Below are 68108 nucleotides of genomic sequence, written 5' to 3' on the forward strand. Positions count from 1 at the left end.
CGCATCTCCCCAACCATTTACAACACATTATGGTGAACTTTGTCTCCGTCCTGTTAATGAGAGTGGCTGAAAAGCACCTCAATGCCACTTCCGGCAGCTGAGGGTGTGACGAGGTGGCCGAGTGGTTAAGGCGATGGACTGCTAATCCATTGTGCTCTGCATGCGTGGGTTCGAATCCCATCCTCGTCGTTCGATGGCTTTAGTGTTTCGGAGAGCACCTGGCATAGCCGCTCGAAGGACCTTGCTGCCAACTTTAACGTCGTCATACGTTAGTTGCAGAAAAACACCACAGCCAAATTTCAGTCAGATTGTGAAGTGACGAGGTGGCTGAGTGGTTAAGGCGATGGACTGCTAATACATTGTGCACTGCATGCGTGGGTTCGAATCCCATCCTCGTCGTTTGATGGCTTTAGTGCTTGGAGAGCCTAGTGCACCTGGCACCTACCAACTTTAATGTCATCAGGAGATTGCGAGACGAGGTGGCCGAGTGGTTAAGGCGATGGACTGCTAATCCATTGTGCTCTGCACGCGTGGGTTCGAATCCCATCCTCGTCGTTTGATGGCTTTAGTGCTCGAGAGAGCACAGTGCGTCTGGAAAAAGCTGCTCGAAGTTTCTTGCTGCCAACTTTAACACCGTCATACTAAAGATAGCTGCAGAAAGCCCAGCTTCGATCTGCTGGGCAATCGAGAGACGAGGTGGCCGAGTGGTTAAGGCGATGGACTGCTAATCCATTGTGCTCTGCACGCGTGGGTTCGAATCCCATCCTCGTCGTGTGATGGCTTTAGCGTTTTGGAGAGCCTAGTGCACCTGGCACCTGCCAACTTTAATGTCGTCAGGAGATTGCGAGACGAGGTGGCTGAGTGGTTAAGGCGATGGACTAATCCATTTTGCTCTGCACGCGTGGGTTCGAATCCCATCCTCGTCGCTAGAGGTCTTTAGCCTCCAGGAGAGCCTAGTGAACAGGTCGACTGCAGCCATGCTGCTCGCATCTTTCCAACTGTTTACGACTATTGGTGAGCGATTTCGAAAGACTGTTTCGTGAAATATTGAAACCTTTACAAATCTTTTGTTTTGATTCAGTCGATCGGAGCGTGCATCAAGCTGCCAAAGTCACATGGTTTCAGTAAAAGAGTCTTTGTTACGACATAACTGTTTCAAAACGTTTTGAATTTTTAATGGCTCACCGCTGGGGACCATCTCTGCGAACCCATGAATCATGCAAATTCACTGAGAACCACTGAACAAGTGCCTATGGTTTTTACATGATCTCTGATCAGTTTTATATATTTGTGGAAGTTTTAATAAGACATTGGTATAATTAGAAAGAATAATAGTAGCCAATAGTATTTTATTGGCCTGTCTAGCTGAGCCATCCATGGAACAAACAAAACAAGACCTGAAAATTGATAAAAGAACACCTGTTACAAATAAGCGGTTGTGTTTTGGTTTCTTTCATGTGTTGTTTTTGCTAAGGTGGCAAAAGCTCACGTCTGGTGAAGGTCTGTCTCAGAGCGCACTTGGAGAGTCTTTGTGTTCTTTATGGTCATATGCAAGCACCAGCTTGCATGTTGTATTGATCTTGATCTCAACAATGTTTTCAGATATGAACACAGCTTTTCTGCAGCTATTATTAAAATGTGATTCAGTCAAAGAGCCCCATGACGTGTCGTAAACTGTGATTGGAGAAATTAAGCTTTTCAAAGTTTGGGATCAATTGAACAAATTGTTTTGCAAAATGATTCACTGTTTCCAAGCGTTTGAAACGCCACACGCTGGTGACATCTGCTGGTCAGAGCAGTGTAAATGCAACAAAAACTCAGGCCAAACATGCATAAAAAACCTTTTACAAACACATTGCAAATGTTTTATTGGAAGTAAAATCTATCAAATGCAATTAACTTATAATCTAATATTATTACATTTCAAGTGTCTGTGTAATATGTGTTCTTTTATCAATTTTCAGGTCTTGTTTTGTTTGTTCCATGGATGGCTCAGCTAGACAGGCCAATAAAATACTATTGGCTACTATTATTCTTTCTAATTATACCAATGTCTTATTAAAACTTCCACAAATATATAAAACTGATCAGAGATCATGTAAAAACCATAGGCACTTGTTCAGTGGTTCTCAGTGAATTTGCATGATTCATGGGTTCGCAGAGATGGTCCCCAGCGGTGAGCCATTAAAAATTCAAAACGTTTTGAAACAGTTATGTCGTAACAAAGACTCTTTTACTGAAACCATGTGACTTTGGCAGCTTGATGCACGCTCCGATCGACTGAATCAAAACAAAAGATTTGTAAAGGTTTCAATATTTCACGAAACAGTCTTTCGAAATCGCTCACCAATAGTCGTAAACAGTTGGAAAGATGCGAGCAGCATGGCTGCAGTCGACCTGTTCACTAGGCTCTCCTGGAGGCTAAAGACCTCTAGCGACGAGGATGGGATTCGAACCCACGCGTGCAGAGCAAAATGGATTAGTCCATCGCCTTAACCACTCAGCCACCTCGTCTCGCAATCTCCTGACGACATTAAAGTTGGCAGGTGCCAGGTGCACTAGGCTCTCCAAAACGCTAAAGCCATCACACGACGAGGATGGGATTCGAACCCACGCGTGCAGAGCACAATGGATTAGCAGTCCATCGCCTTAACCACTCGGCCACCTCGTCTCTCGATTGCCCAGCAGATCGAAGCTGGGCTTTCTGCAGCTATCTTTAGTATGACGGTGTTAAAGTTGGCAGCAAGAAACTTCGAGCAGCTTTTTCCAGACGCACTGTGCTCTCTCGAGCACTAAAGCCATCAAACGACGAGGATGGGATTCGAACCCACGCGTGCAGTGCAAAATGGATTAGTCCATCGCCTTAACCACTCAGCCACCTCGTCTCGCAATCTCCTGATGACATTAAAGTTGGTAGGTGCCAGGTGCACTAGGCTCTCCAAGCACTAAAGCCATCAAACGACGAGGATGGGATTCAAACCAACGGATGCAGTGCACAATGTATTAGCAGTCCATCGCCTTAACCACTCCGCAACCTCGTCACTTCACAATCTGACTGAAATTTGGCTGTGGTGTTTTTCTGCAACTAACGTATGACGACGTTAAAGTTGGCAGCAAGGTCCTTCGAGCGGCTATGCCAGGTGCTCTCCGAAACACTAAAGCCATCGAACGACGAGGATGGGATTCGAACCCACGCATGCAGAGCACAATGGATTAGCAGTCCATCGCCTTAACCACTCGGCCACCTCGTCACACCCTCAGCTGCCGGAAGTGGCATTGAGGTGCTTTTCAGCCACTCTCATTAACAGGACGGAGACAAAGTTCACCATAATGTGTTGTAAATGGTTGGGGAGATGCGAGAGGTAAGCCTCCGACTGACCTGCAAGGAGCATTGGGTTTTATGGGTTAGGAGACTCACAATTGTTTTGAAAGAGGGAGATGTGCTTATGTTTCTTTTGTGTCCTGCTTCTGCTTTGTTGGAAAGAACCTAGAGAGAACGCCAGACTCTAGAAAAAGGTAACAAAGCTGGCATTGGACCTCCCTCAGAATATGTTTGCAGTGTCCTTGCACTCTTCATTATCCTTCCCGACCTTGTAGGGGGCTCGTTGAATCGATCCCGATCTCAAACATGTTCTTGGTGATTGAGGGTTATGACTCCGCCCCTTTGCTGCCAGGATACCCATAATTCTCTCCCCCCAGATTTACGGAAATAGCACACTTTTTTCTTTGAGTGAAGAGAGTACAAGGAATAAACCTTTTTGTGCACATCGCTTGTCTGTTTCGTAGACACACCATTCATCCATCCGTGCCAAAATGCTGATTGGATGGCAGTTTAAAGCTTCTTACCACCCTGTCGTTCCACGTGCAGATAGGTGCACGGAAGACGTTGCGACTTTCGCCTCTATTCTTTCGCAGAGGCAATATCGTAGCCTATGAGGTTTATCCGAGGCGTGATCATTGCTGGTTGAAAACTTTACCCAATACCCTGCCGGGATGACTTGAAATACAGTCAGCCTTGGCAATTTTTGTCGGTCTCTTAGGAGGCTTAATAACTTGTTGAAAATAAGCGGTTGTGTTTTGGTTTCTTTCACGTGTTGTTTTTGCTAAGGTGGCAAAAGCTCACGTCTGGTGAAGGTCTGTCTCAGAGCGCACTTGGAGAGTCTTTGTGTTCTTTATGGTCATATGCAAGCACCAGCTTGCATGTTGTATTGATCTTGATCTCAACAATGTTTTCAGATATGAACGCAGCTTTTCTGCAGCTATTATTAAAATGTGATTCAGTCAAAGAGCCCCATGACGTGTCGTAAACTGTGATTGGAGAAATTAAGCTTTTCAAAGTTTGGGATCAATTGAACAAATTGTTTTGCAAAGTGATTCAATGTTTCCAAGCGTTCGAAACGCCACACGCTGGTGACATATGCTGGTCAGAGCAGTGTAAATGCAACAAAAACTCAGGCCAAACATGCATAAAAAACCTTTTACAAACACATTGCAAATGTTTTATTGGAAGTAAAATCTATCAAATGCAATTAACTTATAATCTAATATTATTACATTTCAAGTGTCTGTGTAATATGTGTTCTTTTATCAATTTTCAGGTCTTGTTTTGTTTGTTCCATGGATGGCTCAGCTAAACAGGCCAATAAAATACTATTGGCTACTATTATTCTTTCTAATTATACCAATGTCTTATTAAAACTTCCACAAATATATAAAACTGATCAGAGATCATGTAAAAACCATAGGCACTTGTTCAGTGGTTCTCAGTGAATTTGCATGATTCATGGGTTCGCAGAGATGGTCCCCAGCGGTGAGCCATTAAAAATTCAAAACGTTTTGAAACAGTTATGTCGTAACAAAGACTCTTTTACTGAAACCATGTGACTTTGGCAGCTTGATGCACGCTCCGATCGACTGAATCAAAACAAAAGATTTGTAAAGGTTTCAATATTTCACGAAACAGTCTTTCGAAATCGCTCACCAATAGTCGTAAACAGTTGGAAAGATGCGAGCAGCATGGCTGCAGTCGACCTGTTCACTAGGCTCTCCTGGAGGCTAAAGACCTCTAGCGACGAGGATGGGATTCGAACCCACGTGTGCAGAGCAAAATGGATTAGTTCATCGCCTTAACCACTCAGCCACCTCGTCTCGCAATCTCCTGATGACATTAAAGTTGGCAGGTGCCAGGTGCACTAGGCTCTCCAAAACGCTAAAGCCATCACACGACGAGGATGGGATTCGAACCCACGCGTGCAGAGCACAATGGATTAGCAGTCCATCGCCTTAACCACTCGGCCACCTCGTCTCTCGACCGCCTAGCAGCTCGAAGCTGGGCTTTCTGCATCTATCTTTAGTATGACGGCGTTAAAGTTGGCAGCAAGAAACTTCGAGCAGCTTTTTCCAGACGCACTGTGCTCTCTCGAGCACTAATGCCATCAAACAACGAGGAAGGGATTCGAACCCACGCGTGCAGAGCACAAGGGATTAGCAGTCCATCGCCTTAACCACTCGGCCACCTCGTCTCTCGACCGCCTAGCAGCTCGAAGCTGGGCTTTCTGCATCTATCTTTAGTATGACGGCGTTAAAGTTGGCAGCAAGAAACTTCGAGCAGCTTTTTCCAGACGCACTGTGCTCTCTCGAGCACTAAAGCCATCAAACGACGAGGATGGGATTCGAACCCACGCGTGCAGTGCAAAATGGATTAGTCCATCGCCTTAACCACTCAGCCACCTCGTCTCGCAATCTCCTGATGACATTAAAGTTGGTAGGTGCCAGGTGCACTAGGCTCTCCAAGCACTAAAGCCATCAAACGACGAGGATGGGATTCAAACCAACGCATGCAGTGCACAATGGATTAGCAGTCCATCGCCTTAACCACTCAGCCACCTCGTCACTTCACAATCTGACTGAAATTTGGCTGTGGTGTTTTTCTGCAACTAACGTATGACGACGTTAAAGTTGGCAGCAAGGTCCTTCGAGCGGCTATGCCAGGTGCTCTCCGAAACACTAAAGCCATCGAACGACGAGGATGGGATTCGAACCCACGCATGCAGAGCACAATGGATTAGCAGTCCATCGCCTTAACCACTCGGCCACCTCGTCACACCCTCAGCTGCCGGAAGTGGCATTGAGGTGCTTTTCAGCCACTCTCATTAACAGGACGGAGACAAAGTTCACCATAATGTGTTGTAAATGGTTGGGGAGATGCGAGAGGTAAGCCTCCGACTGACCTGCGAGGAGCATTGGGTTTTATGGGTTAGGAGACTCACAATTGTTTTGAAAGAGGGAGATGTGCTTATGTTTCTTTTGTGTCCTGCTTCTGCTTTGTTGGAAAGAACCTAGAGAGAACGCCAGACTCTAGAAAAAGGTAACAAAGCTGGCATTGGACCTCCCTCAGAATATGTTTGCAGTGTCCTTGCACTCTTCATTATCCTTCCCGACCTTGTAGGGGGCTCGTTGAATCGATCCCGATCTCAAACATGTTCTTGGAGATTGAGGGTTATGACTCCGCCCCTTTGCTGCCAGGATACCCATAATTCTCTCCCCCAGATTTACGGAAATAGCACACTTTTTTCTTTGAGTGAAGAGAGTACAAGGAATAAACCTTTTTGTGCACATCGCTTGTCTGTTTCGTAGACACACCATTCATCCATCCGTGCCAAAATGCTGATTGGATGGCAGTTTAAAGCTTCTTAGCACCCTGTCGTTCCACGTGCAGATAGGTGCACGGAAGACGTTGCGACTTTCGCCGCTATTCTTTCGCAGAGGCAATATCGTAGCCCATGAGGTTTATCCGAGGCGTGATCATTGCTGGTTGAAAACTTTACCCAATACCCCGCCGGGATGACTTGAAATACAGTCAGCCTTGGCAATTTTTGTCGGCCTCTTAGGAGGCTTAATAACTTGTTGAAAATAAGCGGTTGTGTTTTGGTTTCTTTCACGTGTTGTTTTTGCTAAGGTGGCAAAAGCTCACGTCTGGTGAAGGTCTGTCTCAGAGCGCACTTGGAGAGTCTTTGTGTTCTTTATGGTCATATGCAAGCACCAGCTTGCATGTTGTATTGATCTTGATCTCAACAATGTTTTCAGATATGAACACAGCTTTTCTGCAGCTATTATTAAAATGTGATTCAGTCAAAGAGCCCCATGACGTGTCGTAAACTGTGATTGGAGAAATTAAGCTTTTCAAAGTTTGGGATCAATTGAACAAATTGTTTTGCAAAATGATTCACTGTTTCCAAGCGTTTGAAACGCCACACGCTGGTGACATCTGCTGGTCAGAGCAGCGTAAATGCAACAAAAACTCAGGCCAAACATGCATAAAAAACCTTTTACAAACACATTGCAAATGTTTTATTGGAAGTAAAATCTATCAAATGCAATTAACTTATAATCTAATATTATTACATTTCAAGTGTCTGTGTAATATGTGTTCTTTTATCAATTTTCAGGTCTTGTTTTGTTTGTTCCATGGATGGCTCAGCTAAACAGGCCAATAAAATACTATTGGCTACTATTATTCTTTCTAATTATACCAATGTCTTATTAAAACTTCCACAAATATATAAAACTGATCAGAGATCATGTAAAAACCATAGGCACTTGTTCAGTGGTTCTCAGTGAATTTGCATGATTCATGGGTTCGCAGAGATGGTCCCCAGCGGTGAGCCATTAAAAATTCAAAACGTTTTGAAACAGTTATGTCGTAACAAAGACTCTTTTACTGAAACCATGTGACTTTGGCAGCTTGATGCACGCTCCGATCGACTGAATCAAAACAAAAGATTTGTAAAGGTTTCAATATTTCACGAAACAGTCTTTCGAAATCGCTCACCAATAGTCGTAAACAGTTGGAAAGATGCGAGCAGCATGGCTGCAGTCGACCTGTTCACTAGGCTCTCCTGGAGGCTAAAGACCTCTAGCGACGAGGATGGGATTCGAACCCACGCGTGCAGAGCAAAATGGATTAGTCCATCGCCATAACCACTCAGCCACCTCGTCTCGCAATCTCCTGACGACATTAAAGTTGGCAGGTGCCAGGTGCACTAGGCTCTCCAAAACGCTAAAGCCATCACACGACGAGGATGGGATTCGAATCCACGCGTGCAGAGCACAATGGATTAGCAGTCCATCGCCTTAACCACTCGGCCACCTCGTCTCTCGATTGCCCAGCAGCTCGAAGCTGGGCTTTCTGCAGCTATCTTTAGTATGACGGCGTTAAAGTTGGCAGCAAGAAACTTCGAGCAGCTTTTTCCAGATGCACTGTGCTCTCTCGAGCACTAAAGCCATCAAACGACGAGGATGGGATTCGAACCCACGCGTGCAGAGCACAATGGATTAGCAGTCCATCGCCTTAACCACTCGGCCACCTCGTCTCTCGATCGCCTAGCAGCTCGAAGCTGGGCTTTCTGCAGCTATCTTTAATATGACGCCGTTAAAGTTGGCAGCAAGAAACTTCGAGCAGCTTTTTCCAGACGCACTGTGCTCTCTCGAGCACTAATGCCATCAAACAACGAGGAAGAGATTCGAACCCACGCGTGCAGAGCACAAGGGATTAGCAGTCCATCGCCTTAACCACTCGGCCACCTCGTCTCTCGACCGCCTAGCAGCTCGAAGCTGGGCTTTCTGCATCTATCTTTAGTATGACGGCGTTAAAGTTGGCAGCAAGAAACTTCGAGCAGCTTTTTCCAGACGCACTGTGCTCTCTCGAGCACTAAAGCCATCAAACGACGAGGATGGGATTCGAACCCACGCGTGCAGTGCAAAATGGATTAGTCCATCGCCTTAACCACTCAACCACCTCGTCTCGCAATCTCCTGATGACATTAAAGTTGGTAGGTGCCAGGTGCACTAGGCTCTCCAAGCACTAAAGCCATCAAACGACGAGGATGGGATTCAAACCAACGCATGCAGAGCACAATGGATTAGCAGTCCATCGCCTTAACCACTCAGCCACCTCGTCACTTCACAATCTGACTGAAATTTGGCTGTGGTGTTTTTCTGCAACTAACGTAAGACGACGTTAAAGTTGGCAGCAAGGTCCTTCGAGCGGCTATGCCAGGTGCACTGGGCTCTCCGAAACACTAAAGCCATCGAACGACGAGGATGGGATTCGAACCCACGCGTGCAGAGCACAATGGATTAGCAGTCCATCGCCTTAACCACTCTGCCACCTCGTCACACCCTCAGCAGCCGGAAGTGGCATTGAGGTGCTTTTCAGCCACTCTCATTAACAGGACGGAGACAAAGTTCGCCATAATGTGTTGTAAATGGTTGGGGAGATGCGAGAGGTAAGCCTCCGACTGACCTGCAAGGAGCATTGGGTTTTATGGGTTAGGAGACTCACAATTGTTTTGAAAGAGGGAGATGTGCTTATGTTTCTTTTGTGTCCTGCTTCTGCTTTGTTGGAAAGAACCTAGAGAGAACGCCAGACTCTAGAAAAAGGTAACAAAGCTGGCATTGGACCTCCCTCAGAATATGTTTGCAGTGTCCTTGCACTCTTCATTATCCTTCCCGACCTTGTAGGGGGCTCGTTGAATCGATCCCGATCTCAAACATGTTCTTGGAGATTGAGGGTTATGACTCCGCCCCTTTGCTGCCAGGATACCCATAATTCTCTCCCACCAAGATTTACGGAAATAGCACACTTTTTTCTTTGAGTGAAGAGAGTACAAGGAATAAACCTTTTTGTGCACATCGCTTGTCTGTTTCGTAGACACACCATTCATCCATCCGTGCCAAAATGCTGATTGGATGGCAGTTTAAAGCTTCTTACCACCCTGTCGTTCCACGTGCAGATAGGTGCACGGAAGACGTTGCGACTTTCGCCGCTATTCTTTCGCAGAGGCAATATCGTAGCCTATGAGGTTTATCCGAGGCGTGATCATTGCTGGTTGAAAACTTTACCCAATACCCCGCCGGGATGACTTGAAATACAGTCAGCCTTGGCAATTTTTGTCGGCCTCTTAGGAGGCTTAATAACTTGTTGAAAATAAGCGGTTGTGTTTTGGTTTCTTTCACGTGTTGTTTTTGCTAAGGTGGCAAAAGCTCACGTCTGGTGAAGGTCTGTCTCAGAGCGCACTTGGAGAGTCTTTGTGTTCTTTATGGTCATATGCAAGCACCAGCTTGCATGTTGTATTGATCTTGATCTCAACAATGTTTTCAGATATGAACACAGCTTTTCTGCAGCTATTATTAAAATGTGATTCAGTCAAAGAGCCCCATGACGTGTCGTAAACTGTGATTGGAGAAATTAAGCTTTTCAAAGTTTGGGATCAATTGAACAAATTGTTTTGCAAAATGATTCACTGTTTCCAAGCGTTTGAAACGCCACACGCTGGTGACATCTGCTGGTCAGAGCAGTGTAAATGCAACAAAAACTCAGGCCAAACATGCATAAAAAACCTTTTACAAACACATTGCAAATGTTTTATTGGAAGTAAAATCTATCAAATGCAATTAACTTATAATCTAATATTATTACATTTCAAGTGTCTGTGTAATATGTGTTCTTTTATCAATTTTCAGGTCTTGTTTTGTTTGTTCCATGGATGGCTCAGCTAAACAGGCCAATAAAATACTATTGGCTACTATTATTCTTTCTAATTATACCAATGTCTTATTAAAACTTCCACAAATATATAAAACTGATCAGAGATCATGTAAAAACCATAGGCACTTGTTCAGTGGTTCTCAGTGAATTTGCATGATTCATGGGTTCGCAGAGATGGTCCCCAGCGGTGAACCATTAAAAATTCAAAACGTTTTGAAACAGTTATGTCGTAACAAAGACTCTTTTACTGAAACCATGTGACTTTGGCAGCTTGATGCACGCTCCGATCGACTGAATCAAAACAAAAGATTTGTAAAGGTTTCAATATTTCACGAAACAGTCTTTCGAAATCGCTCACCAATAGTCGTAAACAGTTGGAAAGATGCGAGCAGCATGGCTGCAGTCGACCTGTTCACTAGGCTCTCCTGGAGGCTAAAGACCTCTAGCGACGAGGATGGGATTCGAACCCACGCGTGCAGAGCAAAATGGATTAGTCCATCGCCTTAACCACTCAGCCACCTCGTCTCGCAATCTCCTGACGACATTAAAGTTGGCAGGTGCCAGGTGCACTAGGCTCTCCAAAACGCTAAAGCCATCACACGACGAGGATGGGATTCGAACCCACGCGTGCAGAGCACAATGGATTAGCAGTCCATCGCCTTAACCACTCGGCCACCTCGTCTCTCGATTGCCCAACAGCTCGAAGCTGGGCTTTCTGCAGCTATCTTTAGTATGACGACGTTAAAGTTGGCAGCAAGAAACTTTGAGCAGCTTTTTCCAGACGCACTGTGCTCTCTCGAGCACTAAAGCCATCAAACGACGAGGATGGGATTCGAACCCACGCGTGCAGAGCACAATGGATTAGCAGTCCATCGCCTTAACCACTCGGCCACCTCGTCTCTCGATCACCTAGCAGCTTGAAGCTGGGCTTTCTGCAGCTATCTTTAATATGACGCCGTTAAAGTTGGCAGCAAGAAACTTCGAGCAGCTTTTTCCAGACGCACTGTGCTCTCTCGAGCACTAATGCCATCAAACAACGAGGAAGGGATTCGAACCCACGCGTGCAGAGCACAAGGGATTAGCAGTCCATCGCCTTAACCACTCGGCCACCTCGTCTCTCGACCGCCTAGCAGCTCGAAGCTGGGCTTTCTGCATCTATCTTTAGTATGACGGCGTTAAAGTTGGCAGCAAGAAACTTCGAGCAGCTTTTTCCAGACGCACTGTGCTCTCTCGAGCACTAAAGCCATCAAACGACGAGGATGGGATTCGAACCCACGCGTGCAGTGCAAAATGGATTAGTCCATCGCCTTAACCACTCAACCACCTCGTCTCGCAATCTCCTGATGACATTAAAGTTGGTAGGTGCCAGGTGCACTAGGCTCTCCAAGCACTAAAGCCATCAAACGACGAGGATGGGATTCAAACCAACGCATGCAGAGCACAATGGATTAGCAGTCCATCGCCTTAACCACTCAGCCACCTCGTCACTTCACAATCTGACTGAAATTTGGCTGTGGTGTTTTTCTGCAACTAACGTAAGACGACGTTAAAGTTGGCAGCAAGGTCCTTCGAGCGGCTATGCCAGGTGCACTGGGCTCTCCGAAACACTAAAGCCATCGAACGACGAGGATGGGATTCGAACCCACGCGTGCAGAGCACAATGGATTAGCAGTCCATCGCCTTAACCACTCGGCCACCTCGTCACACCCTCAGCAGCCGGAAGTGGCATTGAGGTGCTTTTCAGCCACTCTCATTAACAGGACGGAGACAAAGTTCACCATAATGTGTTGTAAATGGTTGGGGAGATGCGAGAGGTAAGCCTCCGACTGACCTGCAAGGAGCATTGGGTTTTATGGGTTAGGAGACTCACAATTGTTTTGAAAGAGGGAGATGTGCTTATGTTTCTTTTGTGTCCTGCTTCTGCTTTGTTGGAAAGAACCTAGAGAGAACGCCAGACTCTAGAAAAAGGTAACAAAGCTGGCATTGGACCTCCCTCAGAATATGTTTGCAGTGTCCTTGCACTCTTCATTATCCTTCCCGACCTTGTAGGGGGCTCGTTGAATCGATCCCGATCTCAAACATGTTCTTGGAGATTGAGGGTTATGACTCCGCCCCTTTGCTGCCAGGATACCCATAATTCTCTCCCCCCAGATTTACGGAAATAGCACACTTTTTTCTTTGAGTGAAGAGAGTACAAGGAATAAACCTTTTTGTGCACATCGCTTGTCTGTTTCGTAGACACACCATTCATCCATCCGTGCCAAAATGCTGATTGGATGGCAGTTTAAAGCTTCTTACCACCCTGTCGTTCCACGTGCAGATAGGTGCACGGAAGACGTTGCGACTTTCGCCGCTATTCTTTCGCAGAGGCAATATCGTAGCCTATGAGGTTTATCCGAGGCGTGATCATTGCTGGTTGAAAACTTTACCCAATACCCTGCCGGGATGACTTGAAATACAGTCAGCCTTGGCAATTTTTGTCGGCCTCTTAGGAGGCTTAATAGCTTGTTGAAAATAAGCGGTTGTGTTTTGGTTTCTTTCACGTGTTGTTTTTGCTAAGGTGGCAAAAGCTCACGTCTGGTGAAGGTCTGTCTCAGAGCGCACTTGGAGAGTCTTTGTGTTCTTTATGGTCATATGCAAGCACCAGCTTGCATGTTGTATTGATCTTGATCTCAACAATGTTTTCAGATATGAACACAGCTTTTCTGCAGCTATTATTAAAATGTGATTCAGTCAAAGAGCCCCATGACGTGTCGTAAACTGTGATTGGAGAAATTAAGCTTTTCAAAGTTTGGGATCAATTGAACAAATTGTTTTGCAAAATGATTCACTGTTTCCAAGCGTTTGAAACGCCACACGCTGGTGACATCTGCTGGTCAGAGCAGTGTAAATGCAACAAAAACTCAGGCCAAACATGCATAAAAAACCTTTTACAAACACATTGCAAATGTTTTATTGGAAGTAAAATCTATCAAATGCAATTAACTTATAATCTAATATTATTACATTTCAAGTGTCTGTGTAATATGTGTTCTTTTATCAATTTTCAGGTCTTGTTTTGTTTGTTCCATGGATGGCTCAGCTAAACAGGCCAATAAAATACTATTGGCTACTATTATTCTTTCTAATTATACCAATGTCTTATTAAAACTTCCACAAATATATAAAACTGATCAGAGATCATGTAAAAACCATAGGCACTTGTTCAGTGGTTCTCAGTGAATTTGCATGATTCATGGGTTCGCAGAGATGGTCCCCAGCGGTGAGCCATTAAAAATTCAAAACGTTTTGAAACAGTTATGTCGTAACAAAGACTCTTTTACTGAAACCATGTGACTTTGGCAGCTTGATGCACGCTCCGATCGACTGAATCAAAACAAAAGATTTGTAAAGGTTTCAATATTTCACGAAACAGTCTTTCGAAATCGCTCACCAATAGTCGTAAACAGTTGGAAAGATGCGAGCAGCATGGCTGCAGTCGACCTGTTCACTAGGCTCTCCTGGAGGCTAAAGACCTCTAGCGACGAGGATGGGATTCGAACCCACGCGTGCAGAGCAAAATGGATTAGTCCATCGCCTTAACCACTCAGCCACCTCGTCTCGCAATCTCCTGACGACATTAAAGTTGGCAGGTGCCAGGTGCACTAGGCTCTCCAAAACGCTAAAGCCATCACACGACGAGGATGGGATTCGAACCCACGCGTGCAGAGCACAATGGATTAGCAGTCCATCGCCTTAACCACTCGGCCACCTCGTCTCTCGATTGCCCAGCAGCTCGAAGCTGGGCTTTCTGCAGCTATCTTTAGTATGACGACGTTAAAGTTGGCAGCAAGAAACTTCGAGCAGCTTTTTCCAGACGCACTGTGCTCTCTCGAGCACTAAAGCCATCAAACGACGAGGATGGGATTCGAACCCACGCGTGCAGAGCACAATGGATTAGCAGTCCATCGCCTTAACCACTCGGCCACCTCGTCTCTCGATCACCTAGCAGCTTGAAGCTGGGCTTTCTGCAGCTATCTTTAATATGACGCCGTTAAAGTTGGCAGCAAGAAACTTCGAGCAGCTTTTTCCAGACGCACTGTGCTCTCTCGAGCACTAATGCCATCAAACAACGAGGAAGGGATTCGAACCCACGCGTGCAGAGCACAAGGGATTAGCAGTCCATCGCCTTAACCACTCGGCCACCTCGTCTCTCGACCGCCTAGCAGCTCGAAGCTGGGCTTTCTGCATCTATCTTTAGTATGACGGCGTTAAAGTTGGCAGCAAGAAACTTCGAGCAGCTTTTTCCAGACGCACTGTGCTCTCTCGAGCACTAAAGCCATCAAACGACGAGGATGGGATTCGAACCCACGCGTGCAGTGCAAAATGGATTAGTCCATCGCCTTAACCACTCAACCACCTCGTCTCGCAATCTCCTGATGACATTAAAGTTGGTAGGTGCCAGGTGCACTAGGCTCTCCAAGCACTAAAGCCATCAAACGACGAGGATGGGATTCAAACCAACGCATGCAGAGCACAATGGATTAGCAGTCCATCGCCTTAACCACTCAGCCACCTCGTCACTTCACAATCTGACTGAAATTTGGCTGTGGTGTTTTTCTGCAACTAACGTAAGACGACATTAAAGTTGGCAGCAAGGTCCTTCGAGCGGCTATGCCAGGTGCACTGGGCTCTCCGAAACACTAAAGCCATCGAACGACGAGGATGGGATTCGAACCCACGCGTGCAGAGCACAATGGATTAGCTGTCCATCGCCTTAACCACTCGGCCACCTCGTCACACCCTCAGCAGCCGGAAGTGGCATTGAGGTGCTTTTCAGCCACTCTCATTAACAGGACGGAGACAAAGTTCACCATAATGTGTTGTAAATGGTTGGGGAGATGCGAGAGGTAAGCCTCCGACTGACCTGCAAGGAGCATTGGGTTTTATGGGTTAGGAGACTCACAATTGTTTTGAAAGAGGGAGATGTGCTTATGTTTCTTTTGTGTCCTGCTTCTGCTTTGTTGGAAAGAACCTAGAGAGAACGCCAGACTCTAGAAAAAGGTAACAAAGCTGGCATTGGACCTCCCTCAGAATATGTTTGCAGTGTCCTTGCACTCTTCATTATCCTTCCCGACCTTGTAGGGGGCTCGTTGAATCGATCCCGATCTCAAACATGTTCTTGGAGATTGAGGGTTATGACTCCGCCCCTTTGCTGCCAGGATACCCATAATTCTCTCCCCCAGATTTACGGAAATAGCACACTTTTTTCTTTGAGTGAAGAGAGTACAAGGAATAAACCTTTTTGTGCACATCGCTTGTCTGTTTCGTAGACACACCATTCATCCATCCGTGCCAAAATGCTGATTGGATGGCAGTTTAAAGCTTCTTACCACCCTGTCGTTCCACGTGCAGATAGGTGCACGGAAGACGTTGCGACTTTCGCCGCTATTCTTTCGCAGAGGCAATATCGTAGCCTATGAGGTTTATCCGAGGCGTGATCATTGCTGGTTGAAAACTTTACCCAATACCCTGCCGGGATGACTTGAAATACAGTCAGCCTTGGCAATTTTTGTCGGCCTCTTAGGAGGCTTAATAGCTTGTTGAAAATAAGCGGTTGTGTTTTGGTTTCTTTCACGTGTTGTTTTTGCTAAGGTGGCAAAAGCTCACGTCTGGTGAAGGTCTGTCTCAGAGCGCACTTGGAGAGTCTTTGTGTTCTTTATGGTCATATGCAAGCACCAGCTTGCATGTTGTATTGATCTTGATCTCAACAATGTTTTCAGATATGAACACAGCTTTTCTGCAGCTATTATTAAAATGTGATTCAGTCAAAGAGCCCCATGACGTGTCGTAAACTGTGATTGGAGAAATTAAGCTTTTCAAAGTTTGGGATCAATTGAACAAATTGTTTTGCAAAATGATTCACTGTTTCCAAGCGTTTGAAACGCCACACGCTGGTGACATCTGCTGGTCAGAGCAGTGTAAATGCAACAAAAACTCAGGCCAAACATGCATAAAAAACCTTTTACAAACACATTGCAAATGTTTTATTGGAAGTAAAATCTATCAAATGCAATTAACTTATAATCTAATATTATTACATTTCAAGTGTCTGTGTAATATGTGTTCTTTTATCAATTTTCAGGTCTTGTTTTGTTTGTTCCATGGATGGCTCAGCTAAACAGGCCAATAAAATACTATTGGCTACTATTATTCTTTCTAATTATACCAATGTCTTATTAAAACTTCCACAAATATATAAAACTGATCAGAGATCATGTAAAAACCATAGGCACTTGTTCAGTGGTTCTCAGTGAATTTGCATGATTCATGGGTTCGCAGAGATGGTCCCCAGCGGTGAGCCATTAAAAATTCAAAACGTTTTGAAACAGTTATGTCGTAACAAAGACTCTTTTACTGAAACCATGTGACTTTGGCAGCTTGATGCACGCTCCGATCGACTGAATCAAAACAAAAGATTTGTAAAGGTTTCAATATTTCACGAAACAGTCTTTCGAAATCGCTCACCAATAGTCGTAAACAGTTGGAAAGATGCGAGCAGCATGGCTGCAGTCGACCTGTTCACTAGGCTCTCCTGGAGGCTAAAGACCTCTAGCGACGAGGATGGGATTCGAACCCACGCGTGCAGAGCAAAATGGATTAGTCCATCGCCTTAACCACTCAGCCACCTCGTCTCGCAATCTCCTGACGACATTAAAGTTGGCAGGTGCCAGGTGCACTAGGCTCTCCAAAACGCTAAAGCCATCACACGACGAGGATGGGATTCGAACCCACGCGTGCAGAGCACAATGGATTAGCAGTCCATCGCCTTAACCACTCGGCCACCTCGTCTCTCGATTGCCCAGCAGCTCGAAGCTGGGCTTTCTGCAGCTATCTTTAGTATGACGGCGTTAAAGTTGGCAGCAAGAAACTTCGAGCAGCTTTTTCCAGACGCACTGTGCTCTCTCGAGCACTAAAGCCATCAAACGACGAGGATGGGATTCGAACCCACGCGTGCAGAGCACAATGGATTAGCTGTCCATCGCCTTAACCACTCGGCCACCTCGTCTCTCGATCGCCTAGCAGCTCGAAGCTGGGCTTTCTGCAGCTATCTTTAATATGACGCCGTTAAAGTTGGCAGCAAGAAACTTCGAGCAGCTTTTTCCAGACGCACTGTGCTCTCTCGAGCACTAATGCCATCAAACAACGAGGAAGGGATTCGAACCCACGCGTGCAGAGCACAAGGGATTAGCAGTCCATCGCCTTAACCACTCGGCCACCTCGTCTCTCGACCGCCTAGCAGCTCGAAGCTGGGCTTTCTGCATCTATCTTTAGTATGACGGCGTTAAAGTTGGCAGCAAGAAACTTCGAGCAGCTTTTTCCAGACGCACTGTGCTCTCTCGAGCACTAAAGCCATCAAACGACGAGGATGGGATTCGAACCCACGCGTGCAGTGCAAAATGGATTAGTCCATCGCCTTAACCACTCAGCCACCTCGTCTCGCAATCTCCTGATGACATTAAAGTTGGTAGGTGCCAGGTGCACTAGGCTCTCCAAGCACTAAAGCCATCAAACGACGAGGATGGGATTCAAACCAACGCATGCAGAGCACAATGGATTAGCAGTCCATCGCCTTAACCACTCAGCCACCTCGTCACTTCACAATCTGACTGAAATTTGGCTGTGGTGTTTTTCTGCAACTAACGTAAGACGACGTTAAAGTTGGCAGCAAGGTCCTTCGAGCGGCTATGCCAGGTGCACTGGGCTCTCCGAAACACTAAAGCCATCGAACGACGAGGATGGGATTCGAACCCACGCGTGCAGAGCACAATGGATTAGCAGTCCATCGCCTTAACCACTCGGCCACCTCGTCACACCCTCAGCTGCCGGAAGTGGCATTGAGGTGCTTTTCAGCCACTCTCATTAACAGGACGGAGACAAAGTTCACCATAATGTGTTGTAAATGGTTGGGGAGATGCGAGAGGTAAGCCTCCGACTGACCTGCAAGGAGCATTGGGTTTTATGGGTTAGGAGACTCACAATTGTTTTGAAAGAGGGAGATGTGCTTATGTTTCTTTTGTGTCCTGCTTCTGCTTTGTTGGAAAGAACCTAGAGAGAACGCCAGACTCTAGAAAAAGGTAACAAAGCTGGCATTGGACCTCCCTCAGAATATGTTTGCAGTGTCCTTGCACTCTTCATTATCCTTCCCGACCTTGTAGGGGGCTCGTTGAATCGATCCCGATCTCAAACATGTTCTTGGAGATTGAGGGTTATGACTCCGCCCCTTTGCTGCCAGGATACCCATAATTCTCTCCCACCAGATTTACGGAAATAGCACACTTTTTTCTTTGAGTGAAGAGAGTACAAGGAATAAACCTTTTTGTGCACATCGCTTGTCTGTTTCGTAGACACACCATTCATCCATCCGTGCCAAAATGCTGATTGGATGGCAGTTTAAAGCTTCTTACCACCCTGTCGTTCCACGTGCAGATAGGTGCACGGAAGACGTTGTGACTTTCGCCGCTATTCTTTCGCAGAGGCAATATCGTAGCCTATGAGGTTTATCCGAGGCGTGATCATTGCTGGTTGAAAACTTTACCCAATACCCCGCCGGGATGACTTGAAATACAGTCAGCCTTGGCAATTTTTGTCGGCCTCTTAGGAGGCTTAACAACTTGTTGAAAATACGCGGTTGTGTTTTGGTTTCTTTCACGTGTTGTTTTTGCTAAGGTGGCAAAAGCTCACGTCTGGTGAAGGTCTGTCTCAGAGCGCACTTGGAGAGTCTTTGTGTTCTTAATGGTCATATGCAAGCACCAGCTTGCATGTTGTATTGATCTTGATCTCAACAATGTTTTCAGATATGAACACAGCTTTTCTGCAGCTATTATTAAAATGTGATTCAGTCAAAGAGCCCCATGACGTGTCGTAAACTGTGATTGGAGAAATTAAGCTTTTCAAAGTTTGGGATCAATTGAACAAATTGTTTTGCAAAATGATTCACTGTTTTCAAGCGTTTGAAACGCCACACGCTGGTGACATCTGCTGGTCAGAGCAGTGTAAATGCAACAAAAACTCAGGCCAAACATGCATAAAAACCCTTTTACAAACACATTGCAAATGTTTTATTGGAAGTAAAATCTATCAAATGCAATTAACTTATAATCTAATATTATTACATTTCAAGTGTCTGTGTAATATGTGTTCTTTTATCAATTTTCAGGTCTTGTTTTGTTTGTTCCATGGATGGCTCAGCTAAACAGGCCAATAAAATACTATTGGCTACTATTATTCTTTCTAATTATACCAATGTCTTATTAAAACTTCCACAAATATATAAAACTGATCAGAGATCATGTAAAAACCATAGGCACTTGTTCAGTGGTTCTCAGTGAATTTGCATGATTCATGGGTTCGCAGAGATGGTCCCCAGCGGTGAGCCATTAAAATTTCAAAACGTTTTTAAACAGTTATGTCGTAACAAAGACTCTTTTACTGAAACCATGTGACTTTGGCAGCTTGATGCACGCTCCAATCGACTGAATCAAAACAAAAGATTTGTAAAGGTTTCAATATTTCACGAAACAGTCTTTCGAAATCGCTCACCAATAGTCGTAAACAGTTGGAAAGATGCGAGCAGCATGGCTGCAGTCGACCTGTTCACTAGGCTCTCCTGGAGGCTAAAGACCTCTAGCGACGAGGATGGGATTCGAACCCACGCGTGCAGAGCAAAATGGATTAGTCCATCGCCTTAACCACTCAGCCACCTCATCTCGCAATGTCCTGACGACATTAAAGTTGGCAGGTGCCAGGTGCACTAGGCTCTCCAAAACGCTAAAGCCATCACACGACGAGGATGGGATTCGAACCCACGCGTGCAGAGCACAATGGATTAGCAGTCCCAGCTGCCGAAGGATAGTCCGACAATATGGGGCAGATGTTGAACAATGTTGAACGTCACAGCCAATCACGTCGAAGCGCTATAACATTTGCAGCCAATCAGAGAGCGCCATTCTAAACATTTTCTTGACATTTTCGACATTGCAGCCAATCAGAGAGCGCCATTCTCAACATTTTCTTGACATTTTCGACATTTGACCAATCAGAGTAGACGGAAATGTCGAGCACGCGTTTACGCTTATCACCGCTAGGTGGGTTCAGGAAGCTAGCCAGATGTCAATCAAGTTTCCGAACTGAGCCGAAGGTGTACGAAGTAAGGACATAATCCTCAGGGGGAGTGTCAGAGGTCAAAAAAGTTCAGTAGACGAGCATCACTGCCACGGAGGTCAGCATCATATTCACGGAGGACATCTAAGTATTTTATATAAAACACATATTACGGACAACGGGTAAGAACATATAATTTAATTGCATATTTGAATATGATGTGTTGTGGGTTTTTTTAAGAAATCATTTTGGGGTTTTTTGATTAAAACGGTTTAACCTAAGGCCAAAAAAAAAAAAAGATGTCTGGCAAAAAATCCCATAAAGCCATGTCGGACGCTGAATGGATTTCACGTCTAAAAAAGTTTGCCAGCACAGGAGTTTGGCCTTCAAATGAAGGAAACAGGCCAGCTCCTCGACAGAAAAAGTGGCAGGACATATATCAAAAGGTGAGTGTATACTTTTGTTATTTCTGCATGATAGAAACGACTTTAGTGTTTGTTGACTTGCATAATTGAACATTAGATTTGTTTGTTTAATGTATTTGCATAACAGAACAACTTATTAGTTGTTGTATGTACCTGATCTCATTCATTAAAACAGTGCACTGTGACTAATGGTTAACACCAATATAAACCAGGTGTCATTATTATTTATAGATATTCATGTAGATAATAAAGCAGGTATTTGAGATTTATGTAATTTTGTAAAAAACCTACATTAAAGACATTTTGTTTTGCACTGTGAGATTCAGAGATTTGAGACAGCGGGGGTGGGGATGTTGAGTGAAAGGAGGGCTTGAAGGTGTGAAATGTTCCTCTCCTTCATTTAATGGAGGACACAAACACTCACTCTTTCTCTCTAATTTTACAGTTTGTATCTCCCCTTTAAAGAACATGAATAAAAATTAATATGACACACATACAGGAAAATTTATTTGCCATTCCTATGTAGTTTTTTTCAACTGCTTACACACATTTTCAAAACTGTGGCTCTTTTTTCAAAACTTTACACACAAATCTCTTGCAAAATGAAGCACTGCATTCAAAATATCACAAACACATCTCAAAAGCAAACATTTGTCTTACGTTGCAAACACCTTTGCCATGATATTCAAGCAAGATTGAAAGCAAACGATTTATTTTTTACTGTAGTGTCTGTGGTTGTGAATACAGTATTACACAGTACGAAAGAAAATAAATACATCAACTATGTGTAGTTGGACAGAAACAATGGTTGTGTTTAAAAAAAAGAAATCAAGATACTTCCTGTTAGATTTTTGTGTGTTACATAGAGAATTGTGTGTTGTGTTTTACAAAAAGTGTTTTATGATATTGAAAACTGAGTCGAAGGCCGAGAATTAGTGTATGGTTTTTCAGATTTGGTGTGTGGTTCTGGTGTTTGAGTGTCAAGTTTCAGAAATTGTGTGACAAGTAAGGATTTTGTGTGTAAACAGTTGAAAAAAACTAGTTTGAAATTCCTGTATTGTGTATTACATGTGTCGTGATGTTTACAGATTGAAAAATGTCCGATGCAGTCTCGCGGCCAGACGACCTTGCTTGGAGCGGTCCCAAAGTGTGTGTGTGGTTTTCACACTCAAAAGGTAACAATGTGAAGATGTTGCTAGTATTTTTTTTTTTTTTTAAATAACTTGCTGAACAAATGTTTCTCGTTCAAAAATGATTGTAGCCTGTGTATTTTTGTGGTTGTCTTTAGCAGGCACAAGCACCGAAGGCTGTGGAACAACAGTCTGCTGCTACAGGACCAGCACCGGAGGTCATGGAGCAGAGTCAGCCTCAGCTTCAGCCTGAGTCCCGGCTTACTGCATCGGTGACATCTAAAATTATTCCAAGTTTGTCAATGGTAATAACATTTTTTTTTTTTTTTTTTTTTGAATTGCAATTTTAATATAAGTTTTGAAGTATAAAAGTCTTAAGTTCAGTTGAAATTGAATGAAGTACTGGAAGTAAAAAGCTGAGATGGCTGGTATGTTTTTATGGCTACCTGCCAATCGTCACACCTTGTACAAGGGCAGCTGTAGTCTGTTTAATGTCTCAGATGGGTTTAGTCATATAATCCAGTAAAATTATACAATGTAACCTATGTGCTCTCTTTCTTCTCTGGGCTCTGCTCTTGGATTCTTCTCTTTCTCTCTAATTGCTCTCTGCCTTCATGGGTAAAGGACACTCACATCCTTCAACTGGCTATTAAAGCTGTTTTCTCTCTTTCATTCTGTATCTCTCAGGTAACATTCCACTTTTGCACAATGAATTATATACGTATTATTACTTCAGTCATCAAGCATCTACTTTGTAGCTATTTCAAGTGTAACCTTAATTACTGTTAATAAATGTTTTTTTTTTTTCTTACAATGTGCAAACTAGTTTTGATTTTATTCATTTTTAAAAGGTACATTTTCAATTACAATATACTCACCGTCTAGTAATGCCTTCCCACACATTTTTCTGTTCAAAATTATTTAAATCTGTGTAAATAACGGGGTGGTAATAAACACGCAATAAAATGTACCAAAAAAAAAAACGTACAGCAAGAAAGCAATTCCTTTAGTTAAACAATAAAATATAGTTAATAGATATTTAGATATTTTCCATAAGAAACAATAGATATTTTCTCATTTACCAAAAATGTAATTAATTTTTTTTGTTATTGTGCTGTTACAACACATTTTTCTTTTTATTGAAATTGTTTTGCCCTATTTTAGTTCACCAAGCCAAGATTCGGTGGGTCCCACATTGCTGCAGCAAAGCCAAATCTAACTGTGGCTAGGAGACCATCTCAGGTTGATGGCCAACCCAGCGCAGCAGTGTCCCATGCCCCAATACCAAGCACCACTGTCTTTGTAAGTATACTGGTACAATCCACATTGCATTCTATGAAGACACATTCCACTACTGTGAACTTTTTAGAAACATATTCCAGGAAATCTTACCATAATGAAGTAAGAGCAATACTATACAGTAATATATAATGTTTTAATTAAACATATTTTATATACAGTACTGCTCAAAGGTTGGTGGGGTCAGTATTTTGTTTTTTAAAGAAATTGACACTTTTATTCAGCAATGATGTATTAAATGCATCTGAAAACAGATTCAAATAAGCAGCGATTTTAAAATTGCAATATTATTTCCCAGTATCCCTGCTTTTAATCTTCTTTCAAAATCAAAAAATCTTACTGCCCCCAGACTTTTGAACAGTACTGTATAATTTAATCTAGGACGAGTTAAAATTATTGGACACTTATGTTTGACTGTTTCTCTTGTTATACACTGTGTGCAGAATAATTAGGCACATTGATTTTTTGATCATATTTTCTTTCCAAACACATTTTACCAATTCCAATCCACATCAATCTTAATTACTACTATTAATATTGTTTTTAATCATTTATAAGTGATATATAATTATTCATGAAGGCTGGAAATGAAAAATGCCTTATATTCAGGTGTGCAGAATTATTAGGCAGGTTTTCCTTTACAGGCAAAAAGAGCCAAAAAAAGAGATTTAACTCAAAAATTATTAAATGCTCATGAGAAAGATGCAATACTAATGCAATTCTAGAAATTGCAAAGTTAAAGCATGACCAAGGGACAGCAAAATGCTCATTGGGTCAGTGGGGTCATACAAAAACAGGTGGAGCAGAAAAGAATCATGTTAACTGCAAAATAATTAAGAATTAAGATGAAGAATTAAGTGTGAAACCATCAGGAGCCCTTTAGTCTCCAGCGCCACCATTTCCCAGTACTGAAACCTACCTGGAGTCTTCAGAAGTGTGAGGTGTCAGGATCTCAGAGACTTAGGTTAGGTGAAGAATCCTAAAAAATGACCCGCTCTTAATAAGAATCACAAGCTGAAGTGTTATAAAATACATGAAGACTGGGTTTTTATAGGCCTTATAGACAGACAGCTTGAGAGTGACTCCTGAAGGACCAGCACCACATCCTCTTGTACCACTGTGTGAAGAATTTATCTTCCAGAATCTGGGATTAAGTTTTGGAAGATCATTTTTAGTCCATCTCTGCAAGACGGACATTTCAGGATAAGAGATGGACTAAAAGTGAACTCCCACACCTTACTGCCAGATTCTGGAAGATAAATTCTTCAAGAACAAATAAATATTAAAAACAATATTAATAGTAGTTATTAGGATTGATGTGGATTGGAATTGGTAAAATGTGCTTGGAAAAAAAATATGATCAGAAAATCAACTTGCCTAATAATTCTGCACACAGTATATATACAGAGATGGGCGTAAATACATGGAAATGTATTTAAAATACAAATACAAAATGCTGTGTGGAAAAATGTATTTAAATACAAATACAGTATTTTGTATTTTGAAAATACACAAAATATATGTGAAATTGAAGATTCAGTGCAGGTATCCCTATTAGGCTGAAATCTATCTGGGCCTATTCTGAATGCCAAAAAGCATTTAGATGTGTGCAACTACTTAGAAACTTTCGTTTTAATATTATATACCTCTTCCCTTCCCCTGCCCTGTAGGAAATATAGCAGCCATTTATTTACATAAACAAACATTTGCATAGATGGGTAAACACAATCACAATTTGGAAATGTGTCCAGTTACATTTTCATAAAGCACCATGTTCAAAATTTAAAATGATTACATTTACAAAATGAGCCTGCATAGCCAAAATAATGAATAAAGTAATGGTCGGTGTTTAATACAATCGTTAATTTAAATAAATAATTAATGAATTAAAAAACATATATAACACAGTATTGTTCAATTTAGTGTTATACATATGTTATCATATTAATATGTTTTGTTCTAATGTCTCAAGTCACAATTTCAAGTTTACTGGGTTTAACTTGATTATTTGGTTAGGGTTTAAGAAGTGTACTTAAAAACTTTTTCACATGTGTCGTCAAAATGACCCACAACCTAATCAGTTTACATGTGAAGAAATCCATTTATTCACAAACTTCTCACGAGACGAGTGTTTGACATAGTATAAGAGGTGTTTGACAAATTATTCGGCATATCGTTTCAAATTATTCGGGGCGTGTCTGGTCTGTACTAGTTGATGTATGAAAACAACGCCCTGATAAAGAGGTTGACTGTCTCAAAGTATTTTGAGTATTTTGAAAATACAAAAATACTCATCTTAAATGTATTTAAATACAAATTACATTTGATTTTTTCCAAAGGCTTTAAAATACAAAATAGTATTTTGTATTTCAAATACGTATTTTAAATACATGTATCTGAAATACTGCCCATCCCTGTATATATATATATATATATATATATATAAACATCTATTATATTTCACTGCATGATTGTACAGACACAAGACCCTGGAGTTCCAGCCTCTGTCCCCAGAACCACTGCAGATGTGACAAGTCCTGCAGAGTCTTGCAGTACTGTCTCTGTAAGTAATTTCAAATTCTGTTTCAAAATTTGCATATTAACTGCCACAACTCACTAGTCACACAAAATGTAAAAAAATAGAACAAATTTAGCAATTTTATCCTATTTCCCTGACATTTTGAATGTAGCTTCCAGTAGCTTCCTAAAACACTTTCAAGCTGAAAAACAACAACAAAGTAAAGTCATGTCAGCGCTTGGCTCCTCTAAGCATCAACTTGATATTATATTTAAAGAATTGTAAACAATTAATGGTTGTTAACATTCATATATTTAAAAATAAAGAGATATTGTTAGTAAAATGACAGAAGAGAAGCTTTCTTGCTGTTGATGTTTTATATATAACACTGGCTTTAAGAATATTTATGTCATTTCATTCCTTTTTGGATGACAGTAGTGGTTAATACAAAGTTACCGGTTTTATTGTAGCAACAATCACTGTTATACCAATGGTATTTTGGTGAAACTCATAATTACCATAATCATTTTATGTAAATAAAGCTCTTATTAAACAAATGACCTTGCTAGGCTAAATGTTTTGTCTTTTTCCTTCACAGACTGCTCCTTCGGGGGCATTATTGCAAGCTTCATCTGCAGTTCGACTTCATCGTTTGTGGTCGGAGACATTGCCACCAGAGGATCACAAGTGGATTGCCAGCAGACTTTTCAAAATGGGGCCCAAGGGAAAACCAGAGCTTCGTGACAACTTACAGCTCTGGTATTACCCACCACAGCCAGCACTTACATACAATCAGGCTCCAGCTCCAGACAGATTTTTTTGTCATGCGCTTTTGCTGTGGATGCCATACAAGCTGTGGAGGGTCAAGGTACTCTGTCCCAATCCTACCTGCGGACAGCATCAACTTACAGGAGGCGGACTGCACAAAAGGGCACGGCAGGTTTTAGACATCGATAGGATGTACAACATGGTCACAGAAACCCTCATCTGTACCAAGTGTAAAGCCTCTCATGTGTCCTGGAGTCAGACTGTCCTGCAACAGCTGGATCTGGGCCATCGCTCTGAGTTTCGGGTCATCCTCACGCGGAAGTAAGTACACTTTCATTCCACATCCAGTTGATAGCCCATCATCACATATTTTTGCAAATGATTTACAAATCAAATATGTAAAATGTATGAATGTGTGGATTTTTCTTATCCTAAGGTATGCCTGTGATATGCGGGTCATTCGGCTCCTGCGTGAGCGTGGACTAGGCAACAGTCCCACACGGGTCATCAAACAACTGCGTGAGAACCACAGCAAGGAGTGGCTGCAGCGTCTGGCCCGGTACACCACCCAGTGTGTGGACTTCCTCAATCGACCCGGGGTGTTGCCAATAAAATTCCAGGAACCCCCAGAGCCTACAGTGGTGCCAAGCTGCAAGTGGCTGCTCACAGTATACAGCCAAGACATCCTGACAAGGCTGGATGAAATCCATGCAAAGATAACATCCACGTATGGATCAGTCTTAAAGATGGATTCCACTAAAAAGGTTGTGGATTTTTGTTAATTTATGCTATTTGCTATTATATTACGTTCAGAGCATGAGTATCATACTCTACATGGTGTGATGTTTCATTACACTGCATGCTTCCTGTCATCCACCGCAGATCACTAAGAAGCTGGCTGGGACGGCAAGGGGAACGGGACACTGGCTTACCTCTGTTGGCAATGAGTTTGGTCAGGTGCTCATAAGTGTGCTGACAGCCCAGGAAGGAGCAGGACTGGACATGATGGTAGATGGCTTGGTGAAAAGGTACCTGCAGGCTGGCGTGGATCCACCTGCTGTTTTGTACGTGGACTGTGGCTGCTGCACTGAGGTGGGCGAGACCAAGCTGAAAACCAGGTTCAGAGGTTGGCCAGATCTCATGATACGCTTGGACATCTGGCATTTTATGCACAGGATTGCCTTGGGGTGTACGACTGATGCCCATCAGCTGTATCCCCTCTTCATGTCACGGATGTCATTTTTGAGTGGGATGCGGCTGATGTTGCTATGCTCCGCAAAGCAAAGAGAGAGTTGCTGATGTCCCAGGGTTGGCCTGCGCTGACAGATGAAGATGTCAACAAGCATCTTACCAGGGAGGAGCTGGCTCTCCATTGCCGGAGGAGGACCCATGGAGAGGAGACTACCATCCTTCTCTTTGAGCGGCTGCTTACAGAGCTCCTGAGCAGCAAGGGCAATGACTCCCTGGGTGTTCCTCTCCTGGACAGAGAAAGGATGGAGCACATCTGGAGTGTCCAGAAGAAGCACGTCAAATGTATCCAAGACCCCCCTGGTGTTGTGCTCTATACAGAGACAGGGAGCTTAACCAAGGGAGGTGTGCTTCTGAAGACATACAGATGTGCCAGAGGCTCCACTTCTCTTGAGTCCTTTCATTTACACCTGAACCGTTTCATCCCAGGTATGTCTTGGTTACACACACTGTGCATGTGTAAAGAAAGAGAAATAAGTGTCTTTGTGTTTTTCATTAACACTCCCTAAACACTGTGTCTATTTACAGGGACCAGTGCCAACAGTCTGAACTTTCAGATTTATTTGTTGGAGGGACTACACAGGTGGAACCAGGACCGGGAGGCTGCTTCCCTGTCATCGGAGCCATCAGCTTTGCGCAGTTACACAGGAGAACTTGTTCACTGTGTGAACAGCAATTATGAAAAGCTGTTTGGCAGGAAAGTGGTCCCAACGTTTTGTCCCCCTGCACGTTACACCGGTAAGAGAATTTGTTATTGTTAATGAACTTGCAATTTCTGTGTAATGTGTCTATACCCAGGTGAAAAAAAAATTCTTCTTTAGTACTAATTGAGATCATCTTAAGATCATCTAAGTGTACTCAATTGTGCTATTTTGAGACAGCATTAAATATGAACTAAAATGTGCTTTCATACATACTATCTCTGTATTTAAAAATTATTCTAGCTACCACTTGTAGTACACTATGGGTTCAAATGTACTATAAGTAGTATTCAAATACATTTTTTAAATACAGAGATAGTATATTAAAAGTACATTTTAGTTCAGATTTCATGCTGTCTCAAAATAGCACAGTTGAGTACACTTAGATGATCTTAAGATGATCTCAATTAGTACTAAAGAAGAATTTTTAGTATATTAAGTACAAAATTAGTGCATGAAAATAGAGCACTTTAAGTACATTATAGAAGTGTACTTTTTTTTCACCTGGGTATATTAGAACTGACCCTATAAAGTCTACTGCATCATATTTGATATGCAAATTTCTGAAGGCCTCTTAATTATCAACATTACCAAAACTTCTCATTGATGACCTCAGTGTGGAGGAGCGGGATGAAGATGAGGGCTTCTGTGACATCAGTGAGGATCACACCATAACAGATCCGGAGACTGTTCTGTCACCACCCTCCTCCACCCTGACACTGGGTTCTCCCACCCTGGTCACCAGCAGTGCCACCTCTATCCTGGGCTCCTTGTCCCCTTCACTGGTCCCTGACCCCACACATGACCTCAGAAAGTCTCCATCACCTGGACCCTCAGGGACTGCTGTCCCAAATGTTCCTCCAGAAACATCTGTTTCACCTCTCCCCTCAGAGCCAGAGGATGATGATGACGATGATGATGATGATGGAGAGATGGTAAATACCACTTCTATGTATCTCTTTAAAATGAACTAGAATAAATCAAGCAGTGTTGAATTAACATCTAGTGCTTTAAATCTATACTTTGCACACATTTTAAATTTAAAAGTACTGCCTAAAGTCATTAGTAAGCAGCAAAAACGCATCAAGTCAAGTCAGCTTTATTTCTATAGTTCTTTGTATTATACAGCTTTGCAGTGATAAACAGGAAAATAACAATTAATGATGGAATTATGCATCAAACAGATATGATGTAATTATTTTATTATGTGTTTGTGTTTTTAAACAGGCTGTTGACTTCCAAAATGTGCCAGGATTCCAACATGTGGACAGGCTGGCGGAATATCTGGTGGAGCTTCGGAGCCACACAGCTCTCAGCCTGACCAATCAGGAAGCCAACACCATTATTGGACTTTGGCAGAACCTGGATGAACGGGATAAACAACGTGTGGTCTACGCATCTCGATACCAGAAGAGACTGCTGAGTGGACGCTTCAGGGTACCAAAGAGGCCCACTCACCCTGGAGTAGAGAGCACCACCAGATGTGTGCTGGGTGCAAGCAGTGCACCTGCTCAGTGGCCTGACTGTTGCCGTCTAGTGGAGACCATCTTTATCAGGCTTTGCTCTATCCACCCAAGCCCCCAAAAAAAGGGCAAGGGAACCCTCTCAAGATGGTCTTTGATCCTGCAAGACTATCGAAGGATTAGACAGCTTGTTCTTGGTAATGGCTTGGTGATGGGAGGAACATCACTGCAGCTGGTGGAGGTGAACCAGAATACCCTGATTAACTGGCATAATAACAGACAGAAAAAGCAGGAGCTGTCTGTGCTGCTTCAGGGCATTCAGTTGCCTCAACCCCTTCCCGAAGCTCAGGAGCCTCTCCAGGCTGCCAAACGCCTACGCACTGAGCCAGAACAACCTGGGGACCAGCACCAGTACAAGCTACCAGAGAGCACAGCAGGTCAAGCAAAGCAGAGGCAGACTTCTGTTGGGCGGCACCCTCTCAGACCCAAGGCACCAGTGCAGAGCCAGATATTGGTTACACCATCAGCACCTGGAGCATCACTGCAGATGGTACCAAATCTGCTTATACCTGCAGGTATCCAGGGTGTGCCGATGTTTCAGGGTGTGCCAATGTTCCAGGGAGTGCAAATGGTCCAGGGAATGCAGATGGTCCAGGGAATCCCGACGGTCATGCCAATTATGCAACCAATGTTACAGCCAACAGCTGTACAGGGTATCAGCTCACACCCTGTTGCACCAGCTGCCAATCCAGGAGCTGTGCCCAAGAGACCCTACAATAGAACTGTAGAGGCAAACACCTGTAAAAAGTGTGGGCAATTTAAAACTACGGCAACAGGACATAGCCAGTACAGAGGCAGGGTGTACTGCCCACAGACTGAGACTGTTACCAAAGAGGTGTGGTTAGAGGAAATGCGGAAGGCCATTTCCAAATAATCTATATATATATATATATATATATATATATATATATATATATATATATATATATATATATATATATATATATTATATATTATATATATATATATATATATATATATATATATATATATATATATATAATAATGTATATATAGTGCTAACATATAGTGTGAACAGTTGTTTAAATAGTTGAGTTCAACATTGGTAATACTTGTATTGAATATTATTTACCTTATTTAAATTTTGAATGTCATTTAACTTTTTCACGAGTTCGTTTCCTCATAAAATCTTTAAGCTAATAAGGTTAAGCGTATTTGGCTTGCTGTCCGCTGTGGAGGGGCTCGAGGAAGCAGCTTCAACTCGAGCTTGGATATACCCCCCAGGGACTACTATTGCATGAAAGAGGAGTACGATAGATGAGATGCTTATTTTATGTGGTGGAGTTGGGGAGGTGGAGGGATATCGAAACAACTGATGCCAGAGCAGGGTGAGTAGCTGCTTATATGCTCTGGATGTAATTGAAAGATTAGGGTTCCCTCCTCTTGAGATTATGTTTGAGTTTCACTAATTTAAAGATTAGATGGGTTCACTCCTCCCGAAATTACGTTGTGAACTTCACTTCACGAGTTCGTTTCCTCATAAAATCTTTAAGCTAATAAGGTTAAGCGTATTTGGCTTGCTGTCCGCTGTGGAGGGGCTCGAGGAAGCAGCTTCAACTCGAGCTTGGATATACCCCCCAAAAAGCGCAAGTTCCATTTAGGACAGCAAGCTGGAAAGATGCAAATGAAGCTGGTAGTCTTACGGATTTGATTTACGTTATGGAATACCCCCCAAAAGAGTATGAAAAGAGCAATGAAGATATGGGACAAGAGCCGATAGTAACCATATTGAGGACGTGTTTGTAGATGGCTCCTGAGGAGTTGTAGGGGAGTTTTAGTGGGTTGAACTCTGATGTATCTCGCTGCTGCGTTTATCGACCTGGGTCGTGAGCGAGCACTGCTGCGGCAGTGACGCTCGAATTTGCTCCTGCGGGAGCAGCGTTTGGACTGGAGGGATACACATGTAAGAGATGAAGTACGTCCCTCCGTGGCATTCATGACATGGAGTCCCCTGAGTCAGAATAACAGGGGGCTCATAATGTCATGAGTGAGGAAGGAGGTACTTGTCCCCGGAGAAGCAGGCCGAACGGTATCCACAGCGATAATCCCTCCCCCGGCAACAGAGAGGGGGAGCCTGCGAAAGTGTCGAACGCAGTGCTCCCCTCCTTCTAAAGCGAGGGCCAGAATCGCATGGGAACACGATGGTCCACAACTGCCAAAGGACGACAACAGAGTTCCTCCAGTCCACTGTTCGGATAGGAGGGCCCACACTGCGATCCAAATGGGAGAGCCTCCATGACGAAAAACATGAAGGATCACACTGCAATTCGGAAAGGGAGAGCCCCCACTGCGCCCGAACGAAGAGCTCACACTGCGATTCGAACGGGAGGGCCCTCACTGCAATTCGAATGGGGAGCCCGTGATAAAAATGAAACACGAAAGCTCTTGTTTAGCGAACGGGAGGGCCCACACTGCAATTCGAACGGGAGAGCCCGCGTTGCATCTGGATGGTGGGCCCACACTGCGATTCAAATGGGAGAGCTCACGCTAGGCGTGGTAACTCACGCTCATTTGAACGGGAGAGCCCTCACTGCATCCAGATGTATGTGAGCCCTGCGGGGCTTGTTAAGCAGCGAGATTTATGTGGATGTGAGAGTTTGGTGGGCTTGTCTGATATGGAAGAGGTTTGATCTCACATAAGTTTCAAAGGTGTGGGAGGACCACCGACCTAGCATTTTTATCTGGTTTTCTGAAAGGCCTTTCTGTGCGGCTGTGGTGGCTGCTCCTATGCGAAAAGAGTGGGAGGAGAAGTTTTTTGTGGGGATACCTGATCTGGTGAGAACAGATTTTAGTTTCTTCTGAAACCAATGTCTAGAAGCTGGGAAGTTATTCTCGTCGATGAATAGAGGGTCGAGCGGAGAGTTAATTTGTGAGTGCCTCTGAGATAGGAAAGCGGCAAGGGACTGGTAGGGCTGAATAGGTGTTGGCAGATTGAAAAAGAAGACCGAATGGCCACGTTTCAATTGGTCGGTTTTGCTCTGTTTGATGTTGAATCGAATCGTGTCGTGATTTAAAATTTGAAGATCTGAGAATGTTGGATGGGTAGCTGGGTTGAAAGTAGAATTTGTGGTAAACTCTGAAACTCGAAGAAAGCCGAAAAAGGCTAAATTAAACATGGCATCCAGGGTTCTGGTTATGTTTGGAGGAAAGAGACCGGAGCGGATGGTGGTCAGACATTTGCCTAGGAGGTCGATAGTTAGAGGTTGCCTGGTATCTGGTTTGGTAGGGTGAGTTTTTTGAAGGCCTTTGAGAAGAAGGGATGTCTGGGGATTTGAGATGGCGGGGCACTGGTGGCCATGGATGAGTTTAAACAGGAAATGTATGCCGCTGAGGTAGACTTTAATGGATCCTGGCTGAATGGATTTGGTACTGTTCAGGTGGGAAATAAAAGAAGTAATTGAGAGGAGGGAAAAATCTGGAAAAGCCATGTTGTAAATTATATGGAAGTTTTTAAAAGAATTCCAGGCTGTCCAGTAAGATTGAAGAGTTCTTGGAGAAACAGCTTGCAATATTGATTCCATTGATAGGGTGTGGAGATGACTGAGAGGATGGTCTACTGGAATATGAGTTCTGAAAAGGGAGGAACTGGTGTCGGGTTGGAGTCTGCATCTGGAGCCAATGTTCTGAATTTCTGGAAAAGAAAACGAGAAAGGGCATCAGCGATTTGGTTTTTATGGCCTGGGATGTGTTCAGCTTTTACTATGAATTGGTTGCAAGCGGATGTCCAAATGAGGCGTCTCAGCAGGGGCATAATTTTTGGAGCATTAGAACGGCCTTTGTTGATGCAGTGGACTACCGTTTGGTTATCGCAGAGAAAGCAAATGGTTTTTGTTGACCAGTCCGAGCCCCATAGATGGGCTGCTACTGTTATAGGATATAGCTCGAACAGCGCAATTGATTGGTCAGAATGGGGGAGTAGAGTAAGCTCGGGTGGCCAAGTTGAGGCGAACCAATGGCCTTTGTAGAAACCTCCATAACCAACGGAGGGGGCAGCATCGGTGAATAGACAGAGGTCATGAGCTTGGGACAGAATGTTGTCGTAAAAGAAAGTGAGCCCGTTCCATTGTTTTAAGAAAGTAATCCAAAGTTTTAGATCTGATTGGCAGGGGGATTTAGTTCTACTAGATCATCGAGATCTTGAGCTGCAGTAGCGAGAGTCAGGAGATGTGAAATGAAAGGCCTGCCTTGAGGAATTATGCGCATGGCATAGTTTAAATGTCCTAGAAGAGAGAGCAAATCGCGCTTGCTACAATGGGGGGCTTCTAGCAAGTTTGAAGAAATGGCGATTATTCTGTCTATCTTCTCCTTGGGAAGAGAGGCTTGGAACTTAATGGAGTCAAGGTTGATTCCCAGGAATTCCAAAGATGTAGAAGGGCCTGAGGTTTTCTCTGGGGAGAGGGGGACTCCTAACTGTGAGAAGACCTTTTGGACGGTGCGTAGGTGTTCTGCTGGGGGAGCTTGGCTGGGGGAAATTATGAGAAAATCGTCGAGGAGATGAATGAGGTAGGGAATGGTGTAGTTGTTTTGCAGGATCCAGCAGAGTGCTTCTGATAGGGTGTCAAATATTTTTGGGCTGCTTTTACAAACGAAAGTCAAACGGACTGCAAAATAAAATCGTTCACGCCAGCGAATGCCGAACAAATGCCAAAAATCAGGGTGTATGGGCATGACTTTGAAAGCTGAAATTATGTCGACCTTTGCAAGCCAGGCTGCGGTACCAGCATGTTTAATGAGATCGATTGCTTGGTCTATGTCATGATAATGCAGTGAGAATTCTTCTAATGGGATTAAGCTGTTGATACTGGGTTGATTTTTCCCATGGGGGGCAGAAAGGTCAATTATGATGCGTTTTTTACCCAAGAATTTCCTGGTGGCTATCCCGATAGGATTTATGCGGAAAAGTTTGAAGGGGGGGGAATCAAAAGGACCAATCATGAAACCGGAATCAACTTCTTTTTTGATGAGGGCCTCTACGGAGTCTGGTTCGGCTAAGGCTGATTGAAGATTGTCGCAAATTAGGCTGGAATTTGGTAGGCTTTCTAAGCCGGGATCGAAGCCTTCTTTCAAACCTGAAATGAGGTAATGCGTGAAGTTTTTGTCTGGATGGTTTTTTAGTTCATTTGCAATAGAAGAAATGATAATAGGAGAAGAGAGATACTTTTTGAGATTTTTATTTAGATTTGCGGACGAACGGCGTACAGGACACGTAGGACGGGCATGAGCTCCGCCGCAGTAAGTACAAATGTGGAGGAAGCGACAACGTTGTCTAACACAGCCCAAGTTATTAAAGTTAATACAGACTTGTTTCCCTGAGTTGAAACTGATGGTGCGTTCGTTCCTGGAACGTGGGACATATGATGTAGACTTGGGCGCTTGTGGTTCCAGGAGAGTTGGGGGATCCGGAGTTATTTGGGGACAAGACGAAGTTGTGTGAGAAATCGATCTGCAAATGGCACAAGAGACACTTCGGCAGCCCAGAAAAACTTTATTGTAAAGCTCTAGGTCGAGAGCCCCCCAATATGGGCACTGGTTCCAATGGGTTATGCGAGCGGCGCATTTTGCAGAAAAAAGTTTATGGTATGTGTAAAAATGACTACCACCGAAAGAGAGGCTGAGCTCGGCTATAATGGAGAGATAGTCATTTAACTCTTTGCGTCTTGTGGGAAAGATGGCGCATATGATATCTGTTAGTCTACTGAAAGCAATGCAGAATTCTGAAAAGGTGAGTACTCGTTTGGTGGTGGGGATGGAGTCTTTAAGGTGTATGGTTAAGGGGCCGCATTCGAAAGAACGATGGGATTCATTGATAGGAACTGATGTAAGAAGAGAAGGAAGATCTATATCTGCACCTGCTAGGATTAGTGAGCGAAGTTGAGAAGACACTGGAGGAGGTTCCTGGGCTACCGCATGAGGAGGAGGTGGAAGATGTTCCACTGACGCAAGGGAATGAGATGGCCAGCGAGCTGGGGCTATAGACGTAGAGGGCTGAGGATCTTGATTAGTATGAGTTGCAGCAGGTGGAAAAGAGTGGAAAATAGGAAGAGATATAGGTGGGACTGACTGCGGAGGCATCCTCACGCTGTGGTCGTCACCAGAAGAAAAAGGAAAAGGGAGAGGTGGCGGAACATTCAGTGGAGGCAGCCTCACACTGGATTCCACACCTTTTTGAGAATTAGGAAGGAAAGACGGAACAGAAGAGAAAGGAATTAGATGAGAAGGTATTTCCGTGTCATGCTTGGAGGATCTTGAACCTGAAAATAAAACTTGAGGGTTATTTGGAGCCGGAGCCGCTGGAGAACTGTGTTCGGCGGCCGCTGTTGCCAGCCGGGACGAGACGGGAGCGAACGAGGAAGTACGAGCGGTCGGATTAGCGCGCTCGTGCTGGTGGCGAGTTTGGCGACTACTTTGCTGCCGCGGGGAAGAACGGATAGTTGAGATGCGTTGAATTTTGTTTTTAGGATTTTTTGATTGAAGTTCGGGCTGGCTGGGAGAATTTTGGGAACTCGTCAGAAGCTCGTATAGTTGGATCTTTGATGATCTGCGTGGGAAATGGACACCGGAATTAGCCAGTGCTTGACGGAGGCTGTTTACAGTCCATTTTGAAACAGGGGAAATTAACGGGACGTCCTGGCGAGTAGTTTGAGATAAAGACTGAGGAGGAGGAGGAGAAGGAGAACTGGAGACGGAGGAAGATGACGGTCTTGATGGAGGAGGAGAGAGCGGTCTTCTTGAGCGCGGCTTGTACGAGCGCTGGAGCTGACGTCCTGTGCGATTCGGCAGTGGATCACAATCCAATGTGGAACGACCTGGTTTGGGTTGGAGATGAAGAGCGGGCGTCTCTGGGACGCTGGAGAATTCGTCGTCTGACGGGAATAGCTGGAGTTCGGACATGTTTCGATAACGGACGCATCCGGATGATATCGAAACAACTGATGCCAGAGCAGGGTGAGTAGCTGCTTATATGCTCTGGATGTAATTGAAAGATTAGGGTTCCCTCCTCTTGAGATTATGTTTGAGTTTCACTAATTTAAAGATTAGATGGGTTCACTCCTCCCGAAATTACGTTGTGAACTTCACTTATTTATTGTTTTTGAAAGCTTATTTAACTTTTCATTTAACTTGTTTTAAAAACGTCTTTAACATTTTATGCACCTTTTAATTTTATTTCAAAAAATTCTTATTTATTTTATTTAATTTAGTATTCATTGCTGTTCAGTTGGCATGATTGTAAAATAAAAACAAATTGACAGGTGATTGCTTTTTGAGTTTTACTTTCATATAACTCAACACACAGTACACTGCAACAGTATAACATTTGTGTATAAAAAGATAATTTTTACATTTTGTTATTCTTGAGACACATTTTAGTTACTATTTTATGGGTTGCATCTTTATTCATTTCAAATAACAGATTTGCAAGTGTCTTGTTTGAATGTAACCTTTGAAAAAATATGCTTATTTAGTACAATAATATGACAACTACTAAATAATAACACAGTTCCATTGGTATATTTTATTTTTCATGAAAGAATATCAAAAACCACAACAAATAAAGTACATTGGAATATTTTATTTTTCGTGAAATATAAAAAACCACAACAAACAAAGTACATTTGTATATTTTATTAACATTGGAACAGTTTGCATTCAAAAAATAGTTTATTTAATGAAATTACAACAAAATTCATGAAATTACAAAAAGTTGTCTTTAGCTGGATTCGAACCCCGGTCTTGGTGAGCACCTGCAATAGAAAACAGTGTAAATAAAAATGGGCGATTTTTCCACACTAAGAAACCAGAAGTTGTCGATCAACTCAAATGCTAAGGAAGGAATATCTCTAAACGTCACATTTCAGCCTTTCTTTTCCTCATTTTTTCCTTCTCTTCTTCCCCTTCTCCTTTTCTTCCTTCCCCCTTTTCTTCCCTTCTTCCCTGTCTTTGTTGGACTATTGTTCCCCAGCTTGCTGTCCATCGCCGTAACCACTCAGCCACCTTGTCACTTGCCAGTCTGTTTGAAGTTTGTCTGTGGTGTTTTTCTGCAGCTATTTTTAAAATGAGGACGTTAAAGTTGGTAGCAAGGTGCTTTGAGCAGCTATGCCAGGTGCATTGGGCTCCACGAAACACTAAAGCCACTGATCGACGAGGATGGGATTCGAACCTACACATGCAGAGCACAATGGATTAGCAGTCCATTACCTTAACCTCAAAAAGTGACAAATTTAACATGCTATAAAAAATGAACTGTTGGGTATTTTGATCTAAAACTTCACATACTCACTCTGGGGACATCAGAAACTTATTTTACATCTTGTAAAAGTGGCATTAAATGACCCCTTTAAGTCCTTTCAAAGAAGTTACAGCTGAAATCGGCACAGAAAGGTTTTTGCATTTTAATATAATTGCAGCTTTACTTTAATACAAAAAATAAAATAAAATCTGATTTATGAGTTATTTAATCATTGTCTTTCAAAAAAAAAAAAAAAAAAAAAAAAAAAATTTCTAAATACAATTTGACCCTATGTATTTTATATGGTTTTCTTTGCTTCTATCACAAGTATGTGACAACATGTAAAGTTATTTAATTGCAAGGGGGCTGCAAAAGTTTATCCAGAAATAGCTTGAACGTTTGACTGTCCATGACTCAGTTTTGGCAATGGTGAATTCATTGGCTGCTGATGCAACAACTTTCTCACTGAATTTAATTCTTTAACCTGTTGGCAGAGACAACCCTGCTTGACCCAAAATTTAAGCAGAAGGGCTTTCACAATCCAGCTGCCGCATATGAGGCCTGTAGAAATATTATTGCACTTTGGTCCAGCAAGCAGGTGAATGAACCTCTGAATGACCCTTTGAATCAAAATATGTCATTTATGTGAATTGTGTAAATCCACAGTTTTTTTCGGGGGTTGGGGTGAAATGGTACTACTTTCTGTACCATTTCTGTATTAAAGGTGCTCTAAGCAAACCTGAGCAGAGTAACTTCCTGTTGACGTTGAAGTGGTGTCAAACAAAACAGATGCTAGCTAGATCCTCCCTCCTCCTCCCCCCCTCCCCTCCGTGTTTCCTGAAACAGTCATGAACACACATTTAAAATCATTCTTGTCGGTTATTGGCTGGAGCATGTTTATTATGTTTCGTGGTCCAGGCTGCACCAGTTAGTTTTTATTTCTGTTTTGGAGCTTGTGGCGACTACAGAGACCACGTTTTTGTACAGTGTGTTCAGGGGACAGGCAGCTAGCGGACCTGCGTGAAGTTGGCCCCCCACCCAACGCAAAACATCGGCAAAATAGTCTCAATCGTTTGTGCTCTGTTTGTGCTGGTTTGTGCCGTAAAAAATTCTGTTTGTGCTGCTTTTGTTTTTTAGATATTAAAAGAATATTTATAGGTCATTCTGAGGTCACCCAGCCCCCCCACATGTTCCGAATTCACCGAAAATAGTCTCAAACGTTTGTGCTTCGTTTGTGCTGGTTTGTGCCGGTAAAAGTTTCGTTTGTGCTGCTTTCGATTTTAAAATATTAGACTTTGAATTATAGGCGATGACGTCACCAGCCCCCCAACAAGCTCCAAATTCACCCCAAATAGTTTCAATCATTTGTGCTTCGTTTGTGCTGGTTTGTGCCGGTAAAAGTTTCGTTTGTGCTGCTTTCGATTTTAAAATATTAAACTTTGAATTATAGGCGATGACGTCACTCAGCTCCCCACATGCTCCAAATTCACCCCAAAATAGTCTCGTTTGTTTGTGCTTCGTTTGTGCTGGTTTGTGCTGGTGAAATTTTCGTTTGGACTGCTTCGGTTTTTAATATATTAAAAGAATTGGCTATTCATTCTCACTCAGCCCCCATATGCTCCAAATTTGCCCATAATAGTCTCAAACGTTTGTGCTTCGTTTGTGCTGCTTCCATTTTTTATTTTAGATATGTTTATTAAAATAATACTTATAAAATCTCAGGTCACTCAGCCCCCCACATGCTCCAAATTCACCACAAACAGTCGCAATCGTTTGTGCCGATAAAAGTTTCATTTGTGCTTCCTCGCTTTATAAATATTAGACATTGATTGCATTGAATTGAATGACACTGAACGGCTGCAAATGCAAATCGCATAAGAGCATATTATAGTGACTATTAGGCTATATACCAAAGCATATAAATAGGAGCAATGTGATTTCAAATTAAGTCTCTGTTTGCTTTCTTTCTTTTCAGTGACAAGCGCGTGTCAGAAACGGAAAGTTAAATGGCGTTTCAGGGCGCCACTCATGCGAAACAAATATTAAAGAATAATCACATTTTTACCCATGAATAAAATTACGAAAAATCTAGCTTTATTTTTCAGTTTTCAGTTTTTTACACACACAAACACAAACACAAAATCAAACTCTTTCTTATTTCTTTTTAAGTAAAAAATCAAATCAGCATATACCATGGCGCACGGATGACGGACCCCAATTAAACATCCAATATTGTTATTTCATTATTTCTTTACAAAACCAAAACGAAAAAACAAACAAAAAAAAAAACAAATATAGAATTATCATCAATTAATTATGTAATCATGATCAATTATCCTTCAGGAAACACAATATTATATAAACCTTTCAACAACGTTGTAGGCCTACTTGTATTTGTATTTATTTATTATTAAAGCACGTTTCAATACAACCGAAGTTGTCCAAAGGGCTGTACATTAAAATGGAGAAAATACAAGGCACAATTAATATAAAGCATACAAAACATAAAACACATACACATCTAGGAATCAATCACTCATCAGAGAGCACAATACTTATCTTGTCCGCGGAGGCGCCTGCGCAATCCCTTCCATTGTTTTCTGATATTTTAGATTTTACTAATAAAACACAAATTATGTTATTATTTAACAAAACAAAAAAACTGCTTGTAATAACGAGTGAAACATCATAACGAGTTGCATCATTAGGTTTTACTTAGGCCTTTTAAGAATAAAATAAATACAAATAAATAAAAATTTCCTCAATGTTGTTTTAGACCACATAAAGCCAAAATGAGTATTTTAGGGGCCACCCACACATTCGAAACGAATTTTAAAGCATAAACTAATTTGTTTAACCCATAAACCAAAAATACAACAACAAAAAAAATTTTTCTTTGTGTTATTGTGTCATTTTCTTTATTATTATTATTATTATTATTATTATTATTATTTTGTCTTTGTTTATTTTCAAATCAAATTAAACTAATGTCTTTATTTGTTTTTTCGATTTGGTTTAGTTAGACAGTTAAATAAGTCGTTTTTTCTCGACATAGGGTAATTAATTGAAGGAATTACAAGGACTGATGCAGCTTTTTTGATGCAACAACTTTCCGTTTCTGACACGCGCTTGTCACTGAAAAGAAAGAAAGCAAACAGAGACTTAATTTGAAATCACATTGCTCCTATTTATATGCTTTGGTATATAGCCTAATAGTCACTATAATATGCTCTTATGCGATTTGCATTTGCAGCCGTTCAGTGTCATTCAATTCAATGCAATCAATGTCTAATATTTATAAAGCGAGGGAGCACAAATGAAACTTTTATCGGCACAAACGATTGCGACTGTTTGTGGTGAATTTGGAGCATGTGGGGGGCTGAGTGACCTGAGATTTTATAAATATTATTTTAATAAACATAGGCTATCTAAAATAAAAAATGGAAGCAGCACAAACGAAGCACAAACGTTTGAGACTATGATGGGCTAATTTGGAGCATGTGGGGGGCTGAGTGACCTGAGAATGACCTATACAAGTTATTTTAATATTTTAAAATCGAAAGCAGCACAAACGAAACTTTTATCGGCACAAACCAGCACAAACGAAGCACAAATGATTGAAACTATTTTGGGCGAATTTGGAGCATGTTGGGGGGCTGGTGACGTCATCGCCTATAATTCAAAGTTTAATATTTTAAAATCGAAAGCAGCACAAACGAAACTTTTACCGGCACAAACCAGCACAAACGAAGCACAAACGTTTGAGACTATTTTGGGCGAATTTGGAGCATGTGGAGGGCTGAGTGACCTGAGAATGACCTATACAAGTTATTTTAATATTTTAAAATCGAAAGCAGCACAAACGAAACTTTTACCGGCACAAACCAGCACAAACGAAGCACAAACAAACGAGACTATTTTGGGGTGAATTTGGAGCATGTGGGGGGCTGAGTGACGTCATCGCCTATAATTCAAAGTTTAATATTTTAAAATCGAAAGCAGCACAAACGAAACTTTTACCGGCACAAACCAGCACAAACGAAGCACAAATGATTGAAACTATTTGGGGTGAATTTGGAGCTTGTTGGGGGCTGGTGACGTCATCGCCTATAATTCAAAGTCTAATATTTTAAAATCGAAAGCAGCACAAACGAAACTTTTACCGGCACAAACCAACACAAACGAAGCACAAATGATTGAAACTATTTGGGGTGAATTTGGAGCTTGTTGGGGGGCTGGTGACGTCATCGCCTATAATTCAAAGTCTAATATTTTAAAATCGAAAGCAGCACAAACGAAACTTTTACCGGCACAAACCAGCACAAACGAAGCACAAATGATTGAAACTATTTGGGGTGAATTTGGAGCTTGTTGGGGGGCTGGTGACGTCATCGCCTATAATTCAAAGTCTAATATTTTAAAATCGAAAGCAGCACAAACGAAACTTTTACCGGCACAAACCAGCACAAACGAAGCACAAATGATTGAAACTATTTGGGGTGAATTTGGAGCTTGTTGGGGGGCTGAGTGACGTCATCGCCTATAATTCAAAGTTTAATATTTTAAAATCGAAAGCAGCACAAACGAAAGTTTTACCGGCACAAACCAGCACAAACGAAGCACAAACGTTTGAGACTATTTTCGGTGAATTCGGAACATGTGGGGGGGCTGGGTGACATCAGAATTACCTATAAATATTATTTTAATATCTAAAAAACCAAAGCAGCACAAACAAAAATTTTTACGGCACAAACCAGCACAAACAGAGCACAAACGATTGAGACTATTTTGCCGACGTTTTGCGTTGGGTGGGGGGCCAACTTCACGCAGGTAGCTAGCGGATATTGAGGAGATGTTTGCTGTATGTGACAAAAAATGTTTTTAAAATCGCGTGACATCACTTAGAGCACCTTTAAATGGTGCTGCTTTCCCATAGACTGGAGTGAGAGGTCTCTCGAGGTGACAAGATCTTTCGGCGTGACAGACCACTCTAACGCTTCAGTCCAAGCAGAGCGCACATGTTGTGAACCAATCATCTCTCCCGCTTTACTAGTTACAACACAAAATAAACATGAATGAACACCTGAAGGTTGAAAAATAAAGTACAACTTACCGAAATCTGTATCATATCGATCAATCGGTTTCAACTGCGGAAAGGCGTCAATAAAACAGCTTGTAAAAATGTCACATTTACCTCAGAAAAGCTGTTCAGTGTCCAAAAAACTCATTAGTCAGCTACAAAAATGAACGTAGAGAGGAGCATTTTGCTGAATGACTATAGGTGTCAGGGTTCTGTCACTTCAGTCTTGCTTATTTCTTGGTTTTGTGACAGAGCTCTGACACTCCCGTTCTTGTCGTGTTTTTGTGTGAGCGTACGGTCTCGAGGGTTCTCGGGGCTGTGCGCTCTCTTGTCTGCGTTCCTTGTTTCATGTTGGGAGCGTGGCGTTCGGATCCCGGCACTCGTGTCTAGTTTGGTTTCGTGTCGGGATTAGGACACTCGCGCTCCCAGTCCTGTCTTTGTTGTGAGCGCACGGTCGAGTGTTCTTTCACTTGCCGTGCGTTCTTGTCTCCTGTTTTGTCTCTTGTATTGTCATGTTGTGTAGCACGCGGTTATTTCCACCTGCCGCGTGCTTTCCTGTTGTTTTTGTCTTGTGTTGTGTAGCACGCAGTCTGTGTTTCACGGGCTGCGTGCCCTCATGTTGTCTTGTTTTGTGTGAACACGTGGCTTATGAGTTTTCATAGTCACTTGTTCATGTCTTGTCTTGTGTAGCACATGGCTTGTGATTTTTGTCTTCATTGGCCATGTGCTTGTGTCTTTGTTTTGTTTTGGTGTGAGCACATGGCTTGTCATGTGTTTCTTTGTGCCATGTGCTCTCATGTCTATTGTCTTGACCCCGCCCACCTTGTTACCTCATTATTGGTTGATTTGTCCCACCTGTCCTCCCTCATTACCTGCCTTGTTTGCTCTCCTATTTATTCTCCTTGTGTTTGCAGTCCTGTGCTGGTTCGTTGTCGTTTATTCTGTCATATTTCTCCTTGTGTGTCTTCAAGCCTAGCCTAGCCTAGCCTAGCCAAGTCAAGTCAAGTCTAGTCCCTGTCAAGTTTAAGTTAGTCTGTTTTCCCCCTCGGGGTTGTTTTTGTTTTATTTTTTATTATAAATAAAAGCCCTCTTCCCTGCAATTGAGTCCTCGTTCCTTCCACCACCCACCCAACCTGACAATAGGCTATTGCATATTCATTGTATTTGTACTTATAGCTGCAGTCTGTAACTTTTTTTGGTTAAAAAATATCCAAAATAAATTAGTAAGCAAGTACATAACCAGACAGTCATTGTTCAAAACTATGTCCTTACCTTAGCCCAATTCACAATGGAAAGCTTGTAGTAATGTTTTTTTTTTTTTTTTTTTTTGAGTGACAGGCTACTGGTAGGTTTCCACAGGAAATACGAGTATGCCTTTGAGTCATTACGTCACGTCACGGGTATAGCCTACATAAAGGAGTCCCGAATGCTGCAGGTGGCGGTCAATTTTAGCCTCTTTTTACAATAGCTGGAATAATTAGTAATGGAAAAATGAAGCTTTGCGAAGCATCAAAGCTTTTCAACACGGCCGTAACGACATCTTGTGGTCAAAAGGTGGAAAAAGCTACCTTTGCGTCCGAGACGACCCAGTCATTTTTGGACTGTTTCATATAATAAATCAGTTTGTTCTATGAAAAAAGCAAATATAAGAAAATATAAGTCTATAGGTCTTTCACATATCATTGTACTTACACAATGTATGAATAAATGAGTCTGTGAATTTGTTTTAAATGCTTTGTAAATTCACATTCAGTCTGTGCAGAATGTTTAAGAAGACATTGTGACTGCTTCCAATCAATTAGCAATGTTGAGGACACTTTCATGTACAAACCTTAGAGGTGAGTGGTGAAGGTGAAATCAGCGACAAGTTTCTTTTTCTTTTCTAGAGAACAGGTTCAGAGGATGTACATGATCAGTGAGTAAGTGAGTGAGTAGCAGAATATACATATGCAGGATTATCACTACAATAGCATTTCCCCTTAAGAGACGGGAAGTAGGATATAAGGAAAGAAATAATTACATAATAATAACTTTTACTTTGAAACAAAATGTTCAAAAGAACCAATTCATATCTACTCTCAGTAGCACATTATTTTACAGTCCTGTTCCCCATGTACAAACTATGTTTTTATTCTAGTAATTGCAATAACTGGGTAATAACTAGGTACTAACCCTGAACCTAATCCATGTAGTTGCCTTATATTACCCTGTACTTTCTTAGGTAAATGCATGTACTGTAAAATAAAGTGCAAGCCTACTCTCAAAAGCAAGGAAACAACCACTGAGTGGAACAAAGACTAGTGTTAATATTGATACATCCTTGTGACCTTATGACCATTTTTAAACTTTTAAATACAAATGTAACTCAAACATTTAAATTCATTAAGTTCACTGCAGAAAGTTAGTCATACAGGTTTGGATCAAAAGTGAGGAAATGATGAAAAAAGATGTCTTTGTGGTGAAACTAGAGACAGAATGAGAACTTGAACAGGGCACTGGTGTTCTTCAACCAAGCCTTTAAACCTTATTCGTAAATTAATATTTCACAACAACATGAATACAGGAAGCCAAGCTTTACCAGAACTTTTTTATTTTCATGGTTATGTCCACATGACTTGCATTCGATCAATAAAATAATCAAACAATATGATCTCAGTTAAAAGCTTGATACCATTTTAACAGGTACTTGCAACAGACAAAAACTAAATACAATGAAGCGCTCTATTGTGTGTATTCACGTTCTGCCACCATGATATAAATAGCATTAAACTCAAATTTTGGCACAAAAGTATAAATATTATTCTAAAAAGCTAACTCTTCATCGCAAAAGGGTTCAACACACCTGTTTTTAGGTGATTGAGAGTAATGTAAAAGTCCACATTCATGAAGGGTGATGCCTGAGAATCAGTACTACACACACACACACACACACTTTGGTTATAAACACCAATGCAAGAACTGCTCAAGTGTCTCAAGACCCTTGATAGTATAAAACATCGAAAGATTTCCCCTGTATGTAAACCATAATAACCTTGATGTAAAGGCTCAATATATAAATACGAAAAAGCAAAACTGACAAATATGGCGTGTACAGGTAAGGCATAGTTTTAAGTGCATGTTGGCAGATCCCTAACAGAAAAAAAAGAAGAAGTGTGTGACACCTAATAACTGCAGATTAACAAACAAGACAAGTACCGTTTTACTCAAATTCATGTTATAGAATGCTGGATATAAAAGGACTACAGATTCCTCTTGTCAGGCAGGATTGGCTAAAGTAAATTAGCAGAATTACAAGTCTGCACAAATCAAATGAATGTCAATAGTAAAACGTTGTGCAGTAAAAATAAACACATTATACGGGTATACACATACAATAACTGCATAACAATCATGAGATTTGTGACGTGTGTGCTGATTTAGAACATGTCATCCTTTTGTATGAGCCTGAGTTGTAGGTTTTTGACCGTGACTTTTCATGTTAAGATCATGAACATCAAAAACAATAATTGTCAATTATCAATCATATTCTGCCTCTTCTACACAATTATGTTTCTACTTGTATACAAAGATGCCATGACAGTAAAATTCTGCCTGGAACATGGAAAAAGAATCAGATTATTTATAAAGACAGTTATAGTAACATCTACTAATATGTGCTCCAAAACATCAGAAAATGCATTTAAAAAGTAAATGACAGAGACAGTGACACTGAGTACAGTGATCACTCTAGTTAGCCCAGTCTCTCCTAAAGGACAAGGCCTGCAGGTCAGGTCCTATGACATAATGCCACACGCACAGTTCATGTTGGCCAGGTAAGGGGCAGTGGTGCCGGTTCTGGCTGGATGAACAGCAATGGTACTGGTTGTGGCCAGGATTCATAGCAGCTTAGCTCAACTGTTCCAGGTAGGCAGAGAGCAGAGACTGAGGAGGCAGGAACTCTTCCTGTTTGTTGACTACCTCAGTCTGTCGAGCACCATTACAGTCAGAGCCTGCAGAAAAATCACACACTTTAGTTGTTCCTTAGGTCACGTGTGTCAAGGAGATACTGATAAAACTCTGAGTTTCTACATTTAGTTGTGAGAAATCACATTTTTTGAGAATTGTCAGTGGTGTTAACCTGGTTGTTAAAAATGTATTTTAAAATATTGATAATTAAATGACATTAGGATCAAAGCTAGCATTTTTTTAAATTGTTAACGTCATTATCAATTACAAAAGAGTATGTTAGTCAATGATAAATCAATTTTTTTTTATTGTTATTTTAACTAAAGCAAAAACAGGTTTAATGTGTTTCATTGACAAAACTGTAAATGGAAAAACCTAATCAAGTTCTTGAAAATTCCACTACAGTTTACAGTACTTAATATATACACAAATGAATTCACATCAGCCTCATATGAAAACAACCATAAATTGGCTACGTTGGAATGAAGTAATAAAGTTCACTCACTAGCAGAGGTCAGATCCATGTATTGGCAGATGGCATGAAAGAGCAGTCGCTCATAACTGCAGAAACACAGACACGTCTGAATCAAAACATGGTATTCTACTGATACACTAACATTACTGCTTTCAACTTCTCAAGCAGCAATTGCAAACATGCATGTTTAATTGTTAGTGGGGTCTGAATTAGTCTGTGGAGGTGAGAGATGCATTAACTGTTGTAGATTGTTCACCTGCTGCTGAGTTTGGTAATGTAAATTGAGTGTGGATGTGCCATGAAGAATTCCAGCAGATCGGACTCCAGACCCTCCAACACTCCCTTAAACAAAGAAAATGAAAGCACAGATATCAGACAGAAAAAAATAATGATAGGACAAGAGAAAGGGAAATAGGCGGAAGACAAAAATCAAGACAAAGATCAAGCAAATGACAAAGAGCGTCACCATGGGAATCTGTCTGCGTCTCAGCGTCGCACGCAGCCTTCGATCAATCCTCTGGTAACATTCCTGAGCCCTGACAGCAGGATTTACTGCTAAAAGGATCATCACAAATATGTCAGATATAATTACAAATAATCTGCCCATCATTGAATTAATAAAGATGAAGTGTGGTGTGTAATTTTTGATGTTGGAATACTTCAAATCCCCAGATTAACGGCAGAGACGACCGTAAGTAAATCATGCATAAGTTCACCTATACAGAGTGCAAATACTGTGGAGCTATCGAAACATTGCTCTGTTTGTTTGAGCGTCCCGACACGTCCGACTTCTGGCTCAACCAGTGCCTGAGTTTAGGGCAGAGGGGGGGGAGGGAGGTTTAGAGGTATCACACGAACAAAAGTGCTGTTTTCCCCAATATCAGCACGATTTCAAATGTAAGATTTATTTTAATACAACAGTTCAAAAAACTAAGTTGATATTAATTTTACTTAATTTTAAACACAGTATTGTCCATTTTGCCTGTTCTTTGCACTATTTCATGAACGAAAAATAGTTTCGAACAAAGCAGAACAGTTGCATCTCCCTGCAACATACAGAGTGGTGTTTTGTTCATGAATGAATCAGCCGGTTTGAACAAATCAGTGAATGAATGATTCTTTGACTCATTTATTAAAGGATTAGTACACTTTAAAATGAAAATTTACAAGATTTACTCACACTCAAGCCATCCTAGGTGTATATGGCTTTTTTCTTTCTGATGAACACATTCGCAGTGATATTAATAAATATCCTGACGTGTCCAAGCTTTATAATGGCAGTGAATGGGGCCAATGAGTTTGAAGCTCAAAAAGAGCATCCATCCATCATGAACGTACTCCACATGACACCGTAGGGTTAATAAAGGCCTTCTGAAGCAAAGCGGTGCGTTCGTGTAAAAAAATATTCATATTTAACAGGTTATAAAGTAAAATATCTAGCTTCCACCAGGCCACCTTCCGTATTCACCGAAGAAAGTGTAACGCCTCTAGCAGCTCAAAACACTTAGGCTACGTCATATGCCTTCCATATTCAACAAAAGTGACGTGACGTCAGGATATTTATTAACTCCGATTGTTTTCATCAGAAAGAAGTAAATCATATACACCTAGGATGGCTTGAGAGTGAGTAAATCTCGAATTAATTTTCATTTTAAAGTGAACTAATCCTTTAAGACTTGCTGCCATCTATTGGCAGTTTCAGTTCCACACAAAAGTATCATATATAGAAAAGTATAATTTCATATTTCTAGATTCAAAATGTCACATTTTAAACACTAATTTCATAACATTATTTATGCAGCTATAACTAATAAATGCCTATAAATAATAGAAATGATGACATTTACATTTATTCAGTTAGCAGACGCTTTTATCCAAAGTGACTTACAAACGATGAATAGTAATTTCTTTCAGTAATGCACAGCATTGCTTTTGCTCATTTACTAATTTCAGCATAACGCCAACAAAGGACATAATTATCTTTAATAATTCAAAGATGTTGTAACTAATTTTTTTATGTAAATGTTATAGTAGGCTAGTTATGAGAGGTGTGCCCTTTTTTCACTTGAGCACCTGCCCCTCAAAATGTCTGTACACCGCCCTGATCTTAAGGCACTGAAATGTAAACTGTACAAAACGTCCTCGAGTGCAGTTTAGAGCCATAGGTTAAGGGGACTGAAGGCAACAGAGAGCATGTGAAGTACAAATGCCTCTCTGTGTGAAGTATGTCTCATCTGGCGTGGTCTACACTAGAGTGAATACGTCAAACATAAGTCTTAAGATGTGTGTAGCGTGATAAACTGGTGTGCAACCCTCTCTCTTATTGGAAGCAAAGTGGGTTTGTGTGATTAAATTATGTCAGACCCTTTCTTTGGTCTTTATGGCTCTTGTTAGAGTGGGTCCTTTGAGCCTCCTCCTCCAGCAGAGCCAACAGTCGCTCTTGCTCCTCCCCAGAACGATTCATAAAATCACTCCAGTACTGAGAGACATTAGAGAGAGAGTTAAAGTAGTCAAAATATCCCTTAACTGAGAGCAGTTAAAGAAACTTGCTTTACCTCCACATAGTTTCCATTGGTGCAGGCTTCAGTGAAGATGGTGGGCGAGGCTGTTTCATGCCCTTCACCATCCTCTTTAGAGCATTCGCCCGGTTCCAAAAGACTGTCCAGAAAACGAGCTACGCAGAAGCAGATTGTTTGCAAAATATTACAATATCATAACTAAACTTTTTTTTCTCTCTGTAACAAATAATCATTTTTCTGCGCCAAACATGAACGCTTTTTCTTTTCATTTTTAAGCATTTGGCCAATGCTTCTATACAGTACATATACAGTACAGTGCATAACAAATTTATTAGACCACCACCCAATGTAAGGTTTGTGCCACAGCTGCCCTAACAGTATTGGTGATTTATAGGTTGCTGTCACTTTAAGAGCAAGACCCCATGCACGCACACATCCGAATTCTCACCTTGTTCAATTAAGACTTAACCGAATGTGTTTACGGGAATACATGCCGAGAGGGGTATTTTGACGGACATAATGCGTGTATGTGTCCATCCAAGTGCTTTGAGGACGTAAAAGAGAAATCAATAGCTCTGCGAGCTATATGAAACTCTCTCTCTCTCTCTGGGTGTGCGCGCGAGCCTTGTATGTGCGTCTGTGCACACCGATAACAGCATGCCGGGCAATACCGAATTAAATCCTCTTTTGCCTCTTCTAGCGCTGGAATGGTTTTATGTCTATTTAATGTATAAACCAGCAAGACAAAACACGTGCAAATGATAACCTTTTACTCTATTGCTGTGAAACTTGCAGCTGATCCGCGAATCACATGCGTGCCGAACCGTGGGGCTTGGTCCATACGGATCACGGATCAACAACGATCCGTTTAACCACTACAAATCAGGTATGGTGGGAGAACATTGTGTTTGGTACATTTTCGTCTTCAAACCAAACTTGGGTTTTCAGCCGATGAAGTTTAAATCCCATCTGGCTAGTGTGCTTCCCATGATGTTTATGCATTAAGTTAGTAGGTAAAGAGTAGGAGGTCTTTTGTGGCTGTTCAAACCATAGACTGTAAAAAAATATGGACGTAGTGTCCGTGACGTCACCCATAGAGTTCTGAACAGCAGTTTTGACGCGTAAATGAGGCCGCGGCCATCTTAGCTGCGCGTCACCACACGTCACTCCCGGATAACTGAAAATGGGCAAAGAGGCGGAACGTAGTTGGAGCCCATGCGACTTGTTGCTGAAACCACGCCCGCCTAGCGTATTTATCTTAGATACTGTCTAAAATATTAATAAAGATAACAATATCATTAGAAAGTACTAAAGGTTTACTGTCAATCTAGTTTTTTAAGATAACGTTATAGATGCTCTAACACCAGTAGGCTAATTAATTTGTGTGGGGTGTGCAAATAACACAAAAAAATCAACTGGGACTTCATACCTTTAATGAAATAGAGATCGCGAGATGAATCCAATCCATTTCACTTGGGTAAAATGTCCATTTCAAAACATAAAAAAAATACTTTTTGTTCATGAAAGCGTTAACCTGTTAATCCATTAAATCTTTATATATATTATCCATCGTTTGCATCTTCGGAATGATTTGCTCTCCATCATCGTTCTTCAAGAAAGGATGCAATCTGAGCAGCATTTATAATGTAAAACTCTATACGTACATATATAGGTACCAGATATCTGTATAACTCTCAAATGTTCTCTCAAACTAATGAGCACGTGTCCAAAGTATATTTTTTCAAAATAGTGCAGCAGTTTTAGTCTAGTATCCAAGCAGTGCTGTCCGAGTTGTATATCCTCCTGGTATTGTCATTGTTGTAAATCTCAGGAACAAAACTTTTAGCCAATGCCACGACGATCCACCAAAGTTTATCTTCCACATACGAGCACATATACACAGACTGACATCTGCCTCGAGTATGCAGCAAGCCATATATTGTATAAAATAATCCAGAAAAAAGGCACAAATACGACTGAGATGCCAAATTCAGTGGCTGAAATTAGCTGCTGAGGTGACATGACGGCTCACAGACAGCAGCGCCACCTGTCACTCAAGTGACCACGCCCTTAATTATTCAGAACTTTAAAGCTTAATATAATTTAAACTGAAAAAATTCAACCCCCTCAGAGTTGTCATGAAGGGCAAAATTAGCAGTATAGACCAAAACACAATTTGAACCAGAGTGTAAACATGTGTTTTTCTGCTGTAAACTTGGCTGTTTTAACATTATGGTCAATGAGATTTTGCTCCCTTTTGCAGCCTGTCCCTAGCGGCCAGACGATGAATCGCAGTTTAAGTTACTTCTGTATTGGCTTCACTGGGGGAAGCTGGAAACTGGGGGAGGTTGCCGCTTGGTTCAAACACATTCGACTAAATGACTCTGCCTCTGGAAGTGGTTGAAAGTAGACAAGCTCAAAATGTTTTAGACCCCGTTTACACCTGCTTTTACAGCGTACACCTGTTTACAGCATTGTCGTCTTATGATCCAATTGGCAAAATGGATCTTATTACCAGGTGTAAATTAGGGCCTAAAAGTGCAGTCACAGTTGCTCATCTAAATTTCACAGACAAATTTTAATAGGAATGTGTGAGGGCGAAAAATTTTCCCAGCCAGATTTCATTTTAAGTTCAATGCAAATTCGCTGCACTGACTAACAGAAAGCTGCTTGGTTTGAAAGTAACATCTGTGTGAGCAGCGCTTCATACATTGAAATTACACTAATGTGACCACACCTTAATGCTAAAAATGAACTATGAGACCCATGTTACAGTCATAAAAAATCATATAGACTTTTGTGTTTTTTCAGTATAGAAAAGAGCATTGTTAACATTCTGCAAAACTGTGACAAGAGGGTGAGTAAATGACAGAATTCATTTTTTGCAAACATTTCCTGTGTAGTAGGTAATAAAATAGTAAATAACATAAACATAAATAATGAAGTATCCAGACATAAAAGCAAGACTCACTGTTTTCCTGTCGTCGCAGACTCTTCCTGCCCTTGGCTCTGGGAGTGAGGTCAGAGTTACGGATGGCCTGGTTAATAAAGAACTGCTTCTTTTTGGCTGGAGAAACACGTTTTGCAGGAGAGTTGGGTAGAGATGAGCAGCGCCGCTCATTTAGGCTGAAAGAGAAACAGAAAGCAGACATGTTTTGGTTTACTAAACTATTCTCCCAAAGGGTTTACTCCATAGTCACACACATGACAGCCACAAAATTTACTCTGATACGAATTTAAATGTAATTAATTAATTAAATTAAATTTGTCACAATGTTTTAGTGGATTTTAATGTAGTTTTTCACACTGCACTGCTGTAGTGAATCTACAGATTCTTCAGTGGAGACCCACTGCTCTGCTTTTATTTATAGCTCTAACCACAGGTCAGATGCTTTACCATGGAAATAGGTCACAGCTTATCTCTGCAAAAACATGCACATTTTAGTTGTCTATTTCACTATAATTATTTCATTTTTATTTGTTGTGAAGCTGCCGTCCAGGGTCACCTATAGAGAAACCAGCAAATAGTACATTACACATTTATACAGAAAATTAGATGTGAAATACTGATTTTACTTCTGAGTTTATTCGGATATGCCTGTTATTTCCAACTTAGTTGACTTTACGTACTTGAATTATAACCTTACATTTATTTATTTCTGTACATAATGACCTGTCATTTAGCTGAGGTGCCATGAACAATGACATAAACAATCATTACATTGCTACTACAGTTTTAAACAAGTGCATCACTTATTATTTCATTTATGTAAAACATTACATGCAACGAAGACTTGAGAGACGTAACGTTATCTGTCATTTGTTTTTAATTTAGCTAATGAGCTTGGCCGACTAACAACAACAACTGACATGTATGTGCTAAGACAAATAGGCGCATTAGCTACCGGCTACAAGCTAAAAATACACTTACATTACATCCTGTTCCTCATTGTCATTGCTATTTAACACAACCATCTCAAAGTCTTCTCACAAAGAAACACGACAGAGACACAAACAAATAAATTTATAAGGAGAAAAGGTCCAGAACAGCTGGCGTTAGCCGCGATGGCTAATAGCTAACTAGATAAAGAGAATGGGCGGGGTTTTGGAAACCCTACAGCCATGACAACCATTTCAGCCAATAAATATCCTCAGAACGCTTCAACCTGACAGAAGCTATATTATATTATATTATACATGTGTTTATGAATTTGGTAACCATTTTCATTTTAAGTTTTTCACCATTTTATTTTTTTTTTATAGTCACCAAGTGTGACAAAGTTACGTACAAATATTGAATATAATGTATATTCAATATTTGTATATATTATATATATATTAATATATTTATAATATATTAATATATTTAGGTATTGTATGACATGTTATGGTAATGGTCAATGTATTATATAGAACTTTATATCAAGATCTTACTGGAAAGGATTTTTTTAATGGTGTCATTATATATATATATATATATATATATTCATTCAAACAGTGAGTTGTAGAGTCTCAGCAGTTAAGACATCTGCATTACCAGAGCCACATTCATTCCCATTTCTGGTTCCAGACAGTAATCATCCAAAGTCAAGCCTAAAAATACCCTTCCCAAACATAATTCCCCTGATGTGTAGCTTTTAAGAAACAAGACAAGTTCACTCAATGTATTATTCAAAGCATTATTCAATGTTCTACTGCCAGATTGGTTTATGACAAGATACACTATACACAACCTTGAAAATAGTTACTGTTAATTGTATATAAAAAGGACACTAATCCATTTTTTTAATAAATCAATGTGCGCACACACCAAACTTCAGTACCCAGATTTATATATTTGCATATAAATATCCCAGCATTTTAACTTTTTAGAATTTTATCCAGCATCATACACATAAGGAATATTGCAAACATAATTTCATAATATCTCTGTTATGTACATCCAATAAATACTACATAAAAAAGCTACATATCAAGCATTGTGACATTCTTTGCATTGAAGAGATATAGTGATAATCCAGACTACAATATTAGAATCGTTTTAAGCTAAAGTGCATCACATAAAAAAAGAGAAATAAATCTAAAACAGTACAAAAAAAAAAAAAAAAAAAATCAGGAAATACAAATGTTGAGCATATGAAGGCAGTTTTTCAGTTTGATACCATCTCTACACTGCGCATTTGACCTTTACATACATGTAGAAAACAGAGGTCCGTTATAATGTAACACATTCAGCAAAAATCATATCCAAATTGGTGTTGCACAAAGCAAATCCTATATGGAGGTGCAACTCACATCATGACAATAATTGGCATAATTTATGCATTAAAGAGGGCTGGGAAAGAATTCCTGCCAATGATGCCATGCGTCATTTTCAAGTTTCAGAATAAAAACTAGACATACAATCAATGACGAATTGCAGAGTTATCAGGGCAGCCAAATAGATTGAATAATTGATTGGTTTTAAAGAAACTATATAAAAAAATGTGGAAAATTACATGTGAAGAAGGCACCAAAGATCACCAGAGATCCACATCATGACTGTTTGGTTCTGAGTATCTTTGTTTTTTTTGTTCACACTTTGCTTTCCTGTGTTTTGGTACTGACAATAAATAACATGGATGGATCTTTTCTCCCAAGAGTCTGGTCTTCAGGAGGGTGTGATCCATTAGCTGCCTCGCCAACAGGTTCCATCCGCATCTGCTGTTGCTGTCTTGAGATTGATGGACTGTTTGATTTACTCTTTTTGGTCTTTAAACTAGTAGATGGAGGCTCAGGGGTTTGTTCTGAGTGAGCAGCTTGATCTGTAGAGGGTGTTGAAAGAGAGTGTGGTGTGGAAGACCTGCTGAATTTCTCGAGTTTGAGGTCCGTGGGCCGCTGAAGTCTGTTGGCCACGGATCCACCGTTTACCGTGACTTCCCTGAGCTGATCATCATCTGTCTGCTCCTTAGCAAAGTTAACAAACACCTGCAGGAGGTAAACACTCTTAGTTTTAAATAACAACAAAGACTATAGAATAACACAAGACGTGTCACTCGTATTGTTTTGAATGGGAGAAAGTCCCGCCTTCTAAATAAGGGCCAATTGCTGACTGGTAAAGTCATTGCATCATAGAGTGCCCCAGGGATGAAGCGTTTTTGTAGGCCAACCTGGAAGTTAGCGGCGCACGGGTTCCCTCGGTTGAAAGCCTATGCATTTTTCCCATAGACTTTTGGAAAATCACAGCAAATAATCTCTATGTTTAACAAAGGGTTATGACACTTACACGTTTTGTCGATCAAGATAATCTTTACAAGTTAACACAACATTTATAGATTTTGAAGCCTAAATAAAGTGGTCAGATTTAAAAGGCTAACAGTAGGCTATAAACGGACTACAGCACACCATGGTCGTGGATCAACGTAGTCACCACCAAGCGTCCTCAAACTTTATTTAGAAAACAACTTTATTTAAAAACATGCTCGCTGATTATGATCTGCGCTGTGTATGAATACGTATCCACTTTTTCATGAGAAATGCTGTCCAAATGTCCCGTTTTTAATGATGACGTCGAAGGTCCCCGCCAAAGGAAGTAGCCCCTTTTAGCAATTTGTTAGCAACCGCCAATTTTAAGACACAGTAAAAGTTAAAAAAAAATCACAAGCGGGTTATAACTGGTGTGTTTTATGTTATGGATCAAAACGTGAAAGTATTTAGAGGCTTTGTTAACCACAGACCTTATTTCAGGCGATTTAGCAAAAACCCATTCAAAAAACGCATAGACTTGACGGCGTTGGAACCAGAAGTCCTAAAATGCTAACTTGCTTCCGCATTTTGCCTACAAAAATGTGTCATCCCTGAGGATGACGGAAGCACTGGTTTCTATAGAAACAGTCAGACGCGCGCCTCTGAAATGAGGCAGAAGAGACGTGCATTTAGGTCTGCGCATTAGCTTGATCCAGCATGAAAAATACATTTTTCATCAATCATTTAGAAACAAAATTTATGAGACAGTTGTTGTCAGATTTGATTGGTGATTTCAAATATGAATTTTTTAATCGAAAGCTTTGCAAACAGCTTTGGAGAATTTGATGTTTTCCCATTCAAAGAGATAGGAGCTGCACTTGCATGTCTGAGAGGCGTTTCAAAGATGGCCGCCGAGAGAAATGACTTGTCTTAAAGGGACTTTGGTAACAATCCCTGTTCTAAAACCTAGTGAGATGCCTCCTGACACAAGGCTGTACCTATAATATATTCAACTGGCCAGTTTCTAAACGTGTGGTCACATTAGCAAAATTTAACAGGAAAAAGGGTCGACAGTCAATAGTATAATGATGCATGAAGCACAGCTCACACACAGAAGTCACTTTTAAACCAAGCAGCTGTCTTTTGGTCAATGTGGCATATCTATGTGAACAACTTGAAAAAAGTGTGCGATAATCATTTATCCTCAGGCAAGTAGATAAACAATAACAGTAAACTGAACAACAGTAAATGTGATCGCACCTGCATATAGCCTTTGTGGAGAAGCCAGGCAATCCCATAATTCACTGCAACAAGCTCAGTGAAAAATGATAAATTATTATAAATATTAATATTTCATCTAATACTGAAAAGAATCAATACAAAGTAGTTCTGGTAGATTTCAAATGGACTATTTTACATGTGCTATTAGGGCTGCATGATTAATTGTATTTTAATCATGTTTTCTGCTTCTCTAAATTAGTTAAAATAATTGTCGTTATATATGCTCTGCTGATTATTTGTCCCGAAAACTTTTTTTAAATTTTATTTAGACACTTCTTTTATCTTGCATTGATGACAAGCCTCCACTATCTTTCCTGCTTGAAGTTGTCAAGAGAATAAATCTTATCCCCCAAACTGAGCTTTTCTCTTAAAAGGATTTGTTTTCTGCCCAGTGTTTTACTTAATCTTTTCAATTTGGCAACCACACATGCACTCTCTTTTGCTGCAAAAAAAGAGCTGATGATCTGACCACACTAACAAAAAAGTTTAGCGATGTTAATTGTGAAATTCTGCTCGAATGAAAATGTCATACAGCCAGTCTGTGTTCCTTCACAAGGCAGCATGTGTGATTTGCTGCTACAAAATCTGCGAGTGAAACATCTCTGTGACAAACTGTAAGAAATTCAAACATGATTCTTGACCGTATTGTTTGTGATCAACCTCTGTGCTACAATGCAAAGTAAAAATTTAACATAATTTGAAATTATTGTAATTAATATTAAAGTTCCCCTATAATGGATTTTTGAAAATTAACTTTCATGTAGTGTGTAACATAGCTCTAAGTGAATGAAAACCTCCTGCAATGTTTTAAATCTGAAAGAGCACCGTATATAAAGTTATTGTCTCACAACCGTAAGAGTCGACTCTGAGTCAGTTAAACGTGTCGTTTGTAAAACGAATCCCAAGACGTTTCGTTGTGACGTCAAGACGAAACATTAGCATATTGTCCGCCCACTTATTGTGTGCGTAGACGCCAGAGAAAACTTGAAACTCCTCAAACACTGCCAATACGTGAATTATCAGTGGTTAAAGTTTATCTTTACCTGTCATTTTACTGACGACTGCTTCTTCAACCTAAATGCATTCAACGAGGGTTTCGCAAGCCGGTTGTTATTAAAGGATGGGTCAGTACCCAGATTATTTGGACCAGCTTCTTCCTCCTCCGAATCACAACCTGTAAGTATGATTAATAATTGTTGCCGTTATGTTGTCCGTAGCATGCATTTAGTTGTGTGTGCTGTGTATGCTCCACGCAGCTTGTAGGTCTCCGGCTAACCAGCTAACAGCAATATGTGTTCGCTCGCAATAGTCTAGAAATGTGTCAAATGTCAAATACATTGGTGTACAACTGCAGTGCCTTATCAAAACGTTTCTGCTTTGGGCTAACGCATATACCATGACTGTTTGTGCGTTTACCACTGAGCTGAGGGCTAGGTTCGCCAACATAAACACAAACCAACTTATTTCCTCACTGAGTCTTTATTTTTAGAACAGAGCGGAGCACCATAATTATTATAATACAATGTAAGTGATGCAAGCACGGTATACTGTACTCCTCCTGTGTACAACTGACTGGGTCATCTGACCAATTACTGCAGATTAGCATCACGCAAAGGAGGGGTTTGGAAAAATGAATCGTTGAGCGAATCCTTTGGGAGTCGTTGAGTAAATAAGGTAAAAATAAATGCATATTTTAAGATAACGAAAGTGTTTTTTTTTAACCTTGCATGCTTGTAAACCTGTTGTTGGGCACTCCCAAAACAAAACTAGGAACCTTTCAAATGCCATAATAGGGGCACTTTAAGAATTTAACTGTTTTACGTTTTAGCTATTGAGAGAAGCTTCTTAAAGTTGTACCAGTTTTCATAAATTAAAGTGGTTAAAAACTACATAGCTGCCATCTGTTTGTTAGTGTTTAGCCATTTCAAAGATGAAAATGGTTAAAAGAAAAAATGACAATGAGTATCATTTATTTGCAGTCTGTCTGTATGAATTTGCATTTGTGGGGCAGTATGAATCTGTGGTTTTTCTCATTTGCAACCGAATTGCTTCTTATAAAATATTTAATGTGAAGACAAATTACAAAGCACTTACCAAAACTATGTATTACCAGAAGTCGTATTAATGGTAAGTAGTGTTCAGTTTACTCTTATCAATACAATTGTAATCAATACAATTTTTTTTTTTTGCATTCGACTTCCCATGTGATGAAGCTATCATAGTTGGTTAAATGAAGTCCATGTGCCACCCACAGGCCTATTAGGTGAAGTGTAGACTGTTAGTAAAGAAAATGCAATATGTAAAATGGCATTTATTACATTACCCCTTTGATTTACACCTCTTTATATAATAATGTTTCTTCCCAAAGGAGAATAATCATGATTATCTGTTTAAGCACTATCATGCAGCCCTATGTGCTATGTTTTTATGCTGCTTAGAGTATTGTTAGCTTAGCAACATGCTAGTTCCACATTCTTTTGAAATCAATTGTGAGTCAAGTATATTGAGTAGAGCTATTTGTCTGATGAATTCATGCCTATGTTTAGTGTTTAAACTGGTCACGTATGAGGTTTTTATGACATTTAGTATGCTGTCTTAGAAGGTACACAGTAGATAGCAAGGCAGCTCACCATTTTGGAGCAGAGTCTCAGCACTGTACTCTTACCTGATCCAGTGTAGTTTGTGACACTGTGTAGTCAGCTATCCCCAGCTCCTTATAATTATTTGACAGAACCTCAAAGACGCGAGCGAGCGAACAGGTTTGTGATGGCAGCTGGTAATGGAGAACATTCTGATGTCTCTCCTTCAGCTGGATCCCAGGGAAGGAGTTCTGGATGTAGGTGTCCACCGGGCATGGTTCTGTAGACGGGGTGGACAAACGAAGGATTATTGTGTAACCATCTCCAAACCTAGTAGGAAAGACAAAGAGGGCAGAAATGAAAATTGTTAGAAGACACTATTCAGTAATATTATTGATTTTACTGCACTTATACTGCACTGACATTATTGAACTGAAATGAGCTGACTGATGAAACTATTGTCTCCTGTAGAGCTGCATTTTTGCAACACAGACACTGTTATTGAACTTCACTGACTCAAGCTGAACAATGACACTAATGCCTTCTGTAGAACTGCTTACAGCTGAATTGAACTTGTTTCACAACTAGTTAACTTTCCAGTTATTGAACTGAACAAAACATATTTGATGAAGTTTGCATCACTGATTGTTATTTCCCTGTTTATTACTGTGCAGCGAAACATGCTTTGTAACAATCTGTACTGTATATAAATAAAGGTGACTTGACTTGACGTGCGGAATTGAATACTACTTATATTAGTTTTGCAGTATGCACTGCATTTTCTTGAGTACTTTTTTAACTGTACTTTCTTTTCCATTAAGATGAAATGAACTGAAAGTGACATCAGCCACAAAACTGTATTCTTTTTAACATTACTTATATCATCCACAATGTCTTGAATCACTATTTAATCTCTCTACAAATAACGGTTTGATTCTGACATGATGCCACTGAATTAAACATGCAATATATGGAGGTTGTATGACAAAATGAGGCATATTACTGCATCCTATTTTTGAAACTGCATGCAGTACATACTAAGCTGTTCATATTAACCTAATGTTTAATTCTGAACTGCTACCTGTTCTTCAGGTGCTGGACTGAGCCCAGACACTGGAACCTGCCATTCACCATGATGGCCATTCGGGTGCATAGAGCCTCACACTCTTCCATGCTGCAAAAAGAACCATCGGGGCAGGAGAAAAAAAAAAGAAAAGAAAAAAGTGAAGTTAATCTGAAGTCAGAATATCTTTCAAAGAGTTGATTTCTCTACGATGGTAAACTGAAAGTCCAAAAGTAAAGTATAAAGATGCACATGAATCACTCTCATGAATCATGTATAGAGGAATCTTTATACTTTATATTTGGATTTGAAGTTTCACGTAAAAACAAAATTAACTGTGGTCGGATGTTTTACATGTCAATCAGATGATCTCTTTTGGTCTAAGTGGGCAGTTCCTCATTTTTGTACATAAACATTTCAATGTTTCTCACGGCTTGGTTTTGTTCATAGGTTTTTGACTGGATTTTGAGATGTGGGCATTGTGCTCAAAAACAGAGGCAGATGAACGTGAGCTTGCAGGGGTGGAGTTTAAGTGGACTAAATGACTGAAAAAATTCTGCATACAACACCAGAGAGAACTTTAGTTTCACCGGATTCACTTAATTAAATGTATACATGGATGAATCATTCACAATAATTTAGAAAACAGAATGTGATTTTTTTATTTCCATCCATTGAGGCTACCTATATGAAACTGTAATAGTGTCCTCTACCTGTGAGAGGTGAGAACAACAGATCGTCCCTGTTTGATCACGCTGAGAATGCAGTTCCAGAGGAAGCGCTTGGCCTTTGGGTCCATCCCAGTCGTAGGCTCATCCTGAAAATCACAGATGAGGGTGTAAAATGCCATTTACAGCTACATCATACAACAGTATGATTGTAGCAAATATACCAAGAAGATGACAGGTGCAGCTCCAATAAGGGAAATAGCAGTGGAGAGTTTGCGCTTATTTCCTCCACTGTAACCCCCAGCCTCTCGCTCAGCATACTGACTCAGACCAAGCTTTTGAACTCCCCACTGCGCCACCTAGAGGACAGGCATGAAAAAGGACTGTAAGTGATCTACAGTGCTTATTGACTAATCACCTCAAACCAGCATCAAAGAACTAGAGGAGACGACGGTCGACTGCGGTGTTGCCTCACGTCACCAAAAAGTTGCACTTAAACACACCGCAAAGTTTACGGCCAACTAGCTTGTAAGTTCTGCATCTACCTGTGAGCAGGTGGCACACCATAGAAAATCAGCTTGGTGTGTCACTGCCTTTAAAACGGGTTTCAAACCCCTGGGTGGGAATCTTTAGGCACATCACGATCTAATTCTGATTCTGGGAGCCACGATCCGATTCCAAAACGATTCTTGCTCTGCTTTTTTTTCCTATTAATTAATTTGTTTGCCAACTTTCAATAAATTTTTTTTTTTAAATCATGTGGCGCCAATGAGCTTTAGGCGACCCAAATTTGAGTCTTGGCTCATGGACCTTTCCCGATCCTATCCCCCTCTCTCTCTCCCACTTCGTTTCCTCTCTGTTTACTGTTCTATCATAATAAAGGCAAAAATGCCAAAAAAAAAAAAAAAAAAGATAAAGATTATCATTCATTACATATGCAATTATAAGTACTTTTTAAAATAATTACAAAATTACAAAAATTAATTAAAACAATTGTGTTAAAAAATTTAATTATATAAAAAATTATATGATAACAAACCTCCACTATCTTTCCTGCTTGAAGTTGTCAAGAGAATAAATCTTATCCCCCAAACTGAGCTTTTCTCTTAAAAGGATTCGTTTTCTGCCCAGTGTTTTACTTAATCTTTTCAATTTGGCAACCACACATGCACTCTCTTGTGCTGCAAAAAAGCACTGATGCACTTCGTTTCCTCTCTGTTTACTGTTCTATCATAATAAAAGCAAAAATGCCAAAAAAAAAAAAAAGATTAAGATTTTCATTACATATGCAATTATAAGTACTTTTTAAAATAATTACAAAATTACAAAAATTAATTAAAACAATTGTGTTAAAAAATTTAATTATATAAAATAATACAGCTTCAAAACATAAAAGCAAGTAGTAAATAATAAAAAAAGGAATAAAAAAAAATTACAAGCAATAAACAAAGAGTGCTTTCAGTATTCAAGAGTATCTGAATGTTTTCCATTCAAGAGCTGTGAGTGATTTTTCTCTTTTAAATATAAGTCATGGTTTTTCCTGTCTGTTTAATGCCTTAAGACACAACTGACTGTTTACCTTAATTTTGTGTCATAAAACCATTTTGAGATGCAAGTACATTTAACCACTTACACAGAGTTGCACACAGCTGCATGCACGAGCGCTCTTCACAAAGTGCACATGAGCATTTTAAATTGAAAACAGCCTTCTGGCAGTGAGTTTCATATTTTTAATATTTAAGCCCACTGCATTCCATAAATGATGCCTTCATAGAGCATCAGTAAGGAAAATACCGGTGGGCGAGAGACACACTGCAAGCGCAACATCAAGCAAAAACGCACGTTTCTCAGAGCACATATCCTGTGCATTGAAGCACGCAAATGTCCTTGTAATGCGCTTCAACCTTTCCGAACTTTAACAAAGATTATTTTATGGAAGTTTCAAGTGGTGTGTGTGAGGAATTGGAAGCAATCAGAATATAGGTGTTTCTAAAACACGCAGCGTCATCATCGCGCATGAATCAGGATCCATTCTGAAATTGATCCAGAATAATTTTTTTCTCCCACCCCTACCTACTTCATACCAAAAGATGTGAAGCCAACCAACCTTGGATTTTAATACAAAAATATATTATGACTATATGGTCCATTTGAAACAAGCTTGGAATCACTAGTTTTCTGAGACCCCTGGCCTAGAGCCTATTAACGCTTATATCTAGTATTATGTGCCCAGACTGCACTTTTATAATAATAATAATAATAATATTTTTTTTGGAGCATCCTGTACCTTTGCAACATGAGCTTCTGGCACTCCTCTGAGGCGAGCGTAAAACTCCAGGTGCTCACGTCCTGTCAGCAGGTCACTAATGGCATCAAACTGAGGACAGTAGCCCATCAGCTGATGAACTTTCTCCATTTCTGTAAGAACACTACATAAAAAAATGCATGTGTGTTAGGGGGTTGTGGGTAGTTGCCAGGGTAAAGTAATACTAAGTAAAAGTAGGAAGTATGAATATTGGTAATGTTCATCACATGTCAAAAGTCTAACCTGTGGTTGCTAAGAAATGCTTCTCCATAAGTAACATGGGTGTCTCCTGTTAGCATGCGGAAGGTTGAGGTTTTCCCAGCCCCATTAACACCAAGAAGCCCAAAACACTGCCATGGGAAAAGAAGACACTTGCAGCAGTTTAAACTATCACAACGGAAAAACAAGGAGCTAGTATAAATGTTTCCAGGAGAGTTCTGGGATATGGCACTGTACTTACCTCTCCCCGTGGAATGCCCAAGCAAAGCCGATTCACTGCTGGCTTCCTGCCTGCCTTGTATACCTGCAGAGACACAAAGAGTCCATATTTTACCACTGAATAGATTAAACAACATTTTATACAGCTTCTTGTGTAGTATTTGGTGTGGTTCTGTACCTTACTAAGGTCTGTGAGGACGAGAATGTCTCCCACAGTTTTACCATTCTTCACACGGTCTCTCTCTTTTGCCACATCCTCATCCTCCGTGCCCAGTGGGGGCAGCACAAAGCCCGACCATCGACTGAAGGGAAAATATTTATTTATCAGGAACAACTACACAACTGTATGTATGTGTTGATTTATTCAATATCATGATATTTAAACATACAAATGTACCTAAAATTAATAAAGAATTTATACTGCAGGAGAACAGTGAAGATGAAGAACACAATTCCTTCCATCGCCATGGCAAACAGGTTCTTCCCAACAAAATCCCAGGACAAAGGGTCCAGATTCTGTTTAGTTCCTGTTGACAACAACAAAATTAACTCATATGCAAAACTTACAGTTGTTCATGCCTATTGCAGAAATATTTGTTTATCAGTGAGAGAGCTCTTTTTAGAAATACCCAGCCGCTGAAATGCATCTGCCATGGCCTGGTTTTTGGCCATGTCAATGAGACCTCGACCCAGACAGAAGTGAGGGAAGATCAGGAAGACCTTCTTCAAGATCCTGTTGACCTCATTCAAGTGCTGAGTACAACATGAAAATAAAATAAAGAAGAGATGAAATTTGTATTTTTTGCTTCCATTTTATTATCATTAGTAATTTATTCATGATTTTTAATGAATGTTGGTTTTGAATTAAAATTTTATATTACATATTTTTATTACTATTGCCTATTACTATTAGTATAATAAAAGTAAGAAATACATAAGTAGCATTAGTAGTAGTATATACAGTACTGTAATACGTTTTGAACTCATTAAATCATTAAATGGATCAAAAGTGACAGTAAAGTATTTTATAATGTTTAAAGTGTGTAATGTATAAAGTATATTTACAATGGAACTAAATCAACACTGAACTGACTTCAGCTGAACAATCACACTGTTTAGAGATGCTTAACAGTTGAAATGTTTTCACCATTGAATCATTTTCCTGTTATCACTGCAAAGCTGCTTTGAAACAATCTGTATTGTATAAAATGCTGTATACTCAATAAAAGTGACTTGACTTATCAATCAATCAAACATTCGGGACTTCAAAGTTTCACGGTTTTCACAAAAATATTAAGTATCATCATTGTTGAAAATTGTTTGATTAAATGATAAGTAAAGTCACTTTTATTGAGTATACAGCATTTTATACAATACAGATTGTTTCAAAGCAGCTTTGCAGTGATAACAGGAAAATGATTCAATGATGAAAACAGAGTTCATTTCAACTGTTAAGCATCTCTAAACAGTGTCATTGTTCAGCTGAAGTCAGTTCAGTGTTGATTCAGTTCCATTGTAAATATACTTTATACATTATACACTTTATACATTAAAATTTAAACATTTATTACTTAAAATTTAAACTTTTAAGTAATAAATGTTTCTTGAGCACCAAATCATCATATTAGAATGATTTCTGAAGGATCATGTGACTCTGAAGACTGGAGTAATGATGCTGAAAATTCAGCTTTGATCACAGGAATAAATTACATTTTAAAATGTATTAAAATAGAAATCAGTTATTTTTAATTGCAATAATATTTCACAAAATTACTGTTTTTACTGTAATTTTGATCAAATAAATGCAGCCATGGTGAGCATAAGAAACTTCTTTCAAAATCTTACAAACCCCAAATTTCTGAACAGTAGTGTATTTGTAGTACAAGTAAAGAATGGTTGATAGGAATGTTTTTTTCAAAACTAAGGAACATGTACAGTACATGGGTTAATCATAGGGTGACCAGATGTCCTGTTTTTCCCGGGACAGTTCTATTTTTAGTGTCCCGATAATTTTTTTTTGGTGTTGTCCCATATTGGTTCTTTCCTAAATTGTCTTTGCTATATGAACATAAAAGCGAGTAGTAGTCTTCTGTCATGCGAGAATAGCCTAATCAAAGGTAGCCAATCTCGTCAAAGTATATATTTTGGAGAACAAAGTTACCATCCACTCACAATTCGCAGTTAGCGAAGGTGGAATATTAGAGAGAGCAGAGGAGATCAAATCAGATGTGAAGATGTCAAAGAAGCGTGTGTGTACATTTAACAAGGATCTTCAAAAAGAGTTTATCAAGTTATTATGCCCAGTAAAAAACTCAATGCGGTATCGCGCTGAATGACACATACCAGAAGGGATCTCTTAAACAGTATGTGATCCCAAATTCAGCTCTCTTTGCGCCTGAATGGTCAAATACAGACACAGTTGTCAAAATGCCCATCATGTGGAGTTTCTCACGTAAATACAGTCGGTTATGGCTTAAGTGAACGTAAACAGCTCCGGATATGTGTCAGTATATTAGATCCTAGCATGCAGTCTTAAAGTGAAAGGAGCCTAAAATATCTGTCTGTATCATTACTGTCAATCAAACAAAAGATGTTAAATAAATGTATACATATTAAATAAAATGATGTACCTGAAAAACTTAGTTTATTTAATTTGTATCTCTATTGTTTTTGTCCTATTGTTTGTAATTTGCTTCTTTGTTCTTTTTTTTTTTTTAAAAAAAAAAGGCCCTATACGATATATATAGATATCATGAAATAAAATTTCTCATATGATGAAATACATTTTTGGTCATATTGCCATATTACACAAAGTTTCAGTGAATTTTTAGTCAAGTGAAATGATGAGCACCCTAGTGAATCAGTCAGTATCTGTGTGGTCTATGTACCTCACCTCATCGACAAATAGCTCCAGGACGAATGTGGCGACACTGCCATTGATGCCAATGAAGAGGTTGATGGAGGTAAGGACCACATAG

At 40.7% G+C, this 68108-nt stretch overlaps 1 protein-coding gene, 36 non-coding genes and 1 pseudogene across 38 annotated transcripts; 10 read left to right on the forward strand and 28 right to left on the reverse strand.

Annotated features, from left to right (window-relative positions):
• Positions 1-107: 107 nt before the first annotated feature.
• trnas-gcu (transfer RNA serine (anticodon GCU)) lies at positions 108-189 on the forward strand. Its single transcript has one exon. It is a non-coding gene; the product is annotated as a tRNA-Ser (tRNA).
• Positions 190-317: 128 nt separating this feature from the next.
• trnas-gcu (transfer RNA serine (anticodon GCU)) lies at positions 318-399 on the forward strand. The gene has a single exon. It is a non-coding gene; the product is annotated as a tRNA-Ser (tRNA).
• Positions 400-473: 74 nt separating this feature from the next.
• trnas-gcu (transfer RNA serine (anticodon GCU)) lies at positions 474-555 on the forward strand. The gene has a single exon. It is a non-coding gene; the product is annotated as a tRNA-Ser (tRNA).
• A 135-nt stretch (positions 556-690) lies between these two features.
• trnas-gcu (transfer RNA serine (anticodon GCU)) lies at positions 691-772 on the forward strand. The gene has a single exon. It is a non-coding gene; the product is annotated as a tRNA-Ser (tRNA).
• A 1817-nt stretch (positions 773-2589) lies between these two features.
• Positions 2590-2671, reverse strand: trnas-gcu (transfer RNA serine (anticodon GCU)). Its single transcript has one exon. It is a non-coding gene; the product is annotated as a tRNA-Ser (tRNA).
• Positions 2672-3169: 498 nt separating this feature from the next.
• trnas-gcu (transfer RNA serine (anticodon GCU)) lies at positions 3170-3251 on the reverse strand. Its single transcript has one exon. It is a non-coding gene; the product is annotated as a tRNA-Ser (tRNA).
• A 652-nt stretch (positions 3252-3903) lies between these two features.
• Positions 3904-4044, forward strand: LOC137015662 (U4 spliceosomal RNA). The gene has a single exon (XR_010894014.1). It is a non-coding gene; the product is annotated as a U4 spliceosomal RNA (small nuclear RNA).
• A 1179-nt stretch (positions 4045-5223) lies between these two features.
• Positions 5224-5305, reverse strand: trnas-gcu (transfer RNA serine (anticodon GCU)). The gene has a single exon. It is a non-coding gene; the product is annotated as a tRNA-Ser (tRNA).
• A 135-nt stretch (positions 5306-5440) lies between these two features.
• On the reverse strand, positions 5441-5522 carry trnas-gcu (transfer RNA serine (anticodon GCU)). The gene has a single exon. It is a non-coding gene; the product is annotated as a tRNA-Ser (tRNA).
• A 288-nt stretch (positions 5523-5810) lies between these two features.
• trnas-gcu (transfer RNA serine (anticodon GCU)) lies at positions 5811-5892 on the reverse strand. The gene has a single exon. It is a non-coding gene; the product is annotated as a tRNA-Ser (tRNA).
• Positions 5893-6020: 128 nt separating this feature from the next.
• On the reverse strand, positions 6021-6102 carry trnas-gcu (transfer RNA serine (anticodon GCU)). The gene has a single exon. It is a non-coding gene; the product is annotated as a tRNA-Ser (tRNA).
• A 651-nt stretch (positions 6103-6753) lies between these two features.
• LOC137015664 (U4 spliceosomal RNA) lies at positions 6754-6894 on the forward strand. The gene has a single exon (XR_010894016.1). It is a non-coding gene; the product is annotated as a U4 spliceosomal RNA (small nuclear RNA).
• A 1179-nt stretch (positions 6895-8073) lies between these two features.
• Positions 8074-8155, reverse strand: trnas-gcu (transfer RNA serine (anticodon GCU)). The gene has a single exon. It is a non-coding gene; the product is annotated as a tRNA-Ser (tRNA).
• Positions 8156-8290: 135 nt separating this feature from the next.
• Positions 8291-8372, reverse strand: trnas-gcu (transfer RNA serine (anticodon GCU)). The gene has a single exon. It is a non-coding gene; the product is annotated as a tRNA-Ser (tRNA).
• A 135-nt stretch (positions 8373-8507) lies between these two features.
• On the reverse strand, positions 8508-8589 carry trnas-gcu (transfer RNA serine (anticodon GCU)). The gene has a single exon. It is a non-coding gene; the product is annotated as a tRNA-Ser (tRNA).
• A 288-nt stretch (positions 8590-8877) lies between these two features.
• Positions 8878-8959, reverse strand: trnas-gcu (transfer RNA serine (anticodon GCU)). The gene has a single exon. It is a non-coding gene; the product is annotated as a tRNA-Ser (tRNA).
• A 135-nt stretch (positions 8960-9094) lies between these two features.
• On the reverse strand, positions 9095-9176 carry trnas-gcu (transfer RNA serine (anticodon GCU)). Its single transcript has one exon. It is a non-coding gene; the product is annotated as a tRNA-Ser (tRNA).
• A 653-nt stretch (positions 9177-9829) lies between these two features.
• LOC137015661 (U4 spliceosomal RNA) lies at positions 9830-9970 on the forward strand. Its single transcript, XR_010894013.1, has one exon. It is a non-coding gene; the product is annotated as a U4 spliceosomal RNA (small nuclear RNA).
• A 1179-nt stretch (positions 9971-11149) lies between these two features.
• trnas-gcu (transfer RNA serine (anticodon GCU)) lies at positions 11150-11231 on the reverse strand. The gene has a single exon. It is a non-coding gene; the product is annotated as a tRNA-Ser (tRNA).
• Positions 11232-11366: 135 nt separating this feature from the next.
• Positions 11367-11448, reverse strand: trnas-gcu (transfer RNA serine (anticodon GCU)). The gene has a single exon. It is a non-coding gene; the product is annotated as a tRNA-Ser (tRNA).
• Positions 11449-11583: 135 nt separating this feature from the next.
• On the reverse strand, positions 11584-11665 carry trnas-gcu (transfer RNA serine (anticodon GCU)). The gene has a single exon. It is a non-coding gene; the product is annotated as a tRNA-Ser (tRNA).
• A 288-nt stretch (positions 11666-11953) lies between these two features.
• On the reverse strand, positions 11954-12035 carry trnas-gcu (transfer RNA serine (anticodon GCU)). The gene has a single exon. It is a non-coding gene; the product is annotated as a tRNA-Ser (tRNA).
• Positions 12036-12170: 135 nt separating this feature from the next.
• Positions 12171-12252, reverse strand: trnas-gcu (transfer RNA serine (anticodon GCU)). Its single transcript has one exon. It is a non-coding gene; the product is annotated as a tRNA-Ser (tRNA).
• A 652-nt stretch (positions 12253-12904) lies between these two features.
• On the forward strand, positions 12905-13045 carry LOC137015665 (U4 spliceosomal RNA). The gene has a single exon (XR_010894017.1). It is a non-coding gene; the product is annotated as a U4 spliceosomal RNA (small nuclear RNA).
• A 1179-nt stretch (positions 13046-14224) lies between these two features.
• Positions 14225-14306, reverse strand: trnas-gcu (transfer RNA serine (anticodon GCU)). Its single transcript has one exon. It is a non-coding gene; the product is annotated as a tRNA-Ser (tRNA).
• Positions 14307-14441: 135 nt separating this feature from the next.
• Positions 14442-14523, reverse strand: trnas-gcu (transfer RNA serine (anticodon GCU)). The gene has a single exon. It is a non-coding gene; the product is annotated as a tRNA-Ser (tRNA).
• A 135-nt stretch (positions 14524-14658) lies between these two features.
• On the reverse strand, positions 14659-14740 carry trnas-gcu (transfer RNA serine (anticodon GCU)). The gene has a single exon. It is a non-coding gene; the product is annotated as a tRNA-Ser (tRNA).
• A 288-nt stretch (positions 14741-15028) lies between these two features.
• trnas-gcu (transfer RNA serine (anticodon GCU)) lies at positions 15029-15110 on the reverse strand. The gene has a single exon. It is a non-coding gene; the product is annotated as a tRNA-Ser (tRNA).
• A 135-nt stretch (positions 15111-15245) lies between these two features.
• On the reverse strand, positions 15246-15327 carry trnas-gcu (transfer RNA serine (anticodon GCU)). Its single transcript has one exon. It is a non-coding gene; the product is annotated as a tRNA-Ser (tRNA).
• A 651-nt stretch (positions 15328-15978) lies between these two features.
• On the forward strand, positions 15979-16119 carry LOC137015666 (U4 spliceosomal RNA). Its single transcript, XR_010894018.1, has one exon. It is a non-coding gene; the product is annotated as a U4 spliceosomal RNA (small nuclear RNA).
• Positions 16120-17298: 1179 nt separating this feature from the next.
• On the reverse strand, positions 17299-17380 carry trnas-gcu (transfer RNA serine (anticodon GCU)). Its single transcript has one exon. It is a non-coding gene; the product is annotated as a tRNA-Ser (tRNA).
• A 135-nt stretch (positions 17381-17515) lies between these two features.
• On the reverse strand, positions 17516-17597 carry trnas-gcu (transfer RNA serine (anticodon GCU)). Its single transcript has one exon. It is a non-coding gene; the product is annotated as a tRNA-Ser (tRNA).
• A 135-nt stretch (positions 17598-17732) lies between these two features.
• On the reverse strand, positions 17733-17814 carry trnas-gcu (transfer RNA serine (anticodon GCU)). The gene has a single exon. It is a non-coding gene; the product is annotated as a tRNA-Ser (tRNA).
• Positions 17815-18102: 288 nt separating this feature from the next.
• trnas-gcu (transfer RNA serine (anticodon GCU)) lies at positions 18103-18184 on the reverse strand. The gene has a single exon. It is a non-coding gene; the product is annotated as a tRNA-Ser (tRNA).
• Positions 18185-18319: 135 nt separating this feature from the next.
• On the reverse strand, positions 18320-18401 carry trnas-gcu (transfer RNA serine (anticodon GCU)). The gene has a single exon. It is a non-coding gene; the product is annotated as a tRNA-Ser (tRNA).
• Positions 18402-19053: 652 nt separating this feature from the next.
• Positions 19054-19194, forward strand: LOC137015663 (U4 spliceosomal RNA). The gene has a single exon (XR_010894015.1). It is a non-coding gene; the product is annotated as a U4 spliceosomal RNA (small nuclear RNA).
• Positions 19195-46225: 27031 nt separating this feature from the next.
• LOC137015660 (R3H domain-containing protein 4-like) lies at positions 46226-54674 on the reverse strand. 2 transcript variants are annotated; one of them, XM_067380707.1, is made up of 8 exons: positions 54503-54674; positions 53543-53697; positions 50608-50726; positions 50417-50531; positions 48519-48604; positions 48309-48394; positions 48083-48138; positions 46226-47621 (listed from the first exon to the last, which is right to left on the reverse strand). In XM_067380707.1, the coding sequence occupies exons 1-8, from the start codon at positions 54544-54546 to the stop codon at positions 47518-47520; spliced, it is 765 nt and encodes a 254-aa protein (XP_067236808.1). In that variant the 5' UTR covers positions 54547-54674; the 3' UTR covers positions 46226-47517. The 2 variants fall into 2 exon arrangements, with proteins under 2 accessions (XP_067236808.1, XP_067236806.1); XM_067380705.1 differs by having other exon boundaries at positions 48519-48607.
• A 638-nt stretch (positions 54675-55312) lies between these two features.
• LOC137015659 (phospholipid-transporting ATPase ABCA1-like) overlaps positions 55313-68108 on the reverse strand; it is a 28168-nt pseudogene continuing 15372 nt past the window's right edge.

The sequence above is a fragment of the Chanodichthys erythropterus genome, unplaced genomic scaffold (genome assembly GCF_024489055.1).
Source record: "Chanodichthys erythropterus isolate Z2021 unplaced genomic scaffold, ASM2448905v1 ctg000030_np12, whole genome shotgun sequence".
NCBI lineage: Eukaryota > Metazoa > Chordata > Actinopteri > Cypriniformes > Xenocyprididae > Chanodichthys > Chanodichthys erythropterus.

What these genes read in the sequence shown, in the direction of transcription:
- LOC137015660 (XM_067380705.1), bottom strand. Translation starts at nt 54,546, where the DNA reads ATGGTTGTGTTAAATAGCAATGACAATGAGGAACAGGATGTAAT. An exon ending in CCAATGGAAACTATGTGGAG is followed by an intron (nt 50,532 to 50,607) that starts GTAAAGCAAGTT and finishes AATGTCTCTCAG; the next exon opens with TACTGGAGTGATTTTATGAA. An exon ending in CCATAAAGACCAAAGAAAGG is followed by an intron (nt 48,608 to 50,416) that starts GTCTGACATAAT and finishes TGATCCTTTTAG; the next exon opens with CAGTAAATCCTGCTGTCAGG.